The sequence below is a fragment of the Helianthus annuus genome, chromosome 6 (assembly GCF_002127325.2).
Source record: "Helianthus annuus cultivar XRQ/B chromosome 6, HanXRQr2.0-SUNRISE, whole genome shotgun sequence".
In the NCBI taxonomy this organism is placed as follows: Eukaryota; Viridiplantae; Streptophyta; class Magnoliopsida; order Asterales; family Asteraceae; genus Helianthus; species Helianthus annuus.
Genome location: NC_035438.2, coordinates 108,975,242 through 109,047,330, shown reverse-complemented (window position 1 = coordinate 109,047,330; position 72,089 = coordinate 108,975,242). Strand labels below are relative to the sequence as shown.

Below are 72,089 nucleotides of genomic sequence, written 5' to 3'. Positions count from 1 at the left end.
TTACGTAACTTGACCGAAACTAACGTCGCGCTTCTTCTCAAGTGGGGATGGAGGTTCAAGAACGAGGTTAACAATTTTTGGGTGAAGGTGATCAATGCTATTCATTGCCACAGGTTTAGTTGGGATTTTCTACCGCTTCGTGCGTCCATCAACGGTGTCTGGCAGAATATTCATAAGGTTTGTTCTGGCCGGTTTATCGAGTTTTTGTCCCTTAAAACCTTGATGGGTGGGGTGGTTGGGAATGGGCAAGACTTATTGTTCTGGCTCGATCCGTGGTTAACGAGCTCTCCATTGAAAGACGAGTTTCCTCATTTATTTTGGTTGGAGAAAAACAAAAAATGCAAGGTGAAGGAGCGGATTGTGAGACCGGTGTCTAATCCGGGTGGGAAGTGGATGTGGAGGTCCGTGCCTACCTCTAATGTGGAGCTTGCTGAATGGAGCAGGTTAAGTGGGCTGCTTCGTTCGGCTTTCTTATCGGACCATAAGGATAGGTGGGATTGGCTAGGCTCCGGGTCGAATGGGTTCTCGGTCAAAGCGGTGAAAGAATTGTTTGACATTAAAAAAGACTTTAGCTCGCGGTTTGTTTGGGAATGGTGTAGGTGGATACCGAAGAAATGTAATCTTTTCGCTTGGAGGGCCGAACAGGATAGGATTCCGACTAGGGAGGCGTTGTGTAGGAGGAACATTCGGGTTGGTGACAGCTGTTGCCCTCTTTGTAACTCGGAGGTCAAGACGGTGGATCATTTGTTTTCTTCGTGCGGGGTGTCGGCGGTTATCTGGCAAAAGATTCAGGTTTGGTGTAAATCTTCTAATTTGTTCACTTTCTCTTTTCGTGACATCCTGGAGGTGCATAATTGGGTGGGGTTGGAAGGGCATAAGAAGGAGGTGTTTCATGGTATTGCCATCATCGCTTGTTGGAGGATTTGGAAAGCTAGAAACGCGTTGGTTTTTGAGGGGAAGCCTTTTGTCATCAACGAGGTTTTTAGTGATATTAGATCTTGGGGTTTTGATTGCTATAATAATAGAATGAAAGATAAATGTATAGATTGGAAGGATTGGTGTAGGTTTGTTTTTGTGTAATTGTTGTTGGGTTGGCTGCTCGGCTTCGAGTGGTTGGTTGGTTTGAATAAAGTTTTCCTTTCAAAAAAAAAATCAATTGATTTGGCCGTCTAAAAGAATCAGTACACGTGATGATCTTGAAGCAATTTACATTGAAATTTTAATCAATGGCCGACAAGTTTGTTTTGATATAAATTGTGATTCGACCAAATTACAATAGTAAATCCAAATGATCACATGTATCTATAAAAGTTGTTGACAAAATTGAATGATCACATGTATTTCTGATTTTATTAAATGACAATATAACGTGAAAAGAATGATGTGTAATAAACTGATTTGCTGTTCGATCGGTTGAGTTTGACAAGTCAAGACTTTAAATGAATGACAGTTATGCAGTGAAACTGGAACGAACACGCTGTTCGATCGAACAACGTGTTCGATCGGTTAGTAAGTCAACAAGGTCAAACCTATTAAATGCTCAGTGTAACGACTAGACTGTTCGATCGAACAGTGTGTTCGATCGGTCAGTAAGTCAACAAAGTCAAACAATTAATAAAATGAAGTGCAAAGGAACGGCTAGGTTGTTCGATCGAACAGGCCGGTCGAACGATTAGGCTTTTGCTGTTCGATCGAACAGGAATGCTAGCCGATCGGTTGGTGACGAACAATTCGGCAAAATCGATCACAAAAACTCAGATTTCTCCCAAACGGCTTGGAATTTTGACCTGAAAATTTGTAGGCTTGTAGATCAGATAGTTCGCACAACATATCCAAAAATTAGCAATTTTTAACCGTAAAAAGTCGTTTAATTTTGCGATTTTCTGTTAAAAACGTGAAGAAGATGAAGAGTGGAGAAATTTGACAAATCTGGATGAAATTTGGATCTGATTCTGATGAAAATCAATATGAATCTGTGTGTTTGATCTTCACAACCGAGCTCCTGCTCTGATACCACTTGTTAGGACCGGTTTTCGACTCCGAAACGATTGCGTAACCGAACGTGTGACGTGCGTAATCCGTACACGACCATGACCGAACAGACGAGACGTAATCTAATCTGTGATTCTATTGACGAATATGAAAACGTACAAAGCACCTGAATCACGTTGTCATTTTCTCTCTCTAGTTTCTCTCTTTAGCTCCTATCTTCTCCAAAGTCTTCAAATGAGTAAAGTGACAAAAGTTCTAAACCTAACACTTAAGCTTCCTATTTATAGGCCAAGGGGCTTAATGAGATTTCTCATTAATTACATAAATGCCACCTTGCCATTTTACTAAAACTAACATTATAAGCTCAAGTATTCTTCTATTTTTGCTACGAACGGAATTGACGGAGGCGATAGACATAAATGCACCAACAGGAATCATGGCTCGTTTATATGTTGCAGTACTTTATTAGACTGCAAGAGTCAAAATTACAAACCTCGTTTTGAAAAGTGTATTGCAGCATAACATAATCAACTCAAATCAAGTTGGTTATAGTTTATAAAATCTCGTAGCCATGATTCTTAACCCCAAAAACATTTGTTTTAGTAAACCAACTCGTAAAAACATCTCGTGAAAACTTGTTAATAAAACTCGTATGGTTTATATCTTTTAGAAAAATATCGTTGTGTGACATCGTTTCAAAATCGTTTACCCAAGTGAACTAAATAACGCCACGGTATGTAATATGATGAAAACACTTATATATAGGAAGTACCAGCGGCGTATCCACCATGCTTTTATCACATTACACTAATCCCGTTATCTAAACACTAACCAAAAACCAATCGTTTATTCAACTCGTTTAACTTGTTCAAATCGTTTCAAAATCGTTAACTTGTTTAAATCATTTCCAAATCTTTTAACTCGTGTAAGTCATTTAAATCATCCTCGTTTTAATTGTGAAAACTATTTATGGTCGTCTCGCTAATAACATTCAAACCTTCGTGATTCGACTATCTCGTTTCTCGCTTCTCGCATTAAAAAACCACCAAAGGGTAAGTTAACTATCATCAGATTCAGTCGTTACCCACAACCCCCACACATAACCATGGGTGCAGTCGATAACGGGATTTGTCAGATCCTATGGTACCATAACCTAATACTGGTCGGTTCGGCCAAAATTAATGAATTTCATTCGTTATGTAACTACAACCAACAATTTCGTTCACATTATTGAAATCGTTATTAGTTTAGTATAAACCATTTTAATCGTTTTTGAAATCATCGTTTAAACCTTGAAATAATTTTGTACATATGAATCACCCCAAAACAACAGAAAACAGTAAAATAGGGGAACTATGTACTCACATGAAGTGCAAAGTATCCTCAATCAATAGAACTTCAACAAACTCAAGTAAACCAGAGAAATCAAGCAGCACCTAGTAATCGAATCACTAGTCAAACAAAAGACGCCTAAATCGGAAGATCGGACAGAATGAGGTCTTGTAAACCAAATGAGTGTTGGAACTCATTTGATATGGTTTAACAAAGCCTACATCCTAAATCGGAACCTAACCTAAGTGCTTTCGACCCATTGCGACCCATTAAGGTAGCTTACGCTACTTTAACGTGTCGTGCGCGCAAATGCGCGTTCGAGATGTCTAACTAGTCCTATGACAAGTATTATATGCCTATACATGTTTGAATATGTTGCATAACCAGTTACGTGACAAAAGTTTAGGTTACATATGCTTATTTACCAATTATGCATGAAAAGGGTATTTTGGTCATTTACCAAAGGCATATAAACTACCTATTATATAACTAATTAAACCTAAGTGACCATAAGGTATAACCTCGGAAGGTTATTCCCTATGCAACTATGGTCACTAAGCATGTTTGGTCAGATCCTAATGATCGACCAAACGGGTCGTGTTCGAAAGTCTAAGCGGGTGTTTAGTCCGCTTGACTTACGACTCTACACAAGCACTAATTTAAAAAGTGACGAGTTAAACATGTTAAAACATGCTTAACGAATTTAGAAAACAGGTTTGGTATCAAAACAAACGGTTTTGATACCTAAAAGTAGTTTGGTTACAAAATACGTAAGAATACGCATTTTGGCCGAAACTACGACTCGTCACTAAGCCTAGATAACGTGGTAATCAGTAGGTATAGTCACTAGGGACTATAACCATCGTGATTACGCTCACGTTATGAAGTTCAAACGAACTTCGCATTAACCATAAACTAATTAATGCAAAAAGTCAAACGCAGTTTGACTTTTATGATAAAAACGAATAAAAGAACGAAAGAAGACTTACAAAGGGTCCACGCAAGTTTTGATCCGATTTACCCTCAGGTATGAAGTGTATACTCCAAATTAGAGGGCCAAAATCAGATCAAACGTGGTTTGGGAATGAAGTGGGGTTTGCTATTTATAGGAAAACTAGAACCGTTAGGATCGTTTATCAGGAAACGAGCTTCGATCTAGGCCGTACAAGTGGGCACACGATATTAGAATACAAGGGGCACCTAAAAACCATCAAAATTTGCCCATAGTATGATCAAAACCATGTCCAAAAGGCCTGAATACCAGCTGCTGTTTTAGAAAAATAGTTTGCCGATCTGGGCACTTGTACGCGGCCCGCATAGCCTAAGACACACGCTTACGCGACCCGCCTGGGCAACTGTTCAGAAATTGCAAAATGGTCCCTGCACTAGAGAAACTTGGAATTTGATGCATTTTTGGCACGTTTAAGCCCAATTAACCTCATTTCAAGGCTCTAAAATGATGCTAAAGTATAGGGAACTCAAAACATGCTCAAAAACATCTCGGATGTCGGCTCGTTTGGTCGTACGGTTGCGTTGTTTGGTTAATTACGACGGGAGTCGTAACGAACACAAAAACGATCCAAATTAAGCGATGAATGGATTTTTCTTATGCCAAACACTAAAATAAAATATTTTAATGCTTACATAAATTTTTGGATGTCTAGAAATATTCAGAACATAAGATATGCGCGAAAATGCAAACTTGTGCACTTTTTGACGCTTTTAGTCCTTATTGATCAATAAAGTTTATTTTAGCATACCGAACCCCTCAAAGCCTATTTCTAAGCTATGTAAAGGATATTTAGGGTATGTTTAACTTATGATCAAGTTCCAGAATGTTCATTACTATACAAATCGGTATAGTTTCGCAGTTTGACACAAATAGTCCCTACGATCGAACAAACTTGATTTCAACACACCAAACCATCCAAAACTTATTTCTAAGTTATGTGGAGGTTATTTAAGGTATGTTAAGCCTATGTCACTATTTCGGAGCGTTTATCGCATTAAACTGATTACGTTTGTGCATCAGTTTGCGTATAACCTTCCGGAAAGCGATTTAAAGCTTGAAATCGGAATTGAATCAAATTGAAAAATCCTCAAACATAAATACATACATAATAGAACCAAAACACATATAATAACACCAAAGCACATATAATAACACCAAAGCACATTGTTTTATTGATAATCATCATTGTTTTACATTGTACATCGATTACAGAACAAAGTTGTCACAAAGTATACTCACAGTGTGTGTTTATCAAGTAAACACAAGCTGGATTGGATTGAAGGGAGCGCGTTGGTCAGCTTGCGCACGGAAACAGAAGCATAAGTCTTCCTCAGGGCTGAACGGTTATTAACAGAATGTCGAACGGGTTAAGTGTTCACAATCTATCCGAACGGATGGGTCCCATCCGGACGGATGGTTATCCAGGCGGATGGTCATCCAGACGGATGGTCATCCGGGCGGATGGCCATTCGAATGGATGGTTATTCGAATAGGCTGTGGTTATTTGTGAACTGTTAAAATTTGAAGTTAGGTTAAAAGCGTTTAAACAATGGAAATTATAATGGCTAGGTCATCCGGTCGGATGGTCATCCGGATGGATGGCCATTCGGGCGGACGATCTGTGTTTAATGTTTTTATAAAATTTTGTAAGTAAAAGTTTTGAGTTAACGGAGACGCGGTGACGACGTGTCAAACAATGAAAAAAACACCAAGTCTAGTTCATTCGGCCGGATGGGCCAGCCCATTCGGACAGACGTGTTGTTCTTGATGAAGTTTCATGTTTGACCCGTTAATCGGTCCATCTCTTTGGTGGAAATCAGTTTTCAAGCCGGCTTTCGACTAAGGAATGAGTCGAGAGTCTGATTGAGTCCAGATTCCATCAATATTGTGTAAAAACTAAAGAAGAGTTCAAAAGAAGTTGAAAAAGTGTTGAAATCTTTCATAACTAAGTTGAAAAGTGTGAAATCCTTTAGATCCTGAACCAATCTCGATAAATGATGCTTCCACAACAGTTTGCCTAAGCAAAACGAGTGGAATTCACCTTCAAGAGGTCCAAATCAGTGATAATAGATAATATATTTGTATAGATTATCTTGTATTTATTATTGTTTCCATATTCATTGTATTTATCCCTAAATTATGGGATTGTAGTTTTCTATATATGGAAACCCTAAGAGGGTGAAGGATCAAGGATCCTATTGTTTCATGGTATCAGAGACCAGGAACAACCCTAATTCCTCTTCTCAGCCGCCGAGTTCCCCCTCGTCTTGCTTCGATCTCGGCTGTCATCCTCCACCCTCTCTTCCCTTCTCCTAAACCTTCTCCCATGGAAACCAAACTCCATCCGGCCGTCACGGTCTCCAATATCAAAACCTCCATCCCCGTCACACTTGAGATAGAAACCGGCCATTGGTCTACATGGTCGGAACTATTTAAACTACATTGCAAGGCCTTCCAGGTCTATGATCATCTCCTACCCCGCTCACCACCTGCCGCCAACCCATCCACCGACAAAGACAAAGATAAAACAACAGAAACATCCATTGCCAACGAAGTCTGGGAGCGCCTAGATTCCATTGTCCTCCAATGGATTTATAGAACCAACTCTCAGGATCTCGTTCACACTATCATCAAACCTGGTACTACCGCACACCAAGCATGGACTACCCTCGAGAACTTGTTCCAAGACAACAAGAGTTCCCGTGCTCTCCAACTTCACCATCGGTTCAATACTACCCGTCTCGAGAACTTTGCTAATGTGTCTGCATATTGTCAAGAATTAAAGGTGATATCCGATCAGTTAGCCAGCGTGGGCCACCCCGTTGACAATGATGCTCTCGTTCTACAACTCATTGCCGGTCTCACCGAACAGTATGAAGGCATTGGGACCATGCTCCAAAGCCAAGACCCACTGTCGCCATTCGCCACTGCCCGCTCCAAACTCTGCATTGTTGAGTTGCACAAACAGGAACAAGCTCTTCACGCTGCCAAAGTCGCGGGTACAGCTCTTCAGACATCCACCCGCCCAGCCTCTTCTTCTCCAGCCGCGGACTCCACTTCTTCGGCAGACCGTGGTCGCGGTCGTGGTAGGTCCTATGGTCGTTGTCGCGGACGGCACGGTTCTTGCAAAGGACGATCTCCTTACAGTTGGCCCAGCCCATACCCGCCCTACAACTATTAGGTTGCAAGATGTCATGCCGGCTCGCTGAAAATTTTCCTGAGCATATGCCTGTTGAGAGAGAAACATGGAGTTCTTGTGACGCGTAATGGAGATACCAAGGAAGAAGCTGAGAGGACCGAGATCTTTCATGGCAAATTCCTTAGCGAGATGAGACATTAGAGTACCACGAAGTGCGTCTGAAGAGGTGACCAGCAAAATATCATCCACATATAAGAGAAGATAAGCAACCTGTGAACCCTGATGAAAGGTGAATAGAGAAGCGTCACATTTACTTTGAGCAAACCCCAAGGTACTACATCTTTTGGTCTTACGCTCGGCCCATCCACATCCCCTCAACTGATCACATATACGGATGCTGATTGGGCCAGATGCCCTGACACTCGTCGGTCCACTAGCGGCTATTGCGTTTATTATGGTGATAACCTTACCTCTTGATCCTCTAAACGACAAGCCACTATTTCTCGTTCAAGTGCCGAGGCTGGATACCGAGGTGTGGCTAATGTCGTTGCAGAAGTTTGCTGGCTTCGCAACCTTTTTCTGGAGTTGCAGCGCCCCTTGTCTCGCGCCACACTTGTTTATTGTGACAATGTTAGTGCCGTTTATCTTTCCGGCAATCCTGTCCAACATCAACGCACTAAGCATATTGAACTTGACATTCATTTTGTACATGAAAAGGTTCAACGGGGTTAGGTTCGCGTACATCATGTTCCTTCCCGATATCAGGTTGCTGACATCTTCACCAAAGGCTTGCCACGTGTTCTGTTTGAAGATTTTCGATCCAGTCTAAGCCTTCGATCACCTCCGGCTTCGACTGCAGGGGTGTAATAGATAATATATTTGTATAGATTATCTTGTATTTATTATTTTTCCATATTCATTGTATGTATCCCTAAATTATGGGATTGTAGTTTTCTATATAATGGAAACCCTAAGAGGGTGAAGGATCAAGGATCCTATTATTTCAAGTGATTTCAAGAAAAAGTTAGTGTGTGTGTGATTTTGATGGAGAAGATGGTGTAGAAGCGATTAGAGATGAAGATCAACGAAGATTCAGGAAGAAATGCTTACAAAATGGCCTTGAATCGAGACAGAGACTTGGGGAGCGGATGAGAGTGTCAAAGTCTGAGAATGAGGGTGTACGGCTAGTATTTATAGTGGACGGGCGAAGGTTAAGTCGGTGGCGAGTGGCAGCGTTCGGATGGCACCATCCGGTCGGATGGTCATCCGGGCGGATGTTCATTCGGACGGAAGGCCATTCGTGTCACACCCCCAAAATCCACACGCGGAGTACCACCGCTTGGAGGCGTGACATGACCAGGATCAAGCCATCAATCATATTGAACATAGTGTATAATAATTAAAGTAGTTCGTAAAACCCAATTCAATACAATTGATGTTCAAACCAAACTTTGTCTAAGTAGCGGAAGCATAAGTATGTAAACCAAATGTAAATCATAAGTTCAATTGTTTAAACGTTTAACATGGCATCGACGATCCATGTCCCACAACGACTTGTGCCTCTCGTGCAAGCTGCATATGTACCTAAGGTCCTGCAAGGTATGCAGCAGAGAGTCAACAACTAGTTGAGCGAGTTCACAGAAAATAAGTTTGTAATAACAAATCGTATGTTCATTTAGTGGGGGCTTCCCATGTATGTATGTACTACTAGAGGGGGGTTTCCCATGATTATATTTACTACTAGTGGGGGCTTCCCATGGTTATCCTTACTAATGGGGGCTTCCCATATTTATACTTACTAGACTATTTGCAACCATGTGTTCTTCTTAGCCCGAGAACAGGAATACGTACAAGGTCACGTAGGTTTTACGTGAGTGCCCTTCCCCGAGGACAGTGGTACGCGTGGGGTTTACGTAGGTTTTACGTAAGTGTCCTTCCGACCCGGAAGACAGTAGTAGGTATGAGTTTACGTAGGTTTTACGTAAGTGTCCTCCCGACCCGGGAGACAGTAGTAGATACTAATTTACGTAGGTTTTACGTAAGTGTCCTGACTAACCTGAGGACGATGGTATATAGTCTAGCAATAGCGTAAGTACGAGTAATTATCCATTTCAAATCTTCCAACCCATTCCCAACCCGGGAATCCCATGCCTTGGCTGTGTGAACTCACCTTGGTTTGCTCGGCAGATACACAAAATGTTTCTTGAACTAAGAGTGGTCAACCACGTCCTAACAGGGTTACCATACAAGTCAGGTTTTGACTCAAGTATTGCACGTATGATTACACATAGTTTACATGTTACGAGCACTTAACGATCATGGCAACATTTTAACAGTTAAGCAATACATTCAACTTGTGCGATTTAAATGTCTAAGCCCAAAAGATAGTCGGCCCAACATATAAATAAGCCCAACATTAAAGAAGTCCGAACATAAATTACTCGGCCCAATGTAAGAGTCTTGTGCGATCCGGATGGGTTGTGCGATCGGACTAGTCCAGCCCAAATCGTATACCCGGCCCAATCGTTATGACTTGTGCGATCCAGTAGGCCTTGTGCGACTGGCGCACCTTGTGCGATTGGATCGTCTTGTGCAACTGGACTTCTTTGTGCGTATGGACCTCTTGTGGGACCAAGAGATCTTGTGCGATTAGTTTAAATGTCCGGGTTTCATGCAAATCGGTTACAAACATTTATCTTGCCAATCAATTACGAGGTTTCCATATTTGCACACAATCAATTAACAACTAACAGTTTGCATATTATCGATCAAACAAGGGTTTTATCATCTAATTCATATAAACCCTAATCATGTTCAAAGCATAGACAATATCTTATCAAATCATATGATTCGGTCCGATTACATAAACATACCACCAATTACATACATTCGATCCTTAATCATCATACCACAATCCGAAAACAGAACATGATAGCCGGTTAACATCTAATCGGTTTTAGATTATTATCATATAATCCGATTCACAAGAACATAATCACATAACATCATTGTTCATCATAATTAACAACAATTAATCATTAAATAAAATCATGGAATCATAACATCACGAACACTAACCGATTGAGAGGATAGTGGGGGTTGATCCGAATGGAAAGGTCTTCGGTGAACAAGAGAGGTGTTTGGTGTCGAGTTCTAGAGAGGGAAAGAGAGAGTAAGTAGGGTTTTTGTGTGTGTATTAGTGTTGTAACAAATGAGGAGTATGCCCCTCCCCCCTCTTACTACGGTTATGCGTGCAAAGGGAAGTGGGCCGAACCCATCTTGGGCCGCCCTTGATTTGGATACAAAGAGTGTAGCCCGAATGGGCTTGTGCGATCGGGTTTATGTTGTGCGTTTGGGCTCGTTTGCATACATACACATATTACACATAGCACATAACAACATAACATTCATTTAATCAACAAGGTTCACATAAGCACGTAACGTTACACAAGTAGGTTCGAATTACGAGTTGTCACATTATCCCCAACTTAAAAGAAATTTCGTCCTGAAATTTGGTACGTACTCACTGAGGAAGCTAGTTAAGTTGCATGGTTTTCCTGGGGTGTCACATCCTCCCCCCGTTGATCTGGAATTTCGTCCCGAAATTCCGTGGTAGCTTCAGCCTCAGTAGTGGTTGTACTGTTCGCGAACAATTGGGGGTACTTTTCTTTTATCTGATCTTCGCGTTCCCAGGTGAACTCTGGGCCACGACGGGACTTCCAACGAACTCGAACAAGAGGGATTCTCTTGTTTTTGAGGACCTTAACATCCCGGTCCGTGATTTCAACTGGTTCCTCGACGAAGTGCAACTGTTCGTCAATGGTGAGTTCCTTCAAGGGAATTATGAGGGTCTCATCTGACAGACACTTCTTCAGATTTGACACGTGAAAGACGTTGTGAACTGCACCGAGCTCAGCTGGTAGGTTCAGTTTGTAGGCTACTTTGCCTATTCTTTCTGCAATTTCGAACGGTCCGACATATCGCGGATTGAGTTTGCCCCGTTTGCCAAAACGTACAACACCCTTCCAGGGTGAGACTTTAAGTAAAACCCGGTCCCCGACCTGAAATTCCAAAGGTTTCCTACGCTTATCGGCGTAACTTTTCTGACGGTCACGCGCCGCCGCCATGCGTTGTCGTATCTGTGCTATTCGTTCAGTAGCATCAATTACCATTTCTGGTCCTGTGATTTGACTATCCCCCACCTCTGCCCAACAGAGAGGTGACCGGCATTTACGCCCGTACAATGCCTCGAATGGAGCGGCTTGAATGCTGGTGTGGTAACTGTTATTATACGAAAACTCCACCAAAGGGAGATGCTTTTCCCAGCTATTGCCGAAATCAATAACACATGCCCGAAGAATGTCTTCTAGGGTTTGAATCGTGCGCTCAGACTGCCCATCCGTCTGAGGGTGATAAGCTGTGCTCATGTCTAATCGAGAGCCAAAAGATTTGTGCATTGCTTGCCATAGTTCTGAAGTGAAACGTGCATCAAGATCGGAAATAATAGAGGTGGGCACCCCGTGCCTCGAAACAACTTCTTTCAAGTAGATGTCTGCTAAGGTGGAGAACTTGTCCGTTTCCTTTATTGCCAGAAAGTGTGCAGACTTTGTGAGTTGATCCACGATCACCCAAATAGTATCATTCCCACACTGGGATCTAGGCAGGCCAGTAACAAAATCCATGGAAATTTCTTCCCATTTCCACTGTGGTATCTTGGGTTGCTGAAGTAGGGCTGACGGTTTCTGATATTCCGCTTTGACTCTTGCACAAGTCAAACATTTGCCGACATAAGTTGCAATGTGGGCCTTCATGCTAGGCCACCAATACGTTGTCCTGATATCATGGTACATCTTATCCGAACTAGGATGTACCGAGTAGCGAGACTTGTGTGCTTCATCCATCACAAGTTCTCGTAATCCGCCATATAGTGGGACCCAAATACGCCCCGTTACATAGTAGGCGCCGTCTTCCTTCTGTTCTAATCGTTGCCTTGAGCCACGTAAGGCTTCAGCCCTGACGTTTTCTGGTTTCAATGCTTCTACCTGAGCATCTCGTATCTGCGCAGGAAGACTGGATTGAATAGTGAGCTGTAAAGCTCGCACACGTCTAGGTAGAGTGTCCTTTCGACTGAGAGCGTCAGCCACAATGTTGGCTTTGCCTGGATGGTACTTGATGGCACATTCGTAATCGTTCAGTGGTTCAACCCATCGACGTTGACGCATGTTCAGTTCCTTCTGCTTGAAGATATGCTCGAGACTCCTGTGATCGGTGTAGATAGTGCACTTGGTACCGTACAGGTAGTGTCGCCATATCTTAAGCGCGAAAACAACAGCTCCCAGCTCTAAATCGTGTGTAGTATAGTTCCATTTGTGAACTTTAAGTTTCCGCGAAGCGTAAGCAACAACTTTATCTCGTTGCATTAACACACATCCAAGACCCTAAATGGATGCATCGCAATAAACCACGAAATCGTCCGTGCCCTCTGGCAATGAGAGGATAGGTGCACTGCAGAGTCTATCCTTTAAGTGCTGAAAGGCGGTTTCCTGAGTATTTCCCCAACGGTAGGTGACACCCTTCTGTGTCAGTAACGTAAGCGGCTGTGCGATCTTTGAGAAGTCTTTGATGAATCTTCTGTAGTAACCCGCCAAACCCAAGAATTGGCGTATTTCGTTGGTGTACGCGGTGCAGGCCAGTTCCTGATCGAATCTACCTTGGATGGATCAACATGGATCCCATCCTTGTTTACCACGTGGCCTAGGAAATGGACTTCACGAAGCCAGAAGTCACATTTTGAAAACTTAGCGTACAGTTGTTCCTTTCGAAGGAGTTCCAAGATAAGTCGTAAGTGCTGCTCGTGCTCCTCCTAACTCTTGGAATAGATCACGATGTCGTCAATGAAAACAATCACAAACTTGTCTAGGTAGGGTTTGCACACCCTGTTCATAAGATCCATAAATACGGCAAGCGCGTTCGTTAACCCGAACGGCATGACAAGAAACTCGTAGTGGCCGTAACGAGTTCTGAATGCTGTCTTGGAGACGTCCTCATCCCGGACTCTTAGCTAATGATAACCTGACCTCAAATCTATCTTGGAGTAGTAGCTCGACCCTTGCAACTGGTCGAATAAGTCGTCTATACTCGGAAGAGGATAACGGTTCTTCACCGTCACCTTGTTCAGTTCACGGTAGTCTATGCACATCCTGAAGGTACCGTCCTTCTTCTTCACAAATAATACTGGGGCTCCCCAAGGCGAAGAGCTAGGACGAATAAAGCCCTTTTCCAAGAGCTTTTGTAGCTGCTTTGACAGTTCTTCCAATTCAGTTGGAGCTAAACGATACGGTGCTCGAGCTATTGGTGCTGCTCCTGGTTCTAGCTCGATTTGAAACTCGACCTGGCGATGAGGCGGTAGACCAGGTAAATCTTCAGGGAACACCTGAGGAAAGTCGCGTACAACCGGAATGTCTTCCAATTTCTTCTCCTTCGCTGATGCATCAGTGACAAGTGACAAAATGGCAGTGTGACCCTTTCATAAACATTTCTGAGCCTTTAGAAAGGAGATGATGCCAACCACTGCACCACTCTTGTCGCCTTGAACTTCGAGAGGTTCCTTACCAGAACGAGGAATGCGAACAATCTTCTCTTTACATAGAATCTCTGCGTGATGTTGGGATAACCAGTCCATCCCAATGACGATGTTGAAACTACCCAAAACTATGGGTATGAGATCGATGGAGAAAGCTTGACAGGCTAAGACAATATTACAACCCCTGACTACATGCGTGGCTTCTAGACTCTTACCATTAGCTAATTCTACTACATGCTTAGTGTTCAGAAGTGTGGGTGCACGTTTTAAATTTTGCTAACTTTTAGTGACATATAACTTGTATCCGCACCCGAATCAAACAAAACAGTAACATAAATATCGTCGAGGAGAAACTTACCCATAACCACATTGGGATCATTCCTTGCGTCGCCCTGACCCAGCACGAAAGCACGACCCCGAGCTTCGTTGCCGTTATTGTTTCCAGCATTGTTACCATTGCCCTGGTTGTTGTTGTTGTTGCGAATCTGGTTTATCTGGGGGCAATCCCGCTTGAAACGGCCTTCAGCACCACACTGAATGCATCCCCTGTTGCCTCGCTGTTGCTGCTGTTGCTGGTTTTGTAGAGCTGGTAGTTGCGGTTGCTGGTTCTGATTCGCAGGTCGTGGGCTCCTACAGTCTTTGGCCTCGTGGCCCATCTTGAGACACCTTTGGCAACGACCCTTGTTGCACTGGCCGTTGTGGTGCCTGTTACAGTTGTGGCACTTTGGATGATTTCCCTGATATCTTCTCTGCACACGACTACTAGAAGACTGCTGGCTAGGACTCTGGTAGTGGTCAATCTTCTGTTGCTGAGCCTGAGACTGAACTGTTGCTGAACCTTTGCTAGAATCCCCTTCCCACTTTCTTTTGTTGCCACTGGGGGTAGCAGGAGTAGCGGCTGATGTGGTAGCAGTAGTAGCGCTGATACGTTTCGGTAGCTTGTCCTGATCCACTGCCTGATCAGTGAGACGATGAGCTAGGCGTTGAACATCCTGGATGTTGTTATGATTAGCCGATGTCACATGGCTCTGAATCTCTGGCGTTAATCCCTTGAGATACAACTCGATTCGCCTGATAGGTGGGTCCACCATAGTTGGACATAGAACGGCCAACTCATTTGACCGCTTGGTGTAGGCCTCGATCTCCGACCCCGTCATCTTTAGATTGAAAAACTCCACCTCTAACTTGTGGATGTCGTCACGTGAGCAGTATTCCCTTTTTATCAGTTCCTTGAACTCGTTCCAAGGGGTGGCGTTAGCAGCTGCCAACCCTAGGAGTTGAACTTGCGCGTTCCACCAAGTTAGCGCAATTCCTTCTAACATACCAGTGGCGTACTTCACCCTGCGAGCCTCAGAGAGTTCACACATCTCGAATACTGACTCGAGCTTCTCAAACCAATGGAGGAGTCCCACTGCTCCTTCCGTGCCACTGAATGTGCCTGGACGACAGTCCATGAAGTTCTTGAATGTGCAGACAGGTTGCTGTGCGGGTTGACCTATTGTGCACGAATAGGGCAAAGTTTAAACACGAGAGTTGGTTTAGGAGTGTAGGATCCAAAGATCCTAGTGTGAGTTATAACTACAGGATATACCTCATGCTTGTGCGGCTGCAAGTGCCGCAACAACTTGTTCGTTAATGAGAGCCGTCAACTGGGCTTGAGTCATGTTAACACGTCCAGACATGATCTTCACAGTAAAAGTAGCATAAGTGAGAATGGTTCGCGAGTAGTGCGATGACAGAAGAGTGTAAGCACATAGGTATTCTCATGCAATAGTGTCATGTGTATCTAAGCATACTACGAGCAAAGTTCCATGTAATTCTAGCATGTAGGCAATATAAACATAAACCATATTACCTAGGATGTTGAGTCTTGCACGTGGAGCGAAGCGTCGTTGTGGATCGTTGAGAGCACTGTTCTGGTTATAGTCTGGTTTTAATAAAAACGTTTTTCCCATATTAAAACCGAGTTCTCTATAACCAATGGCTCTGATACCAATCTGTCACACCCCCAAAATCCACACGCGGAGTACCACCGCTTGGAGCCATGACATGACCAGGATCAAGCCATCAATCATATTGAACATAGTGTATAGTAATTAAAGTAGTTCGTAAAACCCAATTCAATACAATTGATGCTCAAACCAAACTTTGTCTAAGTAGCGGAAGCATAAGTATGTAAACCTAATGTAAATCATAAGTTCAATTGTATAAACGTTTAACATGGCATCGACGATCCATGTCCCACAACGACCTATGCCTCCCTTGCAAGCTCCATATGTACCTAAGGTCCTGCAAGGCATGCAGCAGAGAGTCAACAACTAGTTGAGCGAGTTCACAGAAAATAAGTTCGTAATAACAAATCGTATGTTCATTTAGTGGGGGCTTCCCATGTATGTATGTACTACTAGAGGGGGGTTTCCCATGATTATATTTACTACTAGTGGGGGCTTCCTATGGTTATCCTTACTAATGGGGGCTTCCCATATTTATACTTACTAGACTATTTGCAACCATGTGTTCTTCTTAGCCCGAGAACAGGAATACGTACAAGGTCACGTAGGTTTTACGTGAGTGCCCTTCCCCGAGGACAGTGGTACGCGTGGGGTTTACGTAGGTTTTACGTAAGTGTCCTTCCGACCCGGAAGACAGTAGTAGGTATGAGTTTACGTAGGTTTTACGTAAGTGTCCTCCCGACCCGGGAGACAGTGGTAGATACTAATTTACGTAGGTTTTACGTAAGTGTCCTGACTAACCTGAGGACGATGGTATATAGTCTAGCAATAGCGTACGTACGAGTAATTATCCATTTCAAATCTTCCAACCCATTCCCAACCCGGGAATCCCATGCCTTGGCTGTGTGAACTCACCTTGGTTTGCTCGGCAGATACACAAAAGGTTTCTTGAACTAAGAGTGGTCAACCACGTCCTAACAGGGTTACTATACAAGTCAGGTTTTGACTCAAGTGTTGCACGTATGATTACACATAGTTTACATGTTACGAGCACTTAACGATCATGGCAACATTTTAACAGTCAAGCAATACATTCAACTTGTGCGATTTAAATGTCTAAGCCCAAAAGATAGTCGGCCCAACATATAAATAAGCCCAACATTAAAGAAGTCTGAACATAAATTACTCGGCCCAATGTAAGAGTCTTGTGTGATCCGGATGGGTTGTGCGATCGGACTAGTCCAGCCCAAATCGTTTACCTGGCCCAATCGTTATGACTTGTGCGATCCAGTATGCCTTGTGCGACTGGGGCACCTTGTGCGATTGGATCGTCTTGTGCGACTGGACTTCTTTGTGCGTATGGACCTCTTGTGCGACCAAGAGATCTTGTGCGATTAGTTTAAAAGTCCGGGGTTCATGCAAATCGGTTACAAACATTTGTCTTGCCAATCAATTACGAGGTTTCCATATTTGCACACAATCAATTAACAACTAACAGTTTGCATATTATCGATCAAACAAGGGTTTTATCATCTAATTCATATAAACCCTAATCATGTTCAAAGCATAAACAATATCTTATCAAATCATATGATTCGGTCCGATTACATAAACATACCACCAATTACATACATTCGATCCTTAATCATCATACCACAATCCGAAAACAGAACATGATAGCCGGTTAACATCTAATCGGTTTTAGATTATTATCATACAATCCGATTCACAAGAACATAATCACATAACATCATTGTTCATCATAATTAACAACACTTAATCATTAAATAAAATCATGGAATCATAACATCACGAATGCTAACCGATTGAGAGGAGAGTGAGGGTTGATCCGAATGGAAAGGTCTTCGGTGAACAAGAGAGGTGTTTGCCGTCGAGTTCTAGAGAGGGAAAGAGAGAGTAAGTAGGGTTTTTGTGTGTGTATTAGTGTTGTAACAAATGAGGAGTATGCCCCCCACCCCTCTCTTACTACGGTTATGCGTGCAAAGGGAAGTGGGCCGAACCCATCTTGGGCCGCCCTTGATTTGGATACAAAGAGTATAGCCCGAATGGGCTTGTGCGATCGGGTTTATGTTGTGTGTTTGGGCTCGTTTGCATACATACACATATTACACATAGCACATAACAACATAACATTCATTTAATCAACAAGGTTCACATAAGCACGTAACGTTACACAAGTAGGTTTGAATTACGAGTTGTCACATTATCCCCAACTTAAAAGAAATTTCGTCCTGAAATTTGGTACGTACTCATTGAGGAAGCTAGTTAAGTTGCATGGTTTTCCTGGGGTGTCACGTCCTCCCCCCGTTGATCTGGAATTTCGTCCCGAAATTCCATGGTAGCTTCAGCCTCAGTAGTGGTTGTACTGTTCGCGAACAACTGGGGGTACTTTTCTTTTATCTGATCTTCGCGTTCCCAGTTGAACTCTGGGCCATGACGGGAGTTCCAACGAACTCGAACAAGAGGTATTCTCTTGTTTTTGAGGACCTTAACATCCCGGTCCGTGATTTCAACTGGTTCCTCGACGAAGTGCAACTGTTCGTCGATGGTGAGTTCCTTCAAGGGAATTATGAGGGTCTCATCTGATAGACACTTCTTCAGATTTGACACGTGAAAGACGTTGTGAACTGCACCGAGCTCAGCTGGTTGGTTCAGTTTGTAGGCTACTTTGCCTATTCTTTCTGCAATTTCGAACGGTCCGACATATCGCGGATTGAGTTTGCCCCGTTTGCCAAAACGTACCACACCCTTCCAGGGTGAGACTTTAAGTAAAACCCGGTCCCCGACCTGAAATTCCAAAGGTTTCCTACGCTTATCGGCGTAACTTTTCTGACGGTCACGCGCCGCCGCCATGCGTTGTCGTATCTGTGCTATTCATTCAGTAGCATCAATTACCATTTCTGGTCCTGTGATTTGACTATCCCCCACCTCTGCCCAACAGAGAGGTGACCGGCATTTACGCCCGTACAATGCCTCGAATGGAGCGGCTTGAATGCTGGTGTGGTAACTGTTATTATACGAAAACTCCACCAAAGGGAGATGCTTTTCCCAGCTGTTGCCGAAATCAATAACACATGCCCGAAGCATGTCTTCTAGGGTTTGAATCGTGTGCTCAGACTGCCCATCCGTCTGAGGGTGATAAGCTGTGCTCATGTCTAATCGAGAGCCAAAAGATTTGTGCATTGCTTGCCATAGTTCTGAAGTGAAACGTGCATCACGATCGGAAATAATAGAGGTGGGCACCCCGTGCCTCGAAACAACTTCTTTCAAGTAGATATCTGCTAAGGTGGAGAACTTGTCCGTTTCCTTTATTGCCAGGAAGTGTGCAGACTTTGTGAGTCGATCCACGATTACCCAAATAGTATCATTCCCACGCTGGGATCTAGGCAGGTCAGTAACAAAATCCATGGAAATTTCTTCCCATTTCCACTGTGGTATCTTGGGTTGCTGAAGTAGGCCTGACGGTTTCTGATATTCCGCTTTGACTCTTGCACAAGTCAAACATTTTCCGACATAAGTTGCAATGTGGGCCTTCATGCTAGGCCACCAATACGTTGTCCTGATATCATGGTACATCTTATCCGAACCAGGATGTACCGAGTAGCGAGACTTGTGTGCTTCATCCATCACAAGTTCTCGTAATCCGCCATATAGTGGGACCCAAATACGCCCCGTTACATAGTAGGCGCCGTCTTCCTTCTGTTCTAATCGTTGCCTTGAGCCACGTAAGGCTTCAGCCCTGACGTTTTCTGGTTTCAATGCTTCTACCTGAGCATCTCGTATCTGTGCAGGAAGACTGGATTGAATAGTGAGCTGTAAAGCTCGCACACGTCTAGGTAGAGTGTCCTTTCGACTGAGAGCGTCAGCCACAACGTTGGCTTTGCCTGGATGGTACTTGATGGCACACTCGTAATTGTTCAGTGGTTCAACCCATCGACGTTGACGCATGTTCAGTTCCTTCTGCTTGAAGATATGCTCGAGACTCCTGTGATCGGTGTAGATAGTGCACTTGGTACCGTACAGGTAGTGTCGCCATATCTTAAGCGCGAAAACAACAGCTCCAAGCTCTAAATCGTGTGTAGTATAGTTCCGTTTGTGAACTTTAAGTTGCCGCGAAGCGTAAGCAATAACTTTATCTCGTTGCATTAACACACATCCAAGACCCTGAATGGATGCATCGCAATAAACCACGAAATCGTCCGTGCCCTCTGGCAATGAGAGGATAGGTGCACTGCAGAGTCTATCCTTTAAGTGCTGAAAGGCGGTTTCCTGAGTATTTCCCCAACGGTAGGTGACACCCTTCTGTGTCAGTAACGTAAGCGGCTGTGCGATCTTTGAGAAGTCTTTGATGAATCTTCTGTAGTAACCCGCCAAACCCAAGAATTGGCGTATTTCCGTTGGTGTACGCGGTGCAAGCCAGTTCCTGATCGAATCTACCTTGGATGGATCAACATGGATCCCATCCTTGTTTACCACGTGGCCTAGGAAATGGACTTCACGAAGCCAGAAGTCACATTTTGAAAACTTAGCGTACAGTTGTTCCTTTCGAAGGAGTTCCAAGATAAGTCGTAAGTGCTGCTCGTGCTCCTCCTGACTCTTGGAATAGATCAGGATGTCGTCAATGAAAACAATCACAAACTTGTCTAGGTAGGGTTTGCACACCCTGTTCATAAGATCCATAAATACGGCAGGCGCGTTCGTTAACCCGAATGGCGTGACAAGAAACTCGTAGTGGCCGTAACGAGTTCTGAATGCTGTCTTGGAGACGTCCTCATCCCGGACTCTTAGCTGATGATAACCTGACCTCAAATCTATCTTGGAGTAGTAGCTCGACCCTTGCAACTGGTCGAATAAGTCGTCTATACGCGGAAGAGGATAACGGTTCTTCACCGTCACCTTGTTCAGTTCACGGTAGTCTATGCACATCCTGAAGTTACCGTCCTTCTTCTTCACAAATAATACTGGGGCTCCCCAAGGCGAAGAGCTAGGACGAATAAAGCCCTTTTCCAAGAGCTCTTGTAGCTGCTTTGACAGTTCTTCCAGTTCAGTTGGAGCTAAACGATACGGTGCTCGAGCTATTGGTGCTGCTCCTGGTGCTAGCTCGATTTGAAACTCGACCTGGCGATGAGGCGGTAGACCAGGTAAATCTTCAGGGAACACCTGAGGAAAGTCGCGTACAACCGGAATGTCTTCCAATTTCTTTTCCTTCGCTGATGCATCAGTGACAAGTGCCAAAATGGCAGTGTGACCCTTTCATAAACATTTCTGAGCCTTTAGAAAGGAGATGATGCCAACCACTGCACCACTCTTGTCGCCTTGAACTTCGAGAGGTTCCTTACCAGAATGAGGAATGCGAACAATCTTCTCTTTACATAGAATCTCTGCGTGATGTTGGGATAACCAGTCCATCCCAATGACGATGTTGAAACTACCCAAAACTATGGGTATGAGATCGATGGAGAAAGCTTGACCGGCTAAGACAATATTACAACCCCTGACTACATGCGTGGCTTCTAGACTCTTACCATTAGCTAATTCTACTACATTCTTAGTGTTCAGAAGTGTGGGTGCACGTTTTAACATTTTGCTAACTTTTAGTGACATATAACTTGTATCCGCACCCGAATCAAACAAAACAGTAACATAAATATCGTCGAGGAGAAACTTACCCATAACCACATTGGGATCATTCCTTGCGTCGCCCTGACCCAGCACGAAAGCACGACCCCGAGCTTCGTTGCCGTTATTGTTTCCACCGTTGTTACCATTGCCCTGGTTGTTGTTGTTGTTGCGATTCTGGTTTATCTGGGGGTAATCCCGCTTGAAATGGCCTTCAGCACCACACTGAATGCGTCCCCTGTTGCCTCGATGTTGCTGGTTTTGTGGAGCTGGTAGTTGCGGTTGCTGGTTCTGATTCGCAGGCCGTGGGCTCCTACAGTCTTTGGCCTCATGGCCCATCTTGAGACACCTTTGGCAACGAACCTTGTTGCACTGGCCGCTGTGGTGCCTGTTACAGTTGTGGCACTTTGGATGATTTCCCTGATATCTTCTCTGCCCATGACTACCAGAAGACTGCTGGCTAGGACTCTGGTAGTGGTCAATCTTCTGTTGCTGAGCCTGAGACTGAACTATTGCTGAACCTTTGCTAGAATCCCCTTCCCACTTTCTTTTGTTGTCACTAGGGGTAGCAGGAGTAGCGGCTGATGTGGTAGCAGTAGTAGCGCTGATACGTTTCGGTAGCTTGTCCTGATCCACTGCCTGATCAGTGAGACGATGAGCTAGCGTTGAACATCCTGGATGTTGTTATGATTAGCCGATGTCACGTGGCTCTGAATCTCTGGCGTTAATCCCTTGAGATACAACTCGATTCGCCTGATAGGTGGGTCCACCATAGTTGGACATAGAACGGCCAGCTCATTCGACCGCTTGGTGTAGGCCTCGATCTCCGACCCCGTCATCTTTAGATTGAAAAACTCCACCTCTAACTTGTGGATGTCATCACGTGAGCAGTATTCCCTTTTTATCAGTTCCTTGAACTCGTTCCAAGGGGTGGCGTTAGCAGCTGCCAACCCTAGGAGTTGAACTTGCGCGTTCCACCAAGTTAGCGCAATTCCTTCTAACGTACCAGTGGCGTACTTCACCCTGCGAGCCTCAGGGAATTCCCACATCTCGAATACCGACTCGAGCTTCTCAAACCAATGGAGGAGTCCCACTGCTCCTTCCGTGCCACTGAATGTGCCTGGACGACAGTCCATGAAGTTCTTGAATGTGCAGACAGGTTGTTGTGCGGGTTGATCTATTGGGCACGAATAGGGCAAAGTTTAAACACGAGAGTTGGTTTAGGAGTGTAGGATCCAAAGATCCTAGTGTGAGTTATAACTACAGGATATACCTCCTGCTTGTGCGGCTGCAAGTGCCGCAGCAACTTGTTCGTTAATGAGAGCCGTCAACTGGGCTTGAGTCATGTTAACACGTCCAGACATGATCTTCACAGTAAAAGTAGCATAAGTGAGAATGGTTCACGAGTAGTGCGATGACAGAAGAGTGTAAGCACATAGGTATTCTCATGCAATAGTGTCATGTGTATCTAAGCATACTACGAGCAAAGTTCCATGTAATTCTAGCGTGTAGGCAATATAAACATAAACCATATTACCTAGGATGTTGAGTCTTGCACGTGGAGCGAACCGTCGTTGTGGATCGTTGAGAGCACTGTTCTGGTTATAGTCTGGTTTTAATAAAAACGTTTTTCCCATATTAAAACCGAGTTCTCTATAACCAATGGCTCTGATACCAATCTGTCACACCCCAAAAATCCACACGCGGAGTACCACCGCTTGGAGGCATGACATGACCAGGATCAAGCCATCAATCATATTGAACATAGTGTATAATAATTAAAGTAGTTCGTAAAACCTAATTCAATACAATTGATGTTCAAACCAAACTTTGTCTAAGTAGCGGAAGCATAAGTATGTAGACCCAATGTAAATCATAAGTTCAATTGTATAAACGTTTAACATGGCATCGACGATCCACGTCCCACAACGACCTGTGCCTCCCTTGCAAGCTCCATATGTACCTAAGGTCCTGCAAGGCATGCAGCAGAGAGTCAACAACTAGTTGAGCGAGTTCACAGAAAATAAGTTCGTAATAACAAATCGTATGTTCATTTAGTGGGGGCTTCCCATGTATGTATGTACTACAAGAGGGGGGTTTCCCATGATTATATTTACTACTAGTGGGGGCTTCCCATGGTTATCCTTACTAATGGGGGCTTTCCATATTTATACTTACTAGACTATTTGCAACCATGTGTTCTTCTTAGCCCGAGAACAGGAATACGTACAAGGTCACGTAGGTTTTACGTGAGTGCCCTTCCCCGAGGACAGTGGTACGCGTGGGGTTTACGTAGGTTTTACGTAAGTGTCCTTCCGACCCGGAAGACAGTAGTAGGTATGAGTTTACATAGGTTTTACGTAAGTGTCCTCCCGACCCGGGAGACAGTGGTAGATACTAATTTACGTAGGTTTTACGTAAGTGTCCTGACTAACCTGAGGACGATGGTATATAGTCTAGCAATAGCGTAAGTACGAGTAATTATCCATTTCAAATCTTCCAACCCATTCCCAACCCGGGAATCCCATGCCTTGGATGTGTGAACTCACCTTGGTTTGCTCGGCAAATACACAAAAGGTTTCTTGAACTAAGAGTGGTCAACCACGTCCTAACAGGGTTACCATACAAGTCAGGTTTTGACTCAAGTATTGCACGTATGATTACACATAGTTTACATGTTACGAGCACTTAACGATCATGGCAACATTTTAACAGTCAAGCAATACATTCAACTTGTGCGATTTAAATGTCTAAGCCCAAAAGATAGTCGGCCCAACATATAAATAAGCCCAACATTAAAGAAGTCCGAACATAAATTACTCGGCCCAATGTAAGAGTCTTGTGCGATCCGGATGGGTTGTGCGATCGGACTAGTCCAGCCCAAATCGTATACCCGGCCCAATCGTTATGACTTGTGCGATCCAGTAGGCCTTGTGCGACTGGGGCACCTTGTGCGATTGGATCGTCTTGTGCGACTGGACTTCTTTGTGCGTATGGACCTCTTGTGCGACCAAGAGATCTTGTGCGATTAGTTTAAATGCCCGGGTTTCATGCAAATCGGTTACAAACATTTATCTTTCCAATCAATTACGAGGTTTCCATATTTGCACACAATCAATTAACAACTAACAGTTTGCATATTATCGATCAAACAAGGGTTTTATCATCTAATTCATATAAACCCTAATCATGTTCAAAGCATAAACAATATCTTATCAAATCATATGATTCGGTCCGATTACATAAACATACCACCAATTACATACATTCGATCCTTAATCGTCATACCACAATCCGAAAACAGAACATGATAGTCGGTTAACATCTAATCGGTTTTAGATTATTATCATACAATCCGATTCACAAGAACATAATCACATAACATCATTGTTCATCATAATTAACAACACTTAATCATTAAATAAAATCATGGAATCATAACATCACGAACACTAACCGATTGAGAGGAGAGTGAGGGTTGATCCGAATGGAAAGGTCTTCGGTGAACAAGAGAGGTGTTTGTCGTCGAGTTCTAGAGAGGGAAAGAGAGAGTAAGTAGGGTTTTTGTGTGTGTATTAGTGTTGTAACAAATGAGGAGTATGCCCCCCCCCCCTCTTACTACGGTTATGCGTGCAAAGGGAAGTGGGCCGAACCCATCTTAGGCCGCCCTTGATTTGGATACAAAGAGTGTAGCCCGAATGGGCTTGTGCGATCGGGTTTATGTTGTGCATTTGGGCTCGTTTGCATACATACACATATTACACATAGCACATAACAACATAACATTCATTTAATCAACAAGGTTCACATAAGCACGTAACGTTACACAAGTAGGTTCGAATTACGAGTTGTCACAATTCGGACGGCCGAGTTTGCGCGAGTTAGTTTTCCAACTTTGGTTCATTTGTTAAGCGTTGCGTTTTAATCGAGTTGCGAGTGAGCGTTTGAGCGTATAAGCGTTGCGTTGATAACCACATAACATTCAACAATTAATCACACAAATAACACACATAATACAATTAAATCCGCGTTTCGAGTCTGCGTTGAGTTTGCGTTGCGATAGCGTTTAGTCTAAATAAGCGATGTAAAATGCGATAAAATGCGTTTAAGTAGTAAGAGTTATAATAAGCGTTGTAATATGCGTTTAAAATGCGTTGAAAATATAGTTTAACCAATGGCGTTAATCGAATCCCAAGAGTACAAGCGTCTACGAAGAAATGATTGCTATAGGTAACGATCCGAAAAGTCGTGTTGTTACAGACCTGACTGACAACGCGTAGCCTTTTTGTAGGTGTATCAGGAGCGCAGGTCACGAAAGCGTTGGGCACATCCAGAAGTGTTGCCACGTCCTACTGGTGTTGTCAGTCTCTCTACGAGCTTTTATGCATGTGGGCTGGGCAGCTGTGCATTGGGCGGTCAGAGTAACAAAAAGCAAACCACGAGGAACATACCTGTAATTTTCAAAAGTTGGGGACTATATGCGTAATTTTACCAAACCACAGGGATCATCCCGGCATTTTACTCTTTAATGTAAGTACGATACATAACATGAATTCTCAAATAAATTATTATTTTCGAATATAATACTAAAATAATATACAGTGGATAATATATTTCAGTTTGTTTACATGTTTCAATTTCTGTTCTTAGTTGTCAATTTTACTTCTACAAGTCAGTAAAGCATTCCTTTTGATTATGCCATTGTTTCTTGTGAATTTATGTTTTGATCGTAGAGATGGCGTCATATAATTATCAGCCAACTAAACCACATCGTAATTCTTTATCCCTGAGGGGAAAAAAGGTTACATATTTAGCTTAGAAGTTAGTCTAATCCCATGCACTGGGTGCACCAGGCGCACCATAGCCACCATATCCGCCTCCACCGCCGTAGTAATCCATGCCGCCACCACTAGCTCGGTTGGAGTTCTCCTTTCGGTAGTCACGGCCACCAAACCTACCTCCGGAGCGCCTGTTCTTACCACCATAAGCTGCCCAGCTGGCATATCGAGTGAGCCATTGTGGTACTTCTTGATTAGCCTCTTGCATCAGGTCAGCTAGTGGTTTTGCTAGTGACATATTGTTCTCATTGAAGAAGGCTGTAGCCAATCCTGTCTTGCCAGCTCGCCCTGTCCGCCCTATTCGGTGCACGTAATCATCAATGTCGTTAGGGAGGTCAAAGTTAACCACGTGAGAAACATGAGGGATATCAAGACCGCGAGCCGCCACATCAGTGGCAACAAGAATTGGAGTCTTTCCGCTTTTAAATGACCTCAAAGCCAGCTCCCGTTCCTGCAGCCATATTATCGAAAAAATGTGAAAATGAAAAAAACAAAACTGATGGTCAATTTGGGTTATATTTCATCTCTAACAGGTCAAATGAGTAAAATAAACAAAAAGGGTTTATAAGAAAACACCCAAAGCGTATTTTGAACACATAAAACCTCTTAAACTGTTTCATTCAAAATATAATTACATCAATACTATTGAAATTACCGGCTGTGTTCTGTCACCGTGGATTGTAGTAGCAGGAAAACCATTACCACATAGCCAATATTCAAGTGAATCGGCTCCCTTCTTTGTTTCAACAAACACTAGGGTAAGAGGTTGCTGCAAATAAGTACCAACACAAGCATCAATCCATTGCTAACGCGAATGCTACACTAAAGATTACATTTAAACATCCATAATTTTCTGTCTAATCATCATTGTTACGGGAGATCTAATGAAAAGACGCGTAAAAAGTATCAAAGGTGTACCTTTCCTGATCCATTATCCTTTTGTGCATGAAGAAGGTCCATTAGATGGCTTCTTTTGTCGGTTTCTTGAACAAATTCCACCCTCTGGACAATTAAATCGGTACTTGAACCAACCCGTCCCACAGTCAGAAATATGTAATTTGAAAGAAAATCAGATGCAAGTCTCTGCATAATACAATGAATACTCAAATTATGATCAATCAAAATTTCCCAAACACACACACACGCACGCATAAGAACCCCGTCAAAGAGAAGTTTTATAACAACAAACCTGGATTTCTCTAGGAAATGTAGCACTGAACAACATTGTTTGTCTGCCACCTGGTGGAGGCATGTCTGTTTGTTCCACAATCTTCCTTATTTGAGGTTCAAATCCCATATCCAACATACGATCGGCCTCGTCAAGAGCTAAATACCTAATCATTTGCAATGACACTTTTGCCCTTTCCAGTAGATCAACTAATCTTCCAGGAGTTGCAACAAGGATATCAACTCCTCTCTCAAGCTCTCGTAACTACCCGTGCCAAAGATATTCACCAATAAACAGAATTCAGAAAAAAAAAAAAAAACAACTTTATAACATAAACTTTTTCGACACCAAAATCTCAGTTTTGTAACATAGTTTAGTTTGTGACACCAAAATTATTCAATCCTAACAAAAACTATCTGTGACAGCAAAACAAATTGACGTTTTGAACATAACGTTTTTGTGGCATCAAAATTGTTCACAATTTTAAACATATACTTTTTGTTACCTGTTGATTAATCGGTGCTCCTCCATAAACAACCACCACCTTCACACCTGTTTGGTAAGCAAACTTTCGAGCTTCCATGTGTATCTACATGCAATTAAACATAAAAATACATTAAATACACAACATGTCATTTTTCAAGAACATTTGGTTTTAAAGAAAGGGCAGGCCACTCCAAGGCGTTTAGGCCCCACAAAGGCGCGAGGACTGAGGCAAGAACTTCACATACGCAAGGAGTTCTCTATGTACAACCAAATAATCTTTATGTATAACCAAAAGTGCATCTGTGTCCTTTTTATCGAGTAAACCGTTTATCTCTTCATCCCGATTGTTTTTACATATCAGCCTCCTACATACCCTAAATTTGACCCAGATGCACATGAGGTGTCGCCTCGAAGTCCTGAGGCGTTTCTCCAGTCAATCACCTTACCAGCCTCGAGCCTCAAGTGGGCTTTTTAAAACCAAGAAAGAGCAAAAAGTCATCTATGAAATCGGTCAGGAACCAAACCTGACAAGAGAGCTCCCTTGTAGGAGACAATATTAACGCAAGCGGAAAAACTGTCCTAAAACCATGTGGCCTTTGTACAGCTTGCGCCGTCATTATTCCACTGATTATGGGAAAACAAAAGGCCGCTGTCTTCCCAGACCCGGTTTGAGCACATGCCATCAAATCTCGACCCGCAAGCGAAATGGGAATCGTATAACGTTGCACGGGTGTTGGTTTGACATATTTGCACCTCCTAATGTTAAGATTTAGAGCTTCCCCTAAATCTATTTCAGCAAATGTATTAACCGGAGGTGGCACGTTAACACCACTAGTCTCCACAGGAATATCCTCATAAGCATCAAAATTTATACCACTACTTTCATGATCTGATAAAATCTCCTCAGGTTCATCCACCTCATCATTACCAAACGGGTTGGCTTCTGATTCTCTACCACTCCAACCGCCACCTCGGCTTCCCCAGCCACCACCTCGACCACCACGCCCGCCAGTACCATATCCCGGTCTACCATAATCTGACCTAGGACCAGCCCACCGTGACCCGCTAGTTTGTCCACTATATCCTACCCTATCATTACCAGGTTGTGGGCCATTGTTTGATGGAGCCGGACCAGCCATTTGTTCAGGAGTGGGTGGCCTGTTGCGAAGATGAGGTGGAACATATGCAGGTCTACGGGATCCCCCGCCAACCCCATAACCGTCAGAGCCCGAAGCTGCATTATCAACAGCATCAGCCCAAGAGGTCCTCATTGTATACAATTGCAATCCTCAACCTTATACGCAATTATTATCGTGAAAAACTGAACATCAAAATATAAACACCGAAAACGCTGCTTGCAGGTCGGTTTCAACCTTTAAAACACAAACCGATCCCTGAAAACATTAAAACAAAATAAATATCAACAAAGTGGCGGACCCAGAAAATATTTTCATGGTGATTGCGAACGAGGGGTTTAACCAAATTTTCAACGGGTGCGATCCGGATTTTACCCTATAAAATACACTAATTTTTTTTTTGTTCAAGTGGTGCACCCGCCCACCCGACCATCTTACCTAGTCCGCATCTGAATGTAGCAACATACCATTAAATGATTCACATCAGCTCATGTTGGCTACATTCATGCAAATGCATACAGATCACGTAAATCAAGTGAATATATCAATCAACATGAACACATTCATAACAATAAACATATAATTCAGGGAAACGTGGGCTTCAAACACAGATATACATACAATGAATATAGATACATGTAAACATTAGATATATGTAACAAAATATGAAATTGTGAAGGGAAAAGAAGAACCTGAGATTGAGGAAATGAAGATGAAGAATGGTATGAATGGCGGATGGAGAGAATGAATGCAGGATTGTAGGAGGAATCAGAATATCTAATAAAGGGGGATTGTGTGAGGGAGAATTGGAACAGCAAATCGGAAATATAGGAGTTAGATATGCTGTTGTGTGATTTGGTTTTATGACAAAGTTGAAAACCATTTGACTGGCTTTAGTTGGAATTGGTTCTTTTGGTTTGTACAAATATACTAGTTTCACATGTCGAGGGCAGGAAAATTTAATTTAAATTAATCGAATTATTTCATTAAATAAAATAAAAAGGCATGTTTTGAAATATTATTTTGTTTTATAATTTATAATTGTTTTGAATTGACAATTGTAGTTGAGATAATTTTAATATATATATATATATATATATATATATATATATATATATATATATAGGACAAAGATCCGTTAGGAACCACCCTTTATTGCGAGAACCGCGAGAACCAGTGTGAACACAAACAGTAATACCTAAAAAAATCTAAAAAACACCCAAAAAAAATTTTTTTATTTTTTTACTATTTTTTATATAAGAATCGCTACTTTTAGTATCCAAAAAAAATTTTTTTTTTTTTTGGCTACTAAAAGTAGCGATTTGAACATAAAAAATAGTAAAAAAATAAAAAAAATTAGATTTGTTTTAGATTTTTTTTTTATTTTTTTAGATTTTTTAGGTTTTTTGGGGGTTTAGTTTTTAGCATTTTAGCTTGAGGGGGGGGGGAGGGGGTTTAGGTTTTGGGGTGGGGGGGGGGTGGGGGGGGTTAGGTTTTTTTTAGGTTTTTTGAGGGTTTTAGTTTTTAGCATTTAGCTTGTGGGGGGGGGGGGGGGGGTTAGGTTTTTTTTTTTTTTGGGGGGGGGGGGGGGGGGGGGTTTAGGTTTTTGGGGGGTGGGGGGTGGGGGTTAGGTTTTTTTAGCTATTTTAGGTTGTGTTCACATTGGTTCTCGCAATAAGGTGGTTCTCGCATGAACCTTACCCTATATATATATATATATATAGGACAAAGATCCGTTAGGAACCACCCTTTATTGCGAGAACCGCGAGAACCAGTGTGAACACAAACAGTAATACCTAAAAAAATCTAAAAAACACCCAAAATTTTTTTTTTTATTTTTTTACTATTGTTTATATAAAAATCGCTACTTTTAGTATCCAAAAAAAAAAATTTTTTTTTTAAATTTTTTTTTGGCTACTAAAAGTAGCGATTTGAACATAAAAAATAGTAAAAAAATAAAAAAAAATTTAGATTTTTTTTTTATTTTTTTAGGTTTTTTTGGGGTTTAGTTTTTAGCATTTTAGCTTGGGGGTGGGGGGTGGGGGGGTTAGGTTTTTTTTAGGTTTTTTGAGGGTTTTAGTTTTTAGCATTTAGCTTTGGGGGGGGTGGGGGGTTTAGGTTTTTGAGGGGTGGGGGTTAGGTTTTTTTAGGGTTTTTTTAGGTTTTTTTAGCTATTTTAGGTTGTGTTCACATTGGTTCTCGCGGTTCTCGCAATAAGGTGGTTCTCGCATGAACCTTACCCTATATATATATATATATATATATATATATATATATATATACTAGTCCTCTACCCGCGCGATGCGGCGGAATGGCGATTTACAATAGGATACTCGTTTACCGTTAGTTTATCAGTCGTCTCCTGATATATTGTATAGTACTGAAGTTAGTTTTCTTATTCATAATATGTTTGGATGATTAGAATTATGAATGATCCTGTTGGGACTTTACCATTTGATTTCTGATGATTAATGATTAATATTATATGCTTTTGCGATTGGAATTTATGTAGTGATCTTAGCTTAGTTCATTGGAACTATTACATTTGAACTTTATGTTTTCTAAGATTACCTACGTTTCACTTTATTTATCTGCACATATTTTGTTTCTTTGTAACAAATACTTTCTCCATACAGGTGGATAATGTGATCATTGAAGTCGCGGAAGGCGATCCTAGGAATGTTCTAAGTGAAGCCGTACTCTTCATGTTTTGGGCTTCATCTTATTATTCTCATGGTGTCTATGGAAACTTTAAGGTATCGTTTCTTCTAAAATTATATAAAAAAAGAAAAAAAAAACATTGGGGTTCGGAGATCTCGACCCACGCTATGTGTGCCCACCCTTGTTTGTCTATATGTATTGATGTATTCTTCTTTGCTACTTCTTGGATGGCAAACTTGAGATCAAAGAACTAAACCTGAAGGAAAAAAGGCCAATAAATTGTTTAAAAAATACCAAAAATGAGGCATATAAGATTCGAATCTGGGTAACATTTGTGAAAAGACAATGTAATTACCAATCGAACTATGTATTTTTTTTTTGTTAACTATGAATGACCAAAACGATTTAGATCAAAAACTATAAAAGACCAAATGTAATGTATGATGTTAAAAACATAATTCTTCATGAAATGAATCGTCTATTGTTGATGTTCATGGTTAATTTCATCTATACTGCATATATAAATTTCATTTGTTCATAACCGACCTATAATAATCAAACATACATCCTAATCCTTCCTTTCATTCCCATAACATTCATCACCAATCAATCGCAATCAGAACACAATCTGTATACATGTTTGTCTGATATCAAACCATTGAAAAATCAGTTCAAATTTTGACCTACTAAGCTCCAATTCATCAACAATCAATCATAACCTAATCTCTACTTATTCATCTAAAATCCACAAATTTAAAACCGAAAAAGCTAATATAAACCGATCATTTTGTCAATCAGTGTGAGTTCATCCAGAGCCTTTTCAATGAGTTCATCAACCTGAGCACAACCGAGTCGCTTCTCAATGGCCTCCCAATCCATTTCCTCTTGGCACACACTCAACCGGTGGCGCGTGAAGCACTCATGGGCTTACGGTAGCCTTTGCCCTCTGATACTCGTTGGATCTCGGTTAGGGATCTGTAACTATACCGGTAGTACGTATTTTAGTCAAGGGTATATTCGTATTAGGGAAACTGTTGATTGTAGAGATTTTGATTAGGTATCTCATTATTACATGCTCAAAACGTCAGGGATTAAAAACTTAAATTTAAAAGTCGTGACGGTTTCCATTTTCAACGGTTAAAAGCTTTAACGAAGAGATACCTTGCAATACGAATGGATGAGAGTTATTTCCAATTTCTTGTCAAGCTTCTTCACAGTTAACCCATTGCAAATACAGAAAATGATCTAAGAAACTAAATTATCCCTTTTAGTTATTCAATAAAACAGATATTTAAGGAACACCAAAAGATCAACTAAGATTAAAGCATCTTTCCTACCACTCAACTACAAAAGCTATTAGAGTTGTCATGTAAGCTTCAACACACTGTCACATAATTCATAGATAAAATACCAAATGACCTACCTTCCCTTCCAAACCATCAACTTCGTTACCCTTTAAAGAAAAAGGTCCCTCAAATTTCTTTGTCATTTAAAAAGCTAACAATATATAATAAAAATTAATATATATATATATATATATCAAAATATCATTTTTTTTAATTGGACACTAAAATATGTATTTTTAAAATAATATATAAAAAAGCTTAAAATGTATTAAAAAGCTTAAAAAAATCTGACTCAAAGCAATGTTTTGAAGACCAGACCAGTCATCAAACCGGTGGTTCACTGGTTAGACCGGTCATGAAAACAGTGAGTCAGATTGAAAAGGCTGCATACCGGGAAAAAGTTAGCTTCATATGCCAACCAGAAGAAAATAACTGTCATTAGTGCCAGAAGCACAGAGAACCACCCGGTCGCGAAGATTTCCGTGAGCTTCCAGCTATCGGGAATCGGAGATGGCTTTACTCTATCGTTCGATATTGTCTTGATCGTACCTAAACGATAAAAAAAAGCCAGCATTTGTTATTTTGTTTGACTACGTAAACTGATAATGAATGCTTCGATTTACCATCATTGAGGACAGCTATCACGAGAGCCATAAACGGAGGGAAATCGAACTACCAGAAAACACACAGCAACAAAAAACCAAGCTGCACGCGTAAAAAGTCAACAATGAGACTGTCAATGAGTTACCTTGACTTTTGAGGTCAAACATTGTAACACCCCAAAACTCGAATTATTAAATTCGTTAGTAGGTTACCTTGTGTAATTAGATGAAGTACAATAACTAAGTTATTAGGCCTAGTTAAGTGTCTAATAAATAAATAAAAGAATGAGGTTTGTGGCAATTAAGATGATATGTTAAACTTGAGGGACTAAGGGTGCCAAGATGGAAACTCAAGTTATTAAAACCAAATATCACACACACACAAGGTGTGTGTGCGTGGTGGGATCGTCCAGGAGAAAGAGCAGAGGGGTGTGAACCCTAGCTCTCAAGAACAACAACACAAATTCAGCCCAATCAAAGCCAAAATCGAATGGAAAGCCTTGCATGGATAAAGATTTCTCATAATCTAACCCTAACAAACATATGGTAAGTTGTAATTTTGAGTTTGATGATTTTTGTATAAAGTGGCTTAGGATCAATCCACAAAATTTACTGAAATTAAGCATGGATATATGTTAGAATTATCATTTGGAATGTGAATTATAAAAGATTTGATGTTAATTGAGATTTGGAGATGAAACCCACTTGGGTTAGTAAAAATGGCGACATGGGTATGTCACCCATGTCCAACCTTTGTTTGATTCTTGATATGATATGTTGCATGTGACCAAATTGTTAGTTATATTGAATATGGTATGAAATTGAATTGTTATTGGTAGTTTGGATGATTGAAAACAAGAACTAGGAAGAAAAGAATGAAGGTTACTTGTACATTATGTTTAGAAACTTGTACGCATGCCAAGTGTTCGATGAAATGACAAGGTGAATTTAGAAGGTGAAATAGTATGCAAGAAAGTGGTAATTAGTTATGGAATGTGATAAAGGGGTGTTTGATAGTAAATTATCATGAGAATTGAGTTTAGATATAGTTCATTGCTAAGTATGGATTATGGTGAAAATGTAGAATTAATGAGGTTTCTAGTATGGTGTGTACATGTAAATAAGTGATCATGCGATTAAATGAGTATCTCACCATGAGTGTACCACATGTTATTGATATGATTAATGGAAGTCGAATGTGAATTGTGAATTAATATGGTTGTTCTCTTGTATAATTTCATATGCTAACAAGAACGTGTGTGTAATGAAACGAATGTATGTGTGAGTAAATATGTATGCGTGTATGATTATGTGATTATGTGGTTGTAAGTACATTTGCATCATAAGTAGGAAATGTATATAGTGTCATATGTATAGCCTAATATGATGTAGCGAATATATGAAGTTAAGTCGGAAGTTTATACATTAAACCGTTGACTTTTGGAAGTCAACTGCACATAAGGGACATAGCTAGATTTTTGACACAATTATAAGATCTTGGAATGTCATATGGTATGTGTTAAATTAATATGCGTTTTATGTGTTAACATGATGGATTGTATGAGTTTGAAAAGATATGATTTGGGCGTATGCCTTATGTTTGTTAGACTTGACTATGAAAGCTAATTGCGAGTTATGCATTCGACATGATCATTTATATGTAAAATCATGTATACTAACAAGGATGTGATTGCGGTGACATGAAAGCATTAGGGATCATGTGGAAATGGACTCAAGCAAGAAAGACAAACGGGTCAAGAGGAGACAAGGAAGCGGATGCGAAAACGGACGCTCAAGGTAAGTGAATCCCAAACTTACCCTTTTGACTTAATATGTTTTGTTACTTGGTAAATTATCTAGAGTTATATAAGAAAGTATGAAGTAAAGGTAGTGATAGGGTAAGTCTAATGGAAAGTAGCCGAATGTGGTTAGGTAAGTTGGGAAGTGCATGATATAAATCAAGCGGGTCGAACATATATGCATGAATCGTGTAACGATAATGTAATTTATAAAGTTTAAGGACCCCAAGGTATGAATTTTTAGTTAATTAGGTAGGGAAATGTTTTATGAACAATTTGAAACAAGTTTCAAGTGAAACGGATGCAAAACGATCAAGTTATGCGAATTTTAGTATTAAAATAGGGGGCTGATCTGGGCATCGCCGTAGCTTATGGTGCCCACCGTAAGCTACGGTGGGTGCTGGGCCCTTCCTTCTGCCGTAAGACAGTTAAATGCCACCGTAAGGGTTTTGGGGCCACTGTAAGCTATGGTAGCCACCGTAGCTTACGGTGGAGGTCAGGTGCAAAATGTAAGTTATGCATTTCTTTGTTTTCCTTTAATTTCGGGCCTCGTGAATTCATCCTAAGCCCCGATAAGCTTCTATAATGCACCTCAACCCTACCAAATGGCTCGATAAGCTACGGTTAAATATGGAACTCATCTTTAAGATCCGAAATGTACCCGAAAGTCACCTAAAAAGCGTTTAGGAAGCGTGAGTAAGAATGGAAAGGGTAAGCGTGTGTGCGGGAAACGAATTAAGTATGTGGGTCAGTATGTATAGATTTAACGTCTTCCCAACACGCTTAAGCTAATAAGTAATCATGAATATGAGGTAGTATGTATGTATGAATGTATTTATGTATTTATGTAATTATGTAAGTACATGTACGTGTGAGCGAAGGTATGCACATGTGTAGTTATGATCCGTTTTATGAATGTATGTTTGTATGTAGTTATGTATGTATGAATGTATGTATGTATGTATGTATGTATGTATGTGTGTATGTATGTATGTATGTGAAAAGGTATGTTTGTATGTAGTTAAGTATGCATGTATTTATGGTTGTATGTAGTTATGTATGCACGTATGTATGCGGGAAGGTATGTTTGTATGTAGTTATGTATGTATGTAGGCATGTATGTGGGTAGGAATGTATGTACACAGTCATGTATGTAATGTATGCGTAGTTTCAATACATTTAAGTATTGGCGTTATTAACAGTGTGCCTCGAGAATGAAACATAGTGCAGGTACTATATTGAAGTTCGTCAAGGATTAGACGCCCGGTTGGAATGACTAGATCTAGAAAGAAAACGAGACGAAAAGTATATGTGGATAGAACGTAGCGAGACTACATGATTAAGAATCTTGTTTGTATATGATGTATACTAATGCTGTGAATGTATGTGGTGGGTGCAGGTTGTACGAATGACAAATTATCATCATGAGGTGTAGCGATCAAGGTCCAAGTTACAAGATAGATTGTATGGGGATCCTGGAGTATATAAAATGATAGACATAAGTTAGACATTCATTTTGTAAATGAGTATGAAGGATGCGTATATTGTAAAAAGGTTATTTTATATTGAAGTTTCAAGTAGGATAAAACGTTTTTAATGAAAGAAATTTTATGGTACATAATTCCGCTGCGTCTTTTCAGTTAAAGCGTGTTAGGGTGTTACAAGTTGGTCTCAGAGCCATGGTTTGAGAGAAATCAAGTAGAAGGAGGTATATACTTGAACTCAAACCTGTGTGCTCTTGTGACAAGGAACCCGTACAATCTAAGACTCGATCAAGGCCTAAAATTGAAAGCGAATGTAAGTATGTGTTAATTTATGTATTTAAAGGAAACTAATAGTATGTTATGTGAAGGGTAAGCATAATTACTTGGAAAGGATGATCCGTGGATGTGGTCTAGGACCAGCACCAAGGCATGTAATAAGACATAATGACCCAGGTACGTAAATTTAGCATACAGGTACATGTAATGCTAAAATTTATTGAGCGAAGGAAAATTTTAATGAAACGTAATAACAGAATGGAAACGAAATTATGAAAATGATACATGTGCCAAAACCTAAATTCTTCGGACATAAGGTGACAATTACACAAAGACACGAAACTAGTATGTGGAATGTGTACCTGGCCAGTACACGAGAAACATATGACGTTCGTGAAACTGTCTTGATTGTTACAGGTGTGTCCGTTAGAATTAGGTAGTAGGTGGATGTGAGGATAAAAAGGAATGTAAAACTTTCAGGAATGAAGGCATGAATGATATGTTAGAATCCGCGTGACGGATTCGAAACATGAAAGAATTGAAAGCATGAATGATATGTTAGAATCCGCAAGACGGATTCGAAACATGAAAGAATTGAAAGCATGAATGATATGTTAGAATCCGCGAGACGGATTCGAAACATGAAAGAATTGAAAGCATGAATGATATGTTAGAATCCACGAGATGGATTCGAAACATGAAAGGAAGGAAGGTATGAAATTATAGGTTAGGAACCGCATGGCGGATTCGAAACATAATGAATGATAAGAACGAAAAGAGTCGAATGTATAGATAATTACAGATTAAGCAATTAAACATTCCTTAAAAAGCTAATATTATCTAAGTTATGTCTTATACTTATGTATATTTATATACACAAATATGTTTGTGTGTAAGAACGGTTAAAAGGGACGAATGAGTCATGGAAGTCAAATGGTAACCACCATTTAAACCTTGTACTTAAAGTTTTGTTTTGACAAGTTTTATGCTTATAGGTAAGCGTAATGAATGGGCATGTTTTGCCCCAAATTAGAAAGATATAACCAACACAAGGTATGGATAATGAGTCAGTGAATTTGATCTTCGCCAGGTATGTATGAAAGATTTTGCTCTCGATAATAGCTTATGGCTCGAATAGAGAAGGATTCAAAACATAAAAGAATACAAAGAATGAGAGGAAGGTAATATTTGTAGACAAATACAGACCTAATACAAGAGAGTAACATGTAAGAATGAAAAGATTGAAATCCTTAAGTAAGTATAACTTGGCGGGTAGGCGATGAAAATAGCATTGTCGGGATAACCATGTCGCTTGATTAATGAAATGCATAAGTATGTGTAAGTGTATGAATGAACACAAAAAGGGTAAGTCATAGTTGGTTAATAAAACGTGAATAAGAGCACATTAATAGTTTGACTTCTATAAGTCCAAACAGAGTTGAGATTATTAACTAGAAAACAAATGATAGTAAGATAATATGAAGGGTTCGGTTTATTAAACAAGCAAAAACCGACGAGAGATGTAGTAGCAAAGAAAGCATTAGATGAGAGGAATATTGAATAAGGTTATGCGATAGGCATATTGAACTTTCACTCATAAGAGAGTACTACGTAAGCAATGAAATGTATAATGTAGTATGCCTAGTAAGTTAAGGATATGAAAGAATATGGGTGAATTAATACTGAATGAATTGAATAACTGAATGAAAATGATATGATAAGAAATGGTCATATGTGGACCCGTTGCGATTGGGTCAAGCGAACTAATGTTTAAAAATGGTTTGGAAAGGGGTAGCATATGAACAAGTTAATTGATGAACGCCATACTCAAAGAAAATTTGAATGATATGTGCTAACCGTTAATGTTACAGATGAGAATGGTGAAATTCTTGGCGTGATAAAAGTAGTAGAGCTGACAAAAGGATGCTCAAGGACAGGAACTTAATACATGAATGAATGAAATAAATCCTGGTACGGAAGGTACTATGAAGAAGCGAGTTGACCCGGCTTACGGATCATTGAATTACGCAATGGAGACAAGGTTAGTAAAGAGTTTAATTTTGGATTGAAAGATAATAATCTGTAAATCGATTGTACGTATGAATGAAATTATTGTGAAAGAGTAAAAAAAAAATAGGGTTAGACATAGAATTGTAAGTAGTACAAGTGGCAATAGAAGGGTAGATTAATATGTAGTCCTCATGGCAAGTAATATATAGTCCTCATGGCAAGTACGGATAAGGTGATATAAAATGAATGTTAGTGAAAATTTAGTATGTAAATGACCCAAATTATTATTTGATAGCGAGAGAACCTAGAAAGAATGCTAGTTTCAAATTATAGATTATGGGATGTGCGACAAACATCAATTTCTCGCATGTTATGTAAGTTGTCCCATGTAACTTGAATGAATGAATGAATGAACGAAGAATAAAAACTAGACGGGTTAAAGAAGATGTGAAAAAGGTTTCGGGGACGAAACCTTCTTTAAAGGGGGCAGATTTGTAACACCCCAAAACTCGAATTATTAAATTCGTTAGTAGGTTACCTTGTGTAATTAGATGAAGTACAATAACTAAGTTATTAGGCCTAGTTAAGTGTCTAATAAATAAATAAAAGAATGAGGTTTATGGCAATTAAGATGATATGTTAAACTTGAGGGACTAAGGGTGCCAAGATGGAAACTCAAGTTATTAAAACCAAATATCACACACACACAAGGTGTGTGTGTGTGTGGTGGGATCGTCCAGGAGAAAGAGCAGAGGGGTGTGAACCCTAGCTCTCAAGAACAACAACACAAATTCAGCCCAATCAAAGCCAAAATCGAATGGAAAGCCTTGCATGGATAAAGATTTCTCATAATCTAACCCTAACAAACATATGGTAAGTTGTAATTTTGAGTTTGATGATTTTTGTATGAAGTGGCTTAGGATCAATCCACAAAATTTACTGAAATTAAGCATGGATATATGTTAGAATTATCATTTGGAATGTGAATTATACAAGATTTGATGTTAATTGAGATTTGGAGATGAAACCCACTTGGGTTAGTAAAGATGGCGACATGGGTATGTCACCCATGTCCAACCTTTGTTTGATTCTTGATATGATATGTTGCATGTGACCAAATTGTTAGTTATATTGAACATGGTATGAAATTGAATTGTTATTGGTAGTTTGGATGATTGAAAACAAGAACTAGGAAGAAAAGAATGAAGGTTACTTGTACATTATGTTTAGAAACTTGTACGCATGCTAAGTGTTCGATGAAATGACTAGGTGAATTTAGAAGGTGAAATAGTATGCAAGAAAGTGGTAATTAGTTATGGAATGTGATAAAGGGGTGTTTGATAGTAAATTATCATGAGAATTGAGTTTAGATATAGTTCATTGCTAAGTATGGATTATGGTGCAAATGTAGAATTAATGAGGTTTCTAGTATGGTGTGTACATGTAAACAAGTGATCATGCGATTAAATGAGTATCTCACCATGAGTGTACCACATGTTATTGATATGATTAATGGGATTCGAATGTGAATTGTGAATTAATATGGTTGTTCTCTTGTATAATTTCATATGCTAACAAGAACGTGTGTGTAATGAAACGAATGTATGTGTGAGTAAATATGTATGCGTGTATGATTATGTGATTATGTGGAAGTACATTTGCATCATAAGTAGGAAATGTATATAGTGTCATATGTATAGCCTAATATGATGTAGCGAATATATGAAGTTAAGTCGGAAGTTTATACATTCAACCGTTGACTTTTGGAAGTCAACTGCACATAAGGGACATAGCTAGATTTTTGACACAATTATAAGATCTTGGAACGTCATATGGTATGTGTTAAATTAATATGCGTTTTATGCGTTAACATGATGGATTGTATGAGTTTGAAAAGATATGATTTGGGCGTATGCCTTATGTTTGTTAGACTTGACTATGAAAGCTAATTGCGAGTTATGCATTCGACATGATCATTTATATGTAAAATCATGTATACTAACAAGGATGTGATTGCGGTGACACGAAAGCATTAGGGATCATGTGGAAATGGACTCAAGCAAGAAAGACAAACGGGTCAAGAGGAGACAAGGAAGCGGATGCGAAAACGGACGCTCAAGGTAAGTGAATCCCAAACTTACCCTTTTGACTTAATATGTTTTGTTACTTGGTAAATTATCTAGAGTTATGTAAGAAAGTATGAAGTAAAGGTAGTGATAGGGTAAGTCTAATGGAAAGTAGCCGAATGTGGTTAGGTAAGTTGGGAAGTGCATGATATAAATCAAGCGGGTCGAACATATATGCATGAATCGTGTAACGATAATGTGATTTATAAAGTTTAAGGACCCCAAGGTATGAATTTTTAGTTAATTAGGTAGGGAAATGTTTTATGAACAATTTGAAACAAGTTTCAAGTGAAACGGATGCAAAACGATCAAGTTATGCGAATTTTAGTATTAAAATAGGGGGCTGATCTGGGCATCGTCGTAGCTTACGGTGCCTACCGTAAGCTACGGTGGGTGCTGGGCCCTTCCTTCTGCCGTAAGATAGTTAAATGCCACCGTAAGGGTTTTGGGGCCACCGTAAGCTATGGTAGCCACCGTAGCTTACGGTGGAGGTCAGGTGCAAAATGTAAGTTATGCATTTCTTTGTTTTCCTTTAATTTCGGGCCTCGTGAATTCATCCTAAGCCCCGATAAGCTTCTATAATGCACCTCAACCCTACCAAATGGCTCGATATGTCACACCCCGACCACGTAGAACATACAAAACGTGGCGGAAACGTCGAGGAGTGTTGTAACAGAATCGATTGTTTCAAATCCATGGCAATTGAAGTTCCGTTTTATTGATCAAACATGAAAGTTTACATTGTTCAAACAAGAACAAAATAGTACATATCATAAATTAACTAGTTCTTGTCTCGTTTTAAGTCACTAAGGCACATGTCCGCCTATGTATATCTTGATAAGTCCTATGCATCATCTCCTGAAAACACATGTGAAAATAGGTACGTCAGCATAAAAATGCCTGTGAGATACATTGGTTTTGTGAAAACGGAATTCATGACTTATGTTTGAGAAAATGTTTAGTCATGAACCTTGTAATTTGCTTTGTCTTGTAAATCATTTGAAAAACGATATGATCAGATGATATGTATAAATAAGAGAACACTGTATGGTTAAATGAATAACCAAGTAAAATGAGTTTGTATAAGATAATTCGTTTGTAAAACAATGTCTTGTGAAGAATATGTTATTTGTGTAAAATGTAATGTATCTAAACTGAAATGACTTGGATAACGCTACGATATGTAATACTATACAAGCATTTATATATAGGAAGTACCAGCGGCGTATCCACCATGTTTGTATCATATTACATACGCCACGTTACACCAACCATTTACCCAAACCAACCACCATGTAGATTGTTCATGTATAAACCAAATGTCAAGTGTTATTGTGTAAACCATGTCGAAATGTCTATGTTCAATGTAAACCACCAAATGTGTATGTCAATGTTAACGTGTTTATTGTTCATTGAAAATCATGTAATGTGTATCCCAAAATGTATCATGTACGGTAAGCGAAATGTATCAACTTAAACCATATGTAAAATGCACAAAACAAGTCGTTGAAGTAAAACGTGGTTTAAATCAACGTTATGTTCTGTGGAAAAATGCATGCTCTATTGATATTAACATTTATGCGGTATTGTGAAATATGCATACATCCAAGCCTTGAGACTATGGTGATAAACCCTTAAACAAATTAAAGGTTTATCTAAGTTATGTATATCGAATTCGGTCATTCCTTACAATCCTATCAAACCCAGGACTTCAGGAACGGGAGTTGTCAATTCCTATGGTACCACTAGCTACTAACGAACGGCGTAGCTAATGTTAATGTATGTATTGTCCCATGTTAAACAAACCAAATGTCATGACAAAATGAAGGCATGTGATGTAAACAATTGTACTAAGTATGCTAAGTAAACATACGAAGCAGAAATGTTCATGTAAATCATTGTGTCCATATGCTGAGTAAACATATGCAACAGAAATGTTATGTAAATCAATGTACTAAGTACGCACACAATGGGCATACATAGCATGAAATGTAATGAAATCGTGTACTATAATGTACTAACAACATAGCAGGCATATGATGTGAAAACATGGAAAGCATGAAAGTAACAGATAGGCACATGTGTTTCACCCCAAAACAGTTTGGAAAACAGTAAAAGAGGGGTTCAATGTACTCACCTGAGATTGCTTTGAAGTTCTTGTATAATAACCAGATAATGCTAAAGATCACGGGATATCAAACGGCACCTAATAGGTAGCTATGTTAATATACCGGACCAAATCAGAAGGATCGGATAGTATGCGGGTTCGTAAACCAAACGAGTATGGAGACTCGTGTAATATGGTTTAACAAAGCCTACATACTAAAATGAAACCTAACCTAAGTGCTTGCGACCCATCACGACCCGTTTAGGTAGCTTATGCTACCTTACGCGTCGTTCGCGTAGAACGCGTCTGGAACGCCTCACATCGTGACCACAAGGTATAACCTCGGAAGGTTATAGCTATGGTCACCTAATGTGTTTGGTCGGATCCTAATGATTGACCAAATGGGTCGGGTTCGAAAGTATAAGCGATGGTTTAGATCGCTTACCTTACGACCCTATATAAGCACTAAACTAAAAGTGACGAGCTAAGCATGTTAGAACATGCTTAACTAAGATTAGAAAACAGGTTTGGCATCAAAACAAACGGCTTTGATGCTCACGAGTAGTTTGGTTACAAAATATGCAAGAATGCACATTTTGGCCGAAACTACGACTCGTCACTGAGCCTAGATAACGTGGTAATCAGTAGGTATAGTCACTACGGACTATAACCATCGTGATCACGCTCACGTTATGAAGTTCTAATGAACTTCGTGTTGACCATAGGCTGGTCAATGCAGAAAGTCAACAAAACGTTGACTTTCGGACTCAAAAAGCGAATAAAAGAACGAAAGAATACTTACGGAGGGTCCCCGAATGCTAATCTAGATCAAAATGGCTCAGGTATGAAACAATGGTTCCAACTTAGAGCCTTTAGATCAGATTGTGTGAGTTTTTAGCAAAATGGGCGGGGGTATTTATAGTAAAGGCAAAGCCGTTAGGATCGTTTCTTGATTTTCGTGCCACGATCCTAAGCGTCCACTTGTCAAAATGTTGTTGTTACTGAAAATGGCCCTTGGCTCTTGATTGGGTGAAAGGGCATTGCCCCTTGAACGAACGAAAGGCCAACTGCAAGTGGATTCAATGAATCTGCTGTACTGGGGACTCATTACGGACCGTATGGGTTTTGGCTTACGGTCCGTAAGCCTTTAGTTTGGCAGATTTACAGTTTTGGTCCCTGCAGCTCCAAAACTTGGTATTTGATGCATTTTTGACACGTTTAAGCCCCGTTAACCCCATTTCAAAGCTCTAAAATGATGTTAAAGTATAGGGAACTTAAAATGTGCTCAAAAATATCCCGGATGTCGGTTCGTTTGGCCGTACGGTCGCGATGTTCGGTTAATTACGACGAAATGCGCATAAGCGCGAAAGACGATCCAAATTGCGCGACGAATGGATTTTTCTCATGCCATACACTAAGGCATAATATAAGGATGCTTACATAAATTTTTGGATGTCCGGATGTATTCAGAACGTAAGTTATGCGCAAAAGTGCAAACTTGTGCACTTTTTGACACTTTTAGCCCCTGAATGATCCAAAAGTTTGTTTTAGCATACCAAACCCCTCAAAGCCTATTTCTAAGCTATGTAAAGGATATTTATGGTATGTTTAACTTATGGACATGTTCCGGAATGTTTGTTACAGTTCAAATTGGCATACTTTCGCAGTTTCTCAAGTTTAGTCCCTGTAAGCGAATTAACTTGTTTTTGCCATACCAAAGCCTTCAAAACTTATTTCTAAGTTATGTAAGGGTTATTTAAGTTATGTTGAGTATATGTTGATGTTCCGGAGTATTTGTCGCATTAAACTGAGTACGTTTTATGCACCAGTTTGCGTATAATTCTCCAGAAAGCGATTTAGAGCTTGAAATCGAACAAGAGTTGATATGTGCAAACGATACACATATTTATATATGTCCAAAGTATGAAATACAATATTTCATTGGTTTGGCGTTTGTTTGATGGTTGAAGTGACACAGGTGTCACAGTCTCCCCTACTTTAGGAAATTTCGTCCCGAAATTTAGTTTTAGAGGAAACTTGTGAAGACAGCCGTGACGGTTTCGCTTTCCGACAAATCCATTGAACCCTTAGGTAAAACTCTGGGCCATGTTAGGACCCATAGCGAAAATTTCAACCCACAAAGTGAAGTCCTTGTAGTAACAAAACATGGAGTTTCGAACTACGGGTAGGAGAATGTTTCTCGTGAAGAGTTATCATAGGAAACTTTTGTGTGCTTGAAATCAGAATTGGGGAGTGTAAGGATAAATGACATGTTTCAAAATCCAAGACTTCTCCCGTATCATTACTCTTGTCACTGTAGGCCTTAACACATGACATAACTTCCTGTGGCTTCTGTGCACTGAATTCCATAATTATGTAGGCCTCCATAATTACGTACTTCCTTGCACAGTCCGCACAGTTCATTTCATAATGCGTATGGGAAAAAAATCAAACGAATAATCTCTTCAGCTAAACTACCCAAGAGAAATATTTAACTACATCAACGTAGGACGTCTTTAACTAGATTGTCGAGCTAATCTATTTAACTTAGATCGACGTAGGATCTCTTTAACTAGACCACCCGAGGGCCTTTTTAACTATATCAACGCAGGATATATTCAACTAGATTGTCGAACCAATCTCTTTAACTTAGATCAATGAATGATCTATTTAACTAAACTACCCACGGGGAATATTTAACTAAACTACCCACGGGGAATATTTAACTAAACTACCCACGGGGAATATTTAACTACATCGACGTAGGATGTCTTTAACTAGATTGTCGAACCAATCTCTTCAACTATATCAACACATATTGTCCTTAAACTTTGGAATAGTACTTTATAATCCAAGGGACATAACTACAACGTAGAAGTCCATTAAGGATTTAAGATAGTTCCTTTTTTGGAAATCCTACTACGAATCCCTCATATGAAGGTATGAAAGATTCTATGAGGATTTGGATAGCGAATATCCAGAGTATACAGAAACACAAAATGCATATATGGAAAGACAAGATGTATAAACACATAGTCACATAACCACAAAATTGTTTATCTAGATCTCAAATTTGTTAATTTGTTTTGTTGATTACGTACATGCATTTAAAGCACATTAGGAATCCATTTCATGGATTTCATTCGGTACTTTAAACATTAGCAAGAATCTAACTATGAAGATAGAAAGATCTCCTATAAATTCGATTTCGTTTTCAAGAAAACGCAATTTTCGAATTAAGGTACAATAATTTTTGAATATGCGGAAATACCCTTAGGTACCCTATTAAGAATTTATAGTGGTACTTTGGGTATTCGTGGAAAACACAAGAGATAATAAAATGGAAGAAATTACGGGGTAGTCTGTTCTTCAAGGAATACGGTTCCTTGATTGTCGGTATTGTAGAGGATACGTTGTTTATACATGACATCGCATTTGTACATTGCAATGTAAAATTAAACGATTTATTTATAAACAACAATAACTGTTTCATGGGCCTTGACTACAAAAGAAAATAATACATAAGGCTTGATTATCTCTAAACAACATTGTCTTCTAGTTGGTCCGATGCTTATCCTTGCGCTGGGTTCGCATTAGCAATCTTTGGGCAATTTCTCCGGAAATGGCCCATTTTGTTACAGTTGAAGCAAGGACCTAATGGAAGACGAGCTTGAGCCCAGGATTTACTTGAGGTTGGTTTGGACCACCTTGGTTTGGGGTAAATCGACAAGCATTTGCCAGGTGACCGAGTCGCCCACATGATGCACATAAACGACACTGTAGGTGAGCTAAGTGGTGTGCATTACATTTGTCGCATATCGGTGCAGTACCGGCATAAGGTTTCTTTGCAGGAGGTTGAGTTGGTTGGTTGCGGGTGTTTTGGTTGGGTTGAGCAGCAATCGCACAATTCTGCTAAGCCTTACGCTTCTTAGACTTCTCAGGGGATCCAGTCTGTTCATCCATGGTCTTTGATTCCTCGATTGGCTTCTTGTCACCCTTTCGAAAAAGTTTATGCTTTCTGATCTGCGATTCAGTCAAGGTTGCAGATAGCTCAATGGCCTGACGGAGTGTGGTAGGGTTGCTACCAGTGACAATGTCTTGTACCGAGTCAGGCAGGCCGTCGATGTACCTTTCGATAGCCTTGTCGAGTGGGGCAACCATAGTCGGGCAAAGTAGACTCAACTCCTCAAACCTATCAGTATATGCCCTGTGTTCGCCACTATCTTGTTTCAAATCATCAAACTCCTTCTCCAACGCTCGTTGTTCATGACGAGGACAAAACTCCCTCATCATAAGAGCTCTCAGTTCAGCCCATGTTTGTGCTAGAGCAACATCTGCACCACGGTCTCTCATTACCCCGTTCCACCATGTAAGAGCCCTCTTCTGAAACACACTCGAAGAAAACTCGACCTTGCGATTATCCGGACACTGCACGTGGCGAAAAGTATTCTCGATACTCTCGAACCTTTGAAGAAGCCCAGTTGCTCCCTCAGAACCACTAAACTTGAGTGGTTTAGCCGAGTTAAAGTTCTTGAAATTGCATGTACCATTGTTGTTGTTGTTGGCTTGGTTCCATTGAGCGAAGAGATTTGGGAATTGGGCAGCCATCTGCTGCGCAATAATTTCTGCCAGCTCGGCAGTTGCTATCTGGTTTTCGCGTCGAGGAGGCATTCTAAAAGAGAAACAAGAAAGAAAGCAAATGAAATGGTCATTGGGTAAGAATAGGATGTTACAATCACCGACCGTAATCACGGTTGATGGTCATTTGTTTGAATCATGAATCAAACAAACAACACCAAGGCTGAATCAAAGCAAATAGATCCTCATAGTGTATCGCGAAGACATGCTCGCCTATAAGTGGACACTCACCCCAAGAGTTCCCAGGTAAGAGTGACTGGTCCGATTATGTGGATTTGTACGAACACTCTAACCTTAGACAGAAAACCCAGGGTGCAGGCATTCACTCTTCCAGTCCGCACGTGTTCACACTATTTAGGACCCAAAACTTTGACGAGAGTTTTGAAAATTCAAAGGGGTTCAAAACCTTATAACAGAGGGTTCAAAACCTAGTAATCAATCATCCTACAACAGATGATTAGTTTTCAAAGCAGTTTTGAAATTTATGTTCTTGTTGTGGTCGTCGCCTAAGGATAGGTGACGGTATTGTTTTATGACTAAACGCAAGTAAACTCGCGTTAGGGCCCTAGGAAGGTTATAGACTAGGTCAAAGCATTACTAATAACCTAATTCCCTATAACCATTGGCTCTGATACCAACTTTTCTGTCACACCCCGACCACGTAGAACATACAAAACGTGGCGGAAACGTCGAGGAGTGTTGTAACATAATCGATTGTTTCAAATCCATGGCAATTGAAGTTCCGTTTTATTGATCAAACATGAAAGTTTACATTGTTCAAACAAGAACAAAATAGTACATATCATAAATTAACTAGTTCTTGTCTCGTTTTAAGTCACTAAGGCACAGGTCCGCCTATGTATATCTTGATAAGTCCTATGCATCATCTCCTGAAAACACATGTGAAAATAGGTACGTCAGCATAAAAATGCCTGTGAGATACATTGGTTTTGTGAAAACGGAATTCATGACTTATGTTTGAGAAAATGTTTAGTCATGAACCTTGTAATTTGCTTTGTCTTGTAAATCATTTGAAAAACGATATGATCAGATGATATGTATAAATAAGAGAACACTGTATGGTTAAATGAATAACCAAGTAAAATGAGTTTGTATAAGATAATTCGTTTGTAAAACAATGTCTTGTGAAGAATATGTTATTTGTGTAAAATGTAATGTATCTAAACTGAAATGACTTGGATAACGCTACGATATGTAATACTATACAAGCATTTATATATAGGAAGTACCAGCGGCGTATCCACCATGTTTGTATCATATTACATACGCCACGTTACACCAACCATTTACCCAAACCAACCACCATGTAGATTGTTCATGTATAAACCAAATGTCAAGTGTTATTGTGTAAACCATGTCGAAATGTCTATGTTCAATGTAAACCACCAAATGTGTATGTCAATGTTAACGTGTTTATTGTTCATTGAAAATCATGTAATGTGTATCCCAAAATGTATCATGTACGGTAAGCGAAATGTATCAACTTAAACCATATGTAAAATGCACAAAACAAGTCGTTGAAGTAAAACGTGGTTTAAATCAACGTTATGTTCTGTGGAAAAATGCATGCTCTATTGATATTAACATTTATGCTGTATTGTGAAATATGCATACATCCAAGCCTTGAGACTGTGGCGATAAACCCTTAAACAAATTAAAGGTTTATCTAAGTTATGTATATCGAATTCGGTCATTCCTTACAATCCTATCAAACCCAGGACTTCAAGAACGGGAGTTGTCAATTCCTATGGTACCACTACCTACTAACGAACGGCGTAGCTAATGTTAATGAATGTATTGTCCCATGTTAAACAAACCAAATGTCATAACAAAATGAAGGCATGTGATGTAAACAATTGTACTAAGTATGCTAAGTAAACATACGAAGCAGAAATGTTCATGTAAATCAATGTGTCCATATGCTGAGTAAACATATGCAACAGAAATGTTATGTAAATCAATGTACTAAGTACGCACACAATGGGCATACATAGCATGAAATGTAATGAAATCGTGTACTATAATGTACTAACAACATAGCAGGCATATGATGTGAAAACATGGAAAGCATGAAAGTAACAGATAGGCACATGTGTTTCACCCCAAAACAGTTTGGAAAACAGTAAAAGAGGGGTTCAATGTACTCACCTGAGATTGCTTCGAAGTTCTTGTATAATAACCAGATAATGTTAAAGATCACGGGATATCAAACGGCACCTAATAGGTAGCTATGTTAATATACCGGACCAAATCGGAAGGATCGGATAGTATGCGGGTTCGTAAACCAAACGAGTATGGAGACTCGTGTAATATGGTTTAACAAAGCCTACATATTAAAATGAAACCTAACCTAAGTGCTTGCGACCCATCACGACCCGTTTAGGTAGCTTATGCTACCTTACGCGTCGTTCGCGTAGAACGCGTCTGGAACGCCTAACATCGTGACCACAAGGTATAACCTCGGAAGGTTATAGCTATGGTCACCTAATGTGTTTGGTCAGATCCTAATGATCGACCAAATGGGTCGGGTTCGAAAGTATAAGCGATGGTTTAGATCGCTTACCTTACGACCCTATATAAGCACTAAACTAAAAGTGACGAGCTAAGCATGTTAGAACATGCTTAACTAAGATTAGAAAACAGGTTTGGCATCAAAACAAACGGCTTTGATGCTCACGAGTAATTTGGTTACAAAATATGCAAGAATGCACATTTTGGCCGAAACTACGACTCGTCACTGAGCCTAGATAACGTGGTAATCAGTAGGTATAATCACTACGGACTATAACCATCGTGATCACGCTCACGTTATGAAGTTCTAATGAACTTCGTGTTGACCATAGGCTGGTCAATGCAGAAAGTCAACAAAACGTTGACTTTCGGACTCGAAAAGCGAATAAAAGAACGAAAGAATACTTACGGAGGGTCCCCGAATGCTAATCTAGATCAAAATGGCTCAAGTATGAAACAATGGTTCCAACTTAGAGCCTTTAGATCAGATTGTGTGAGTTTTTAGCAAAATGGGGGGGGGTATTTATTGGAAAGGCAAAGCCGTTAGGATCGTTTCTTGATTTTCGTGCCACGATCCTAAGCGTCCACTTGTCAAAATGTTGTGGTTACTGAAAATGGCCCTTGGCTCTTGATTGGGTGAAAGGGCATTGCCCCTTGAACGAACGAAAGGCCAACTGCAAGTGGATTCAATGAATCTGCTGTACTGGGGACTCCTTACGGACCGTACGGGTTTTGCTTACGGTCCGTAAGCCTTTAGTTTGGCAGATTTACAGTTTTGGTCCCTGCAGCTCCAAAACTTGGTATTTGATGCATTTTTGACACGTTTAAGCCCCGTTAACCCCATTTCAAAGCTCTAAAATGATGTTAAAGTATAGGGAACTTAAAATGTGCTCAAAAATATCCCGGATGTCGGTTCGTTTGGCCGTACGGTCGCGATGTTCGGTTAATTACGACGGAATGCGCATAAGCGCGAAAGACGATCCAAATTGCGCGACGAATGGATTTTTCTCATGCCATACACTAAGGCATAATATAAGGATGCTTACATAAATTTTTGGATGTCTGGATGTATTCAGAACGTAAGTTATGCGCAAAAGTGCAAACTTGTGCACTTTTTGACACTTTTAGCCCCTGAATGATCCAAATGTCTGTTTTAGCATACCAAACCCCTCAAAGCCTATTTCTAAGCTATGTAAAGGATATTTATGGTATGTTTAACTTATGGACATGTTCCGGAATGTTTGTTACAGTTCAAATTGGCATACTTTCGCAGTTTCTCAAGTTTAGTCCCTGTAAGCGAATTAACTTGTTTTTGCCATACCAAAGCCTTCAAAACTTATTTCTAAGTTATGTAAGGGTTATTTAAGTTATGTTGAGTATATGTTGATGTTTTGGAGTATTTGTCGCATTAAACTGAGTACGTTTTATGCACCAGTTTGCGTATAATTCTCCAGAAAGCGATTTAGAGCTTGAAATCGAACAAGAGTTGATATGTGCAAACGATACACATATTTATATATGTCCAAAGTATGAAATACAATATTTCATTGGTTTGGCGTTTGTTTGATGGTTGAAGTGACACAAGTGTCACACGATAAGCTACGGTTAAGTATGGAACTCATCTTTAAGATCCGAAATGTACCCGAAAGTCACCTAAAAAGCGTTTAGGAAGCGTGAGTAAGAATGGAAAGGGTAAGCGTGTGTGCGGGAAACGAATTAAGTATGTGGGTCAGTATGTATAGATTTAACTTCTTCCCAACACGCTTAAGCTAATAAGTAATCATGAATATGAGGTAGTATGTATGTATGAATGTATTTATGTATTTATGTAATTATGTAAGTACATGTACGTGTGAGCGAAGGTATGCACATGTGTAGTTATGATCCGTTTATGAATGTATGTTTGTATGTAGTTATGTATGTATGAATGTATGTATGTATGTGTGTATGTATGTATGTATGTATGTATGTGAAAAGGTATGTTTGTATGTAGTTAAGTATGCATGTATTTATGTTTGTATGTAGTTATGTATGCACGTATGTATGCGGGAAGGTATGTTTGTATGTAGTTATGTATGTATGTAGGCATGTATGTGGGTAGGAATGTATGTACACAGTCATGTATGTAATGTATGCGTAGTTTCAATACATTTAAGTATTGGCGTTATTAACAGTGTGCCTCGAGAATGAAACATAGTGCAGGTACTATATTGAAGTTCGTCAAGGATTAGACGCCCGGTTGGAATGACTAGATCTAGAAAGAAAACGGGACGAAAAGTATATGTGGATAGAACGTAGCGAGACTACATGATTAAGAATCTTGTTTGTATATGATGTATACTAATGCTGTGAATGTATGTGGTGGGTGCAGGTTGTACGAATGACAAATTATCATCATGAGGTGTAGCGATCAAGGTCCAAGTTACAAGATAGATTGTACGGGGATCCTGGAGTATATAAAATGATAGACATAAGTTAGACATTCATTTTGTAAATGAGTATGAAGGATGCGTATATTGTAAAAAGGTTATTTTATATTGAAGTTTCAAGTAGGATAAAACGTTTTTAATGAAAGAAATTTTATGGTACGTAATTCCACTGCGTCTTTTCAGTTAAAGCGTGTTAGGGTGTTACAAACATACAACTTTTTAACGTTAAAACGGATACACTTACGACAATACGAATAGCGATAGAAATCACATATATCTGAAGAAGAAGAAGAAGAAGAAGAAAATAAAAAAAATGTTAGTAGTCCAAAAGATACGCACTTCAAAACAAAAGACTTTCAGCGAGTAGACAGTTCGTTACCGTATAATTCTTCATTCTTTGAAAAATCGATCGGCTGGTGGGTAGTCATCACTAAGACTGGGGTCTATTATATTCATTAGCTTCTTTTTCTTGGGTAGCATCGGCCTCGCCCATAGCACAAGATCCTAATCATTTTTTGGCCGCGTTTTGTCAAAAACCCGTAGGCCCGTAAGTGTTTCCAGTACCACCACTCCAAAAGCATATATGTCATTCTTTCCATTAAAATAACCTGTAAATGCCATATGTTATAAGTGTAAAAAATCACATTAAAATCGAACATCATCGTATTTCACTATTTACAAGGTATTAACTCACCTGTTGCCACATACTCGGGAGCTGCATAGACGTATGTGCCCATTACCTGTGTAATTAGATGTGTCTCCCCATTTATCGGACCAAATCTGACTCGTGTAAGAGTGCTATCACCATCTCTTTTAACTATTGCAAAAAAAAAAAAAAACAAGATTACTAAATTAACTTAGCATATAAATATACCCTTTTCGATCATTTTTGGATTCATAAGCAAGAATTAGATCTAAACAATGCCAACCTCCTCTCTTTCGATAAAACCGGTACGTCTTAGATCATATACCCTGAAAGCAACTGCCAAGAAGGGTTTAATATTAAACACTAAAGAGTAACTAAGAAATTCACTAAGAAAAATGAGATCATATAGCCCAAGGAAACTCACATTTTATTTTATCTTCTACTGGATCATTAGGATGAAAAACGCCTAATGATCGAAGAAACTCTCCAAAATCAATAACTCCGTTACATTTCAGATCAAACAGATCGAATATCTACAAAACAGAACAGAAATTCTTTTTTTTTTTTTGCAAAAAAGGCAACTTTATAGGAGATTTACATGCTATGCATATAGTTGTTATTCATGACATTAACATACCCTGTCTGAAAATAGATTTCGCCTGTTTCTGTTTCTGAAAAGCGCAAGCTGGAATTCTTCCTAGATACAATAGCATCGTAATCTATTATAATGTCTTAAAAATGTGGTATGAAACTGATGATCCAAAATTTAGTTCCAAATAATATATATATATATATATATATATATATATATATATATATATATATATATATATATATATATATATATATATATCCAAACACCAGATATAAATATATCATTTAAGATAACCTTGTGAATGAGACCAGCATTGATGATGGAGCTACTCAACTTCTTGAAAAGCTCATATAAAGCCTCGACTTCACTCACGCTGACTACAAAATTAACGGTTAATCGACTGCAAAATTTAAGATCTTTCGATCTGATAAAAACGCAAAATTCAATCTTTCTATCTAATACTTGATGTTTATTCATAAAAGAATGAAAAAAATCATCTAAATGCATGTTTTTACCAAGCAAAGCCTCTCCTTTTAGTCCAATCACAAACCAACCGAGACCAGCGGCTGCAATGTCAACACAACTCGAGTCCCACCAGTTTCCACGCATGCGAAATTCCTTTCTTACCCATCTTCCAATCTCCTCGACTCTTTGCTTCCCTATTGGTGGCTAAGACAAAGGGTAAAAAAGGAAATTGTAGATCATATGTGATAATTAAAGAATTAGTTGTTTTGACTGATTTATATGTAAAATGACGCCAAAATAATCAAATAATCAGAATCATTTGTTTCAGTTATTTCTAAACAAATTATCAAATGATACGCGCAAAATGCAACATATAAATTATATAAAATATGGCATAAAACTAACCCTTTTTTAGTACTAATGTTGGAAAAAGTGTGTTTTTGTCTTCCTTTTGTATTTTCAGGATTAAATGAGCTCAAATTAACAAAAGAAGCAAAAAGACAGCAAAATCTAACATAAATACAAGAAAAGGGACAAAAGTGGATTGCCCGACCCCTCGACAGCATCCTCCCAAGCAGAACAAAGAAAGTAGAAGACTGAACACGCCCCGTGCTTAGTAAGCACGGGGCCGTGCCCAAGAAGCAGCAGAAAAGACAAACTAATAGAAGCTTCTATTGCCCACCACGGGGCCGTGCCCAGCGGACACGGGGGCATGGTCAGAGTACTGCAGGCGCATTTATTGTAATTGCGAATTAAAATTAATGAAGAAAGAGAGTGTCAGACGGCCACGGGGCCGTGCCCAGGCTTCTGTTCAGCCTATAAATAGGAGTGCTTGGAGCCATTTCAACTCATCCCTTGGCACACCACCTCTCTCACACTTCACCCACCACCCACCACCACCATAACACCATCATCCACCACCATCATCCATTGTCTATCATAGAGTGTGTGAGTCGTCTCGGGATCCAAGATTGATCGTAAGAGTTCTTGACAATCAAAGGCCATGTTTGCCTAAGTCTCTTACATCACTTGGTGAAGACAAGTGTTTAGTGTAATACTTTTTATTTTTAATCTTTTGCACTTTTTGTTTGGTTTTGTATTATTGACTTTAATAACTAGTTTCTTATGTTGAAGGTGATTCTTCCTTATCGTTTGTCCGTGGTGTCTTGACATTATTTTACTGTCTATATAAAATAAAAGATTTTCACCATTCATATCTCCACGGTCTATATGGAGGTATGTTGGCTACCTGGTCGGGGGGTTAAGGGAATGGTTTGGTAAGAGTCTTGCCCTTGTTCAGCGTTTAGAGGTCCTGCAAGGGACCTGGGTCAAATTTAGTAGGATCTCCTTCAATACCCAAAGGCATTGGATGGCGGGGATCCAAACTCTTTGACCCCCTCATAAGTAAACTACTATTAATACTATAACCCGGCTATTTAGGACTGTATCCCTGCTGACTCAGACTACTTAGTCGAGGGTAACGTCACCTTCAAAAGAGGGGCCTACCATAATTTGCATTAATAACTTAATTAATTATCTTTCAATAATCCAACCCTTTAGGATTGTATCCTTGCTGACTCAAACTACTGGGTTGAGGGTAACGTCACCTTCAAAAGAGGGCCTACTACAATAACTAAGATAAACTCTTAAACAAGTGCAAAAGTGCGAAAATAATCAAAGGTTACACTATACACGAGTCGGATCCAAGTGATTGATCTTGTCTATCTGTTTTTATTTTTATTTTTATTTTTCAGCATTTAGTTAGTTTTATTTTCTTAGTTTTAAAAAATCTTTTCTAACATTTTGATTTGATTAGACGTTGAGGATAAACCGGTACTAAAAGCTCTTGTGTCCTTGGACGACCTCGGTATCTTACCAACACTATACTACGTCCACGATGGGTGCACTTGCCCATATGTGTGTGTAGTGTTAGTAAATATCGTGTTTTATAAATTTAAAACTTGGCTAAAAAGTGTAAAAAGGGCTTAAAATATATACCTAAAATATATATCTATGAAGAACAAAATTTCGACCCTTATCCATCATATGCTTACAATGAAGGACAATGGTGTGAACCATCTACTTCATATGGGTACTATGAGGAACCAAGGATCGAACAACCAGATTCAAGCTTTGAGGATCCCAATCCTTACTCTATCACCGACATAGCCGATAGGATAATAGAAAACCTTAAATTTATCGAAAGATGCATAAAAGAATCTCGCGCAAGGGAAGAGGAGTCCCGCGTGAGAAAAGAAGAAACGATAATTGAGGAATTAAAAATGGAAGAACAAACAAGTGAAAAACCAACACATGAGTTAAACAACGAAAAAGGTGAGACCGATAACGTTAAAATTCAATGAGAGTCTAATTTTGAAGAAATTAATCTCTTCTCACCTTCTTTCGAAAATCACTACTTAGTACCAACTCATGCTAAGTTTTTAAAAGAGTTAAACACTAACACTAAAATTGAAGAAATGGTAAGTGTTAAGTTAATCAATGATCAAACTTCGCTAATAAAAGAAGATCCTTTTGAAATTAACATTACACAGGTTCCATGTTTTTTTGAAAATTCATTTATTAGTAATATCACTATTGATAAAGATCTTTGTGTTAACATAATGCCTAATTACATTTTCGAAAAATTAAGTATTAGTGATTTTGCTCCACTTCAAATACCCATTTTTCTATCTAATCGGAAAGTAATAAAATCAATTGGTGTAGTGGAGGATGTCTTGGTTCAAACAAATCAAATGGTAATCCCAACCGACTTTGTCATCCTCGATGACGCTCCTCTAGTGTTGGGATGACCTTTTGTAAAAACTCATGAAGCTTTGAAAAACCGGAAGTTTAATAATCTACCTCTTCAGTTAGGGGCATTCAAAAGGAGCATAGATCTTGAGCCTTCAATGAAATATCCTTTTGGCAATAATGACCCCCTAATCGAAGATGAAGATGAACCACCCGATACAAGTGAAAAAGTTGACCACTTTGTTGAAGAAGAGGTCGCCATAGAACAAACCTTTAAAGTTCTTGATCTAGATGAGCCACGTAATAAGGAGTCTCCTAAAGACCCACCCATTGAGCTCAAGGAAATTCCGAAAGGTTTGGAATATGCTTTTCTAGACAAAGATGGTAAATTACCTGTAATTATTTCGTCTAAATTAAGTAGCGTAGAAAAAGAGAAATTAATTAATCTTCTTAAAAAACACAAAAATGCGATCGCTTGAAAGCTTGTAGATATTAAAGGAATAAGTCCTTCCATGTGCACGCACAAAATTTTAATGAATGATGACTACAAAACAGTAATACAACCACAACGTAGAGTAAATCCCAATGTGCAAGAAGTGGTTAAAAATGAGGTCATCAAACTACTTGACGCCGGACTGATTTATCCTATCTCCGATAGTCCATGGGTAAGTCCCGTCCAAGTAGTCCCAAAGAAAGGAGGTATGATGGTAATAACTAATGAAAAGGATGAATTAATACCAACGAGAACCGTCACAGGATGGAGAGTTTGTATAGATTACAGACGATTAAATGAAGCAACAAGGAAAGACCACTTTCGTTTGCCCTTCATTGATCAAATGTTAGAAAGACTATCCGGTCATAAATTTTACTATTTCTTGGATGGTTTTTCAGGGTACTTTCAAATTCCAATAGCACCTGAAGACCAAGAAAAGACGACTTTCACATGCCCCTATGGAACTTTTGCTTATCGTCGCATGCCATTCGGTCTATGTAATGCCCCCGCAACTTTCCAACGTTGCATGGTGGCCATCTTCCATGACATGATAGAAAAGACAATGGAAGTCTTCATGGACGACTTTTCTATCTTTGGAGATTCATATGACCAATGCCTCGATAACCTTGAACGAATGCTATCCCGATGTGAGGAAACTAACCTCGCCCTTAACTGGGAAAAATGTCATTTCATGGTAACAGAGGGAATAGTATTCGGTCACAAAATCTCGAGCGAAGGAATGGAAGTTGATCGAGAAAAAGTAGACACTATTTCTCGATTACCTCCACCCTCCTTCGTTAGAGCAATCAGAAGTTTCCTAGGACATGCCGGATTTTATAGAAGGTTTATCAAGGACTTATCAAAAATTTCAAGACCTCTAACAAAATTACTTGAAAAAGATGCGCCTTTCATCTTTGACAAGGATTGCAATCAAGCATTTCTAACTCTCAAGGAAATGCTAGTCAATGCACCTATCATGATAGCGCCCGATTGGAAACTACCTTTCGAAATCATGTGTGATGCAAGTGACTTTGCTGTTGGAGCAGTCTTGGGACAAAGAAAAGAAAAGCATTTGCACCCAATTTATTATGCTAGTAAAACACTTAATAATGCACAAGAGAATTACACAACTACTGAAAAAGAATTACTAGCCGTGGTATTTGCTTTTGATAAATTTCGTTCTTACCTTGTTCTTTCTAAAACTGTAGTCTATACAGATCATGCAGCTATCCGATACCTTTTCAAGAAACAAGACGCCAAACCACGTTTGATCAGGTGGATTCTACTCCTCTAAGAATTTGATATTGAAATCAAAGACAAAAGAGGAGCAGAAAACACTGCGGCAGATCATCTTTCACGCCTGGAAGACCCAGCTTTGGAAGCAACTAGGGACGAGAAAATCAATGAAAAATTTCCAACAGAATCCCTGGAAATGGTGGAAAGTAGACAAGAACCATGGTATGCCGACTACGCTGACTACTTAGCTAGCGGTATAGTCACCAAAGGATGGCCACATCACCAAAGAAAGAAGTTCTTTGCCGATGTGAAGCATTACTTTTGGGAAGACCCCTATCTTTTCAAAATGTGTGCTGACCAACTCATCCGAAGGTGCGTCCATGGCAGCAAAGCACGAAGAATTCTCCGCCATTGTCATGAAGGTCCATATGGGGGACATCATGGTGCTGCTAGTACCGCACGAAAGGTATTTGATTCAGGATTTTATTGGCCGACCATTTACAAGGATGCGCAAAATCTTGTAAAGACATGTGATGCTTGCCAAAGATCAGGTAATATTTCTTCTAAAAACGAAATGCCTCAAAATGGCATTCTCGTTTGTGAAATTTTTGATGTGTGGGGACTCGATTTCATGGGACCTTTCCCACTGTCAAAAGGAAACAAATATATACTTGTGGCAGTTGATTACTTGTCTAAATGGGCCGAGGCCAAAGCCCTTCCAACAAATGATGGAAGAGTTGTGGTAAAATTTCTGAAAAAAATTATTCTCTCGTTTTGGAACACCCAAAGCATTAATAAGTGATAGAGGTACCCATTTTTGTAACCATCAACTCGAAAAAATCTTAACAAGATATGGGGTCTATCATTGGGTCTCAACAGCATATCACCCTCAAACAAACGGACAAGCCGAAGTGACTAATAGAGGTTTAAAACGAATACTTGAAAAAACCGCAGGATTAAATAAAAAGGAATGGGCTGATAAACTAGATGATGCTTTATGGGCATTTCGTACTGCTTATAAAACAACTATAGGTACAACCCCATATAAGCTCGTCTATGGAAAAAGTTGTCATCTGCCAGTAGAAATAGCTCACAAAGCCTACTGGGCAATAAAAAGTGTAAACCTAGATTTAGAAATTGCAGGTAAAAATCGATTTTGTCAAATAAATGAATTAGACGAACTAAGGAATTATGCATACTCTAACTCAGAAATTTATAAGGAAAGAATAAAAAATTTACACGACAAATACATTAAGCCTAATGAATTTCGAGTAGGAGACCAAGTTCTATTGTTTAATTCACGACTTCGATTATTTCCGGGTAAACTAAAATCTAGGTGGTCAGGACCTTTTTCCATCATCCATATTTTTCCTCACGATGCAGTAGAAATTAAATGTCGAAATGGAATTCCATTCAAAGTCAATGGCCAACGGCTAAAGCTCTATCGAAGATCCATTGAGGATGAGGAAGAAGAGATCTCGTTTCAAACGATCGACGAATAAAGGGCACCCACATCATACCTGATGTCGAAGAAGTTTACGAGATTCAACGCTAATGAGCTCGATGCTAGGGCCAGATATGATACGCTTCAAACAAGACCCGAGGAATACCCAAGGCAAGCATGCACGGACCTGTTACTCATGGTGAACCAACTTGACCGCTTCAACAACCTCGTTACCGGACCACTCAGGGTCGCTTTGACCACCCGACTCCGGTCGGTACACGAGTGCACTTTGGAGTTCTATAGTACCTTCACCTTCACTTCAAGGTGTGACCCATTCGACAATGAGGGGGTTGCATTCCAATGTGGTGGAACAAGGTATTCGATCTCTATGGCACAATTCGGGGCAATAGTGGGGCTGTATTCAGAAGAAGATTCGGGAAATGAAGAAAACACCGGGGGAATGCGAGAGTTGGATGAAAATGAACGCCAGGCTGCATGGGCTCAGATTGGTGATGGGTTTTACAATCCGAGCAGTACTAAGAGCACTAAGCTAAGGGATCCGCTCTATTGCTACATTCACAGGCTCATTACTTACTCTCTTAGTCAGCGACACGACAGCAGCGACGTGGTTGGGTTGAGAGATTTGGTAGTCCTACACTGCATTCACACTCGAAGAGCCCTCGATGTTCCATTCCTCCTACTCCGGAACATGCATCTGAACCGGCTTGCTCATGCACCAACCTCTATCTTCTATGGGGGATGGGTGTACCGCCTCTTCAAGCACTTCACGAACATCCCTAGGTCCTGCCAGAGAAGCCCATGGTCGGGACGGGTCGATGTGCACATTTGTCGTGCTATGAACCTAATTTATGAGTCGGAGGATGGGTCGGTAAGCTTTCAGAGAATGCAAGGCCATGCATGGAACCCGCAAGAGGCGCTAGTCCTTCATGCTCCACCTCCCCAATACCAGTACCAACCCCACGGTGATCCGGGGCAGTCCTCCTCACAAGGAGGTGGTTTTCCTAACCTTCAAAGTTTACATGATCTTTTGCAGGAAAACCTTATGTGCACTAGGAACACCTACAACCTCGCCAACAACACATACCACCGGGTCGGAGCCATTGAAAGAAACATCACCGATATCCAAGATGACATCGGAAGCATCCGGGAGTATATGGCGGGTCATGGGGGAGGAGGTGATGACAGTGATGAAGACATGGACTAGGAGGATGAAGAAGGAGTAGAAGTGGACGGTTGGTGAGCCCATAGGTTAATTTCCCTTTCTATCAGACAATTTCCAGCCTGCGTGCCGAAGTGTTGAACAATTTACTTTCCTTAACTCTTTTTATTTTCTGCTTTTGTTTTTGCTTTTAACTTGATGGTTTGATGTTTGACTTGGTAATTTAGGACGTTTGGTATTGTTTGGTGTGGTGTTTATTGATAGAACAGGTACAAACGAGGCTTAGAGTACTAAACATTAGTACTACTAAAACCAGGACAGGAAAACCGAAGAAAGAAACCTGTTTTTTCAGCCTTGCAGACTGTCCACACGGGGTCGTGTCCAGCCGACACGCCCCCGTGCCCACCTCCTAGACCTGCTGTTTGTCAAATTTCTGCAGAATTTGCCAGACACGGGGTCGTGCCCAGCGAACACGCCCCCGTGTCCAACTTCTGTAAGTTTCATTACTAGCACCTGAACACGGGGCCATGTCCACTCACCACGGGGCCGTGTCCAGACTGCCAGTAACATAAAATTATGCTTTTAACACCATTTTACACATACAATCAACCTAAAAACTTATTTTTGGGACACACTGAGGACAATGTGTAATTTAAGTGTGGGGGGATGCTAAAACCTTGAATTTTGCAAGTCCTAACAACAAGCCTTACATAAAACTCTATTTGGAATCACTAATCACCCCAAATTTTTTCAAAAATTTGCATTTTTTTTACTTGTCTAAGTTTAAGTTGGGAATTCTAATTCTAATAAGGTTATATTTTTACAAATTTACATCCGATAGCGTCGTGATAAAAAGAACCAACATAAGAAAATTATGAAACGGCATGACAAGCTTAGTTAAAATTTGATTATATATACTTGATCACGTAAAAACCCATTCCCACAAAAGTGAGTTTTGAGCCTTTATAGAGCATACAAATACATATCTTTACACTAAATGCTCATTTTTCATTTCTTGTGTGAATAGCCGCTTGGTTCTTACGACTCTAGAACTTGCCACGATAATTCATTCCCGGTCCTTACCAACTTAAACCCAAGTAAGTAAATGATGGAGGCATTAGGACTAACCCTTTTTCTTTCAACACCATTATTTTCACTTTTCTTTTCACCTACCCAAAAATTCCCCCTAGTTAACCCCTTTGAGCCTAAACCTTTTCATTTCTTAACCTAAAACCCTTTTACCCACCAAAACCCCTTTTTCATTTTTTTCCCCTTATTTTAGTAACAAAGCTTGGTTTTCATGTGACTCTTGAAAAAAAAAATTTGACGAATGATGATGAAGTTGGAGATAAACAAACAAAGCTCCTCAAACAAAAGCTTGTTTGAATAAATACTTCATTAAAAATAAAAAGTCACAAAAACAAAATGTTTTACGAAAACCAACGCTTTTTACGCCTTTTCGCCCTTTTCGACTAACCACTAACCCAACCACCCACCTTTAGCCCAAGCCTAACCCTTCACCCAAAAGTCCTCTTGATATTTACAAAGGTATAAAGTTAAAAAGGATGAGGATTGATTGCTTGGCAAGCTTATGGTAGAAATAAATTCCACGCCGCTCTCAAGTGGTTCACTAAAAATACACCTTCGGCCGAGTGTGAGTGATTTCCCCCATGAGGTACGTGAACTTGTATATAAATGGAATTTTAAAAAGGTATGTTATGCCTTAATAAATAATTTATCTTATGAAATGTTTTTAATAAATCATGACGAATAGGATTGTAAATAAATAAAAATAAAACCTAAACGATCTTGGAAAATCCCGACACTCTATGACAAGCCCAAAAAAAAAAACCCTTCTCTTCTACCCATTCCATTTGGGAGTGAATAAAGCCACAATATAAAGAGTTTTGCTTGAGGACAAGCAAAGATTCAAGTGTGGGGGTATTTGATACGCGCAAAATGCAACATATAAATTATATCAACTATGGCATAAAACTAACCCTTTTTTAGTACTAATGTTGGAAAAAGTGTGTTTTTGTCTTCCTTTTGTATTTTCAGGATTAAATGAGCTCAAATTAACAAAAGAAGCAAAAAGACAGCAAAATCTAACATAAATACAAGAAAAGGGACAAAAGTGGATTGCCCGACCCCTCGACAGCATCCTCCCAAGCAGAACAAAGAAAGCAGAAGACTGAACACGCCCTGTGCTCAGTAAGCACGGGGCCGTGCCCAAGAAGCAGCAGAAAAGACAAACTAATAGAAGCTTCTATTGCCCACCACGGGGCCGTGCCCAGCGGACACGGGAGCGTGGTCAGAGTACTGCAGGCGCATTTATTGTAATTGCGAATTACAATTAATGAAGAAAGAGAGTGTCAGACGGCCATGGGGCCGTGCCCAGGCTTCTGTTCAGCCTATAAATAGGAGTGCTTGGAGCCATTTCAACTCATCCCTTGGCACACCACCTCTCTCACACTTCACCCACCACCCACCACCACCATAACACCATCATCCACCACCATCATCCATTGTCTATCATAGAGTGTGTGAGTCGTCTCGGGATCCAAGATTGATCGTAAGAGTTCTTGACAATCAAAGGCCATGTTTGCCTAAGTCTCTTACATCACTTGGTGAAGACAAGTGTTTAGTGTAATACTTTTTATTTTTAATCTTTTGCACTTTTTATTTGGTTTTGTATTAATGACTTTAATAAATAGTTTGTTATGTTGAAGGTGATTCTTCCTTATCGTTTGTCCGTGGTGTCTTAACATTATTTTACTGTCTATATAAAATAAAAGATTTTCACCATTCATATCTCCACGGTCTATATGGAGGTATGTTGGCTACCTGGTCGGGGGGTTAAGGGAATGGTTTGGTAAGAGTCTTGCCCTTGTTCAGCGTTTAGAGGTCCTGCAAGGGACCTGGGTCAAATTTAGTAGGATCTCCTTCAATACCCAAAGGCATTGGATGGCGGGGATCCAAACTCTTTGACCCCCTCATAAGTAAACTATTATTAATACTATAACCCGGCTATTTAGGACTGTATCCATGCTGACTCAGACTACTTAGTCGAGGGTAACGTCACCTTCAAAAGAGGGGCCTACCATAATTTGCATTAATAACTTAACTAATTATATTTCAATAATCCGACCCTTTAGGATTGTATCCTTGCTGACTCAAACTACTGGGTTGAGGGTAACGTCACCTTCAAAAGAGGGCCTACTACAATAACTAAGATAATCTCTTAAACAAGTGTAAAAGTGCGAAAATAATCAAAGGTTACACTATACACGAGTCGGATCCAAGTGATTCATCTTGTCTATCTGTTTTTATTTTTATTTTAATTTTCAGCATTTAGTTAGTTTTATTTTCTTAGTTTTAAAAAATCTTTTCTAACATTTTGATTTGATTAGACGTTGAGGATAAACCGGTACTAAAAGCTCTTGTGTCCTTGGACGACCTCGGTATCTTACCAACACTATACTACGTCCACAATGGGTTCACTTGCCCATATGTGTGTGTAGTGTTAGTAAATATCGTGTTTTATAAATTTAAAACTTGGCTAAAAAGTGTAAAAAGGGCTTAAAATATATACCTAAAACATATACACACTTGCACGCATCATCAAAACCTAATTAACAACTAAAAAATAGTTAGTTAAAATCAGTTTAACAATACCTAAAGTCCCAAACACTACAAAATGATTATATGCAACTTGAAAACACAATAACCATATACTCACTTTCAAAGTGCAATGCCAAACACCCCTGCTGAACAGTTGAAAACTATGGGTTCTAGTCATGCAGGTCAACAATAGACATACATGAAATTATAACTTCAAAGGATTGTATCAGATAGTGAAAATAGATGAAACGGAACCGCTTATCAAAGTGAGTGTTGGTTAATCAAAGTTAATAGAAAAATCAAATAAACCCTTCATTGGTCTCCATGTAAGGGGACAATGTAAAAACTTTAACAGAAAGCAAACACTTTGAAACAATTAAACCCTTCATCGATCTCCAAGAGCTCCAACAAAAAAACAACACACGAATTGTTAATCTTATCGATTGAGGATCCCAATACCCGTCTCATATATCACAGCAAAAAAAAACCCTAAAAATCAAAGAAGGAAATAATTCAAAATTGTCGTTAAGCTGGTGAACCACATCTTGTAAAACCCTAATGAAATTACATGTTAACTCAACAGGACTTCTCCTTCAAGTTAGATGAACAACAAAAGGGTAGAAAGCTGAGTACAACGAAAACAACCAGTCCATTTTTCTGGTAACATTTAGACATTTTAGGGTTTGATTACCTTTGTGTTTGCTAGTCGTTGATGTGGAAGAAAGCCGAAAGAAACCACAACAGAGATGACCGGACGAAACCTTTAGTTAGGGTTTCTTCAAATCAGTGTTCAACCCTGTGTGTTTTCAATTTCATTGATGTTTGTTCTTCATCTCCGGTTGTTCATCATCTAATTTCATCTCAAACCATCAGCACTCCAGACATCTTTCATCATGGACGACGAAACCCTAGTCTTCTCCACCGGTGGTTCAAACGCTTCCGATCTAGATCTGAGAGAAAGAGAGAGAAAGAGAGGAGAAAGTCTGATAAAGTTTGTGAGATGTGAGTTGTGAGAAAGGAGGGAATGGAAAGGGCGATCCGTGTGAATGAATATCAGCCGCCCAGATTGTGATCCGTGTGAAAATTTGAAAGAAATGGACGGTTGATGATGAATCAGTTGAAGGGTAAAAAGTTTGTGTTTTCTTGTGCTTTAAATCTTGTACATTGTGCATTAAGTGTGTTTTCAACACATTCCTAAATGACCATTTCTACCCTTCCTATATGCTTATTAAAGTAGTATAGATATAGGGTAAGGTTATTATAAAAAAGTTTAAAAGTGTGAGAAAGGTGAGAAATATTGTGGAGATGACATGTGTCCTCCATCTAAATTAATTCAAAAGGGTAAACAAGTAATTTTATAATCAATTCAATTAATTCAAAACTTACCATAACCGCCACCTTAATTATAGGAATAGGATTTTTTTTAAAAGATCTCTAAAAAAACACTACGAATAACACTGCAACCACCATTCAACACATATATAACACCATTCAATAATTATATAACACCATTCAGCAAGTATATAACACTATTCAGGAAGTATATAACACCATTCAGTAAGTATATAACACCATTCAGTAAGTATATAACACCATTCAGTGAAGAATATAACATCATTCAGTAAAGAATATAACACCATTCAGTAAAGAATATAACACCATTCAACACATATATAACACCATTCAATAATCATTACGCCTCTGGAAAGAATATAACACCATTCAGTAAAGAATATAACACCATTCAGTAAAGAATATAACACCATTCAGCACGTATATAACACCTTTCGGTAAAGAATATAACACCATTCAATAAAGAATATAACACCATTCAGTAAAGAATATAACACCATTCAACACATATAACACCATTCAATAAAGAATATAACATCATTCAGCACATATATAACACCATTCAATAATCATTACACCTCTGTATCATCTTCTCCACTTCCGGCACCACCACTGCCGCTCCGCCGCTGCTGTCGTGTAGAGAGAGATATCATCTGGTCGTGCGATGTAGAGAGAGAGATCGCCGCTGCCGCACCACCACTGTCGATCTGGCACCACCACCGCCGCACCACCACTGCCGATCCGGCACCACCACCGCCGCTGCCGCTCGCCGCCGCAGCTCCATTGCAATGTAGAGAGATAGATCGAAATTGTAGAGAGAGAGAGAGCTCTGGTCGTGCGATTGGAGAGAGAGATCGAAATTGTAGGGATTTTGATTACAGTTTCCTATTTTGAATGGTTCAGTCCAAAAAAATAAAACGAATTTTACAATTTGGTCCCTATTAATCTAAACCATTAGATCAAAGATCTAATGGTGTAGATTCTTTCTTATCCTTCTCACACTTTTGGTCTTTTTTACAGAAACCTTTACCTATATGGCTATATATATATATATAGGGAGGGGCTCATGCGAGAACTACCCTTATTGTGAGAACCTTGAGAACCAATGTGAACACAACCTAAAATAGCTAAAAAAACCTAAAAAAACCTAACCCCCCCCCACCCCCCCCCCCCACCAAAAAAAACCTAAACCCCCCTCCCCCACCCCCCAAAAACCTAAACCCCCCCCCCAAGCTAAAATGCTAAAAACTAAACCCCCAAAAAACCTTAAAAAATCTAAAAAAATAAAAAAAAAAAACCTAAAAATTTTTTTTTGAATTTTTTAATATTTTTTATGTTAAAATCGCTACTTTTAGAAGCCAAAAAAATTTTTTTTTTTTAAATTAAAAAAAAAATTGCTTCGAAAAGTAGCGATTTTTTTTATAAAAAATTCAAAAAAAAAAAATTTTGTGTGATTTTTAGCTATTTTTAGGCATTTTTGGTGTGTTCACATTGGTTCTCGCGGTTCTCACAATAAGAGGTGGTTCTCGCATGATCTTCTCCCTATATATATATATATATATATATATATATATATATATATATAAACGGGATCAAGAGAAAACGCTCAAAAGTGTGAGAACGGTGAGAACGCTTCCTGGCCTAACACGTGTCACGCCTCTTAGAGAAAGGCGGAGGGGCTTTTTTGTCCTTTCATATTTCTTTTTTATTAACGCGTGTCCCTCCATCTTTCCATTTTTTTGGCGTTTATTAAATACGCGGCGTTTTTATTGTTTTTAGATCAGAACTATAGTAAATATTTTGGCGTTTTAAGTATTGTTTTGGCGTTTTTATTGATTTTTAGATTAGGATGTAGGCTTTTAATTTAAAAAACATCAGTAATTTTCTTAATTTTATTATATCAAGTGTTTTGCCATCTAGGATACAGGCCTTTAATGTGACAGGCAATTATGGCGTTTTGAAAAGATAAATAATTTTCAATTTTCCATGTAGTGGCATTAATATAACTATAATGTTTTTGGCAATAAATGATACCGTCTCTTTATTTTACTGTTTTTTTTTTTCAGTTTTCATCTGTCAATTAGTGTTGATTTTTCCAGTAATACTTTGTTTGCGTTTTTGGCGTTTTATATAGCAACCTCGTACTTTGCTAGCATTCGTTCTCACACTATCAGGCGTTTTGGTGTTTGTAGATTTTGGCGTTTTATACTCAATGTTTTTAAAATAGCAGAGAATTAGATGATAAACAACACAGAATTACATAACAAACAATAGAAAATGAAAAAAAATTAAAAATTACAATCTAATTTCTCATTCAAATCTTCACTGTCATCAGCCTCTTCTACTTTAACCTTTTTGGCGTTTTGAACTTGTTTTTGAATGCCTTATGTAGATCCTTATTTTCCTACATAACGGCCGTCTTTAGACGATGGTTATTTTTTGTGGCATCCTTTATGGTGGGTGGTTATATACTTTGTTTGATGACATGTTGAAGACCAACGCCTGCTCTAATTTATTGATCCCTTCATGTCATCCATATATCCATCAAGAACAAAGTGACATGATGTCATATCAGTGTCATCAATCTCTTTGTCTTGAATATTTGTCCATCCCAGCAAAAGATTATAGAGATACCCAACTCAGAGAATAATCCATTCAGTGAAACTTCATTCAGATCAATACTCAATATAGCAGAATCGAGGTTCTGCATCTGTGGCTTTTTTAAGAATTTTTTTTTTTTTTGGCGTTTTTAAAGTGAATGGTTTCTAGGGAATATGGCGTTTGTTTCTGGTTTTGTGATAAGTTGTTTGTGCAGAGAAGTCTCTCTTTATATGATGTTTTTGGCGCGTAGTTTAGGCGGGATTTTATTTATAATAAATGATATTAATAAAGTAGCCATCTTTTCAGTTTTATTGTGTATTTTTACTGTTTTTTTGTTCAGCTTTTTCAGGTTTGGCGTTTTTGAATGGGTTTAAGTAGTTTTTGGCGTTTTTTTTTTCATTTTTAGCTTTTTTTTAATTAATACTTCTGCAAGTTACTTTCATTATAGTTTGGGAAGTTTTGGCGTTTTTACTCCATTTATGGCGTTTTCATATGCAGTATGACTGTTTGGCATTTAATTAAGATAATGTATTTTTTTTGTTCTAAGTTGAAAAATACATAGCAAACAACAGAAAAAGAAAATTAAAAAAAACAATTCATCTTCCAAATCTTCACTATCATTAGTCTCTTTCTTCTTTGAATCATGTTCGCTGGTGGTTTGGCTTAGCCATGCTTGTGTTTTTGTGGCCGTTTGGAAAGACAAAATGACATGAGTTTTTTTTTTTTTTTTTTGAATATGTATCTTCAAACAACTCAGTAGTGTCATTCGTCTTTTCATGCCATTTAAATATTCATCAAGAACAAAACACAGAAAATGACATAAGTTTGACCCCAGCATCTTTTTGTTTATGATTTGTCCATCTCATGCAGCAAAATGTTATTTGAGTCACAGCACCTCATGGAAGAACGCATTATCCGACACTTTGGCGTAGAACAATATTTTGAATATACAAGAAACGATATTTGGCATTTTTTGGCATTTTACTAAGGAAATAGTGTATCTGAAAGAACCGTCGATCTTTTGGAATCTTTTGATGTTTGAGTGTTTTGGCGTTTTCTAAGATGAATGGTATATAGTAGAAAATATGGCGTTTTTGAGTAGTTGTGTTTGATGTTTTGGGAATTTTGGTGTTTGTAAGTTGAATGGCATATAGTAGAAAATATGGCGTTTCAGGTTCTGGGGGATGTGTTTTATGTCTTGGATGTTTTTTGTTTATATAGCGATGTGATTTGGTCCATATTGGCGTTTTATTCATCATTATGGTGTTTTGGTATAGAGGTGTAAAGACGTTTTTACCCTTAATGAGGCGCGTCCAAGTAATAAAATTGATGTTATTTACGAAAACGCCACCGCGCCAATCTAGTCCATAGATTGTTTTAATCAGACGATCTATAAGCGTTCTCACCGTTCTCACACTTCCTACCATTTTCTCCAAATCCTGACCATATATATATATATATATATATATATATATGATGCGTGACGATAAATGTATATTAATTAAATAAATATATATTAATTATTAGAAGGGTGTACAATCCATGAATTTTCGAATTTGTTAATATATGATTACTAAACTTAAACTTTAATATATGACAAACTAACATTATAATTTTGATTTTATTTATTATCTAAACATGATGGTACTATAAATTATAGGTATCGATATATATATACATTAGGTTATATACTCGTGAGCTTCACGGATTATGGGTTGTGTTAAAAAATCTATATCTATAAAAGTATTTTTTTTGTATGATTTATAACCTGATATCTCTTCATGCTAAGACCCATGTTTGGCAAACCTTACCAAGAAGAAAAAAAAAACAGAAATTGAATTACTTAGGGCATTTACTTCAATATGCCAATAAGTAATAGAAATTGCAATACTATTAATTCTCTACAAAATACCTATTTAATTTCAGATAGACACGGATCCGAATGAATATGGACCGGACCTTTTGATTCGGATCATCCAACTTCCCGGGTAGTTTTATTTTATTACTTATTAAAAAGAGTTAATTACATAGTTAGTCCCTGTGGTTTGCACAAAATAACATACTTAGGTACTAATAGTTTAAAATCACCTTCTAGGATATTAACTTTTCATTTTGTAACGTTTGGACGTATTAACTTCTAGGGTATTAACATAGTTAGTCCCTGTGGTTTGCACAAAATAACATACTTAGGTACTAATAGAATGTGATTTAAACCTACAAATAACGTTAATACCTCCAAACATTACAAAATGAAAAGCTAAACCCTATAATGTGATTTTAAACCATTAGTACCTAAGTATGTTACTTTGTGCAAACCACAGGGACTAACTATGTAATTAACTCTGTTAGAAATTTATACTTTTTTAAAATATAACATATTAATAGGTTATCACCCGTGAATACTCACGGGTTTGGA

General features: G+C 39.3%; 3 protein-coding genes and 1 long non-coding RNA gene across 5 annotated transcripts; 2 read left to right on the top strand and 2 right to left on the bottom strand.

The window, feature by feature from the left end:
* The first annotated feature begins 6,662 nt into the window (after positions 1-6,662).
* On the top strand, positions 6,663-7,517 carry LOC110876086. The gene has a single exon (XM_022124266.1). The coding sequence runs from the start codon at positions 6,663-6,665 to the stop codon at positions 7,515-7,517; it is 855 nt and encodes a 284-aa protein (XP_021979958.1).
* Positions 7,518-26,264: 18,747 nt separating this feature from the next.
* On the bottom strand, positions 26,265-30,092 carry LOC110878162 (DEAD-box ATP-dependent RNA helicase 37). The gene is made up of 6 exons (XM_035974713.1): positions 28,667-30,092; positions 28,162-28,245; positions 27,678-27,920; positions 27,407-27,571; positions 27,144-27,257; positions 26,265-26,939 (listed from the first exon to the last, which is right to left on the bottom strand). Exons 1-6 carry the CDS (start codon positions 29,411-29,413, stop codon positions 26,478-26,480), a joined length of 1,815 nt encoding a protein of 604 aa, XP_035830606.1. The 5' UTR covers positions 29,414-30,092; the 3' UTR covers positions 26,265-26,477.
* Positions 30,093-40,196: 10,104 nt separating this feature from the next.
* LOC110874498 lies at positions 40,197-53,325 on the top strand. Its single transcript, XR_002555999.2, has 3 exons — positions 40,197-40,329; positions 41,487-41,576; positions 53,231-53,325. It is a non-coding gene; the product is annotated as an uncharacterized LOC110874498 (long non-coding RNA).
* A 614-nt stretch (positions 53,326-53,939) lies between these two features.
* On the bottom strand, positions 53,940-66,548 carry LOC110878163 (calcineurin B-like protein 4). Of its 2 annotated transcripts, none has more exons than XM_022126421.2 (6): positions 66,411-66,548; positions 54,824-55,198; positions 54,572-54,631; positions 54,359-54,467; positions 54,218-54,270; positions 53,940-54,105 (listed from the first exon to the last, which is right to left on the bottom strand). In XM_022126421.2, exons 2-6 carry the CDS (start codon positions 55,136-55,138, stop codon positions 54,055-54,057), a joined length of 588 nt encoding a protein of 195 aa, XP_021982113.1. In that variant the 5' UTR covers positions 55,139-55,198; positions 66,411-66,548; the 3' UTR covers positions 53,940-54,054. The 2 variants fall into 2 exon arrangements, 1 of the variants encoding a protein (XP_021982113.1); XR_004861135.1 differs by having other exon boundaries at positions 53,949-54,105; positions 54,359-54,631; positions 54,824-54,906; positions 55,045-55,198.
* Positions 66,549-72,089: the final 5,541 nt, after the last annotated feature.

Coding starts and splice junctions, on each gene's coding strand:
- LOC110878163 (XM_022126421.2), bottom strand. CDS start 55,138: ATGCGTGGAAACTGGTGGGACTCGAGTTGTGTTGACATTGCAGCCGCT. Junction 54,468..54,571: donor GAAATCTATTTTCAGACAGG/GTATGTTAATGT, acceptor TCTGTTTTGTAG/ATATTCGATCTGTTTGATCT. Junction 54,106..54,217: donor GTTTTATCGAAAGAGAGGAG/GTTGGCATTGTT, acceptor TTTTTGCAATAG/TTAAAAGAGATGGTGATAGC.
- LOC110878162 (XM_035974713.1), bottom strand. CDS start 29,413: ATGAGGACCTCTTGGGCTGATGCTGTTGATAATGCAGCTTCGGGCTCT. Junction 28,246..28,666: donor CAAGGGAGCTCTCTTGTCAG/GTTTGGTTCCTG, acceptor AATTGCATGTAG/ATACACATGGAAGCTCGAAA. Junction 27,921..28,161: donor GAGCACCGATTAATCAACAG/GTAACAAAAAGT, acceptor TGGCACGGGTAG/TTACGAGAGCTTGAGAGAGG.
- LOC110876086 (XM_022124266.1), top strand. CDS start 6,663: ATGGAAACCAAACTCCATCCGGCCGTCACGGTCTCCAATATCAAAACC.